A 69,601-nucleotide genomic window follows, 5' to 3' on the forward strand; every position below is an offset into this window, starting at 1 on the left:
CAATTAATATTAAAAGTATTAGAAATTTCATATAATCTGATTATTTTTTAGAAAACGAATGAATTTTTATTTTAAAGCTTATGAAAATGCGCGATGTAGTTCGTGCCTGTGCCTTTCACCCTTTATTTTCGAGGCATGACAATGGTAGTTTTTATTTATCTAACTTGTTAATTTCTACCATGGTAGTCATTTGAAAAGAAAAATGATTTCATTTTTCTTTACCATAATAGTCATTTTTAAAAGGTAAATTGTTTGTATAAATCACCTTTTTATATTATGGTAGCCCATTTTCTATCATAACAATACTTTCAAGTTAAAGAATTATTTTTAAGAAGAGATTAGTTGATTTCTATTTATCATGATAGATTCCTATTTATCATGGCGAGGCTAATTAATTGGGAAAAATTTTAAGGGTGCTGCATGAGATGTTGTTATTTGGTTGTTTTGTGAATGAGCTAATGGACTTTAGGAAGTGCATTTAAAAATCAATTAAAAGTGGGATTGCAAAAGTACTCATCTCATCCTATTTATAAATCTATTCTAACATGTTTCTTCAGAATTAAAGAAAATTTTAAAGCTCGTTAACTCCGTTTAAAAATTTAATAATTTTTTAACTTTGCTCATATTAAATATACATTTTAACAATATATTTTTTCCTCTCCAACATTCAATGGAAGGTAAATAAAAAAATTTATGATACAAATTTAATGATGTGATTTATAAATAGGACAAAAAATTTTTTTTCTCTGCCCTATAAATAGGACCAAAGGAAGTAACTTCAAGAAGGTTTTAGCCAGTTCATTAAAAAATGGAAAAAATTATTTAATTCTTACAATTTTGACTCAATTATAATTCAATTATTGAACATTGATTCATTGTAATTTAATCCATGTAATTTTAACTTAGTTATAACTTAATCTCAAAACTTTAAGTTTTGCAACTTAGTTCTTATAATTTTAAGTAGTTAACATTATAAAGATTGAATTGCGAAAGTTAAAATTTAAAAACTGAATTATAACTAGATCAAAATTATATGGATCAAATGATAATTTTTTTTTAAAAATTAACCTATGTTTTTGTGTACTGATGTGGGCCAATAATTTAGCCAATCCAAACATATCCAATACTTAAATAACATTTTAATTTTAAAAAATATAATTTGAATCACATTTCACTATACATGTAATTGACCACGATACTAGATTTAAAAAAATTATCTTTCAAAATGCTACAAGTTTAAAAATATTTTTCATTATACTAAAAATGAAAACTTAATTTTATCAAGCCAAGTTTCAAAATTTCTCTTTCCTAACGCTTTGTATTGAAATTCATTTGTGTCATATTAATTTCAATACAACCATATAAAATAAAATAAAAAATTATTTAAGAGCTTTGTTGTCTTCTTAATTTTTTTTTTAGAGCACTTGGTATTATGAGCCTGCTTCACATGAAGCTACAGATGATAATTCAGGCCAATTTGAATTAGCTCAAAATATTTGCTAACTATATTTGTGAGAGAGAGAGAGAGAGAGTGTGTGTGTGTGTATATATATTATTTTAAATTTATTCAGGTTGCCTAAATAAACTTAAACTTAAACGGGTTTTGCTTGAGTATCCAATTTTTTTTATTAATAATAATATGATATTAACATCCATCTTGACTTTCATTTGGCTTTTATAAACTCTCCTTCTAACTTTCAGATGGCACATTTTGTATCCCTAAATTGATGTTTTAATATTTTAATATTTATTTATTTTGAATATCTTTTGAAAATGATAAATGCTACTTTTATTTGAGAGTACAAAATGTACTCACTGGAAGTTTTGAAGAGAATTTATAAAAGTTAAGTGAAAGTTTAAATAAATGTTAATTTCATATTTTTATTAATAAAAAAAATTTAAATATTTGTATAAAGATCATTTGATTTCAAGTTGGCACAGATTTATTTTGGTCACCCAAAATAAGCCAAAATTTTATAAACTCTTAAATTTAATTCTAAATTTTTTTAAATTTATTCAAACTGATTTGTTAAAATTGGCTTGGATTATCTTCTCTTGTTTGGTGTGAGATAGGCTCAAAATTAGGGAAAAAAATAAGAAGAAGATTTTGAAGCTCTTAAATAATTTTTTATTTTATTTTACATGGTTATATTAAAATTGCCTGACACAAACCGATTTCAATGTAAAGTGTCTGGAAAAAGAGATTTTAAAACTTGATTTGGTGAAGTTAAATTCTCATTTACAATATAATAATTTTTTTTTAAACTTATAGCACTTTTCTGGTAAAAAAACTTATAGTATTTTGAAAAATAATTTTCTTTTTTAATAATACAGTGGTCAATTTGCCAACTTTGCGTGTATACTTTAGAAAGAGAGACGAACAGAGCAAGTGATGCTGAGTCGTCGTCTTGTTTCAGATCCTCCGTAATTGTCTGTCACTTCAATGGCTTCCGCATCCACCTCCATTGCAACAAGAACCTGCACAAAAGAGATACAAACAGAGCTTCCTAATCTCATCCGAGTCTACAAGGACGGCACAGTGGAACGCTTCTTTGGGTCTCCGATTGTCCCACCCTCTCCCTCAGATCCCCAAACCGGAGTTTCATCCAAAGACGTCATCATCTCCGACGACCCTTCAATCTCCGCTCGCCTTTACCTCCCGAAACTGACCCAGTCTAACAGCCGATTAAAGCTTCCCATCTTCGTCTACTTTCACGGCGGCGGATTCTGCCTTGTATCCGCCTTCTCCTTCCTCAACCACCGCTACCTCAACCTCATCGTCTCCGAAGCAAATGTCATCGCCGTCTCCGTCGAGTATAGGCTCGCCCAGAACACCCACTTCCCGCAGCTTTTGAAGATTGCTGGACTTCTCTCAAATGGGTTTCTTCTCACGCAACCAATAACCCCACCGACACCGCCGATCCATGGCTCGCCAATTACGGCGATTTCACCAGACTCTACATCGGTGGCGACAGCGCTGGCGGGACCATTGTGCACAACATGGCTCTCCGATGTGGGGCCGAGGATCTGCCAGGTGGTGTGAAGCTATTGGGTGGATTCCTCTCGTGTCCGTATTTTTGGGGTTCAAAACCAATCGGATCTGAAGCAGAGGAAGGTCACGAACAGAGTTGGCCGGCTTTGTTGTGGAAGCTGGCGTACCCGTCAGCACAGGCAGGGATCGATGACCCTACGATCAATCCGACGGCTGAGATGGCTCCGAGCTTGGGGAACCTTGGATGCTCGAAGCTTCTTATCTGTGTTTGTGGAGAAGATAAGCTTAGAGACAGAGGGTTGGTGTACTGTGAGGCTGTGAAGAAAAGTGGATGGAAAGGTGAAGTAGATTTGCTTGAAGTGGAAGGAGAAGATCATTGCTTTCACATTTTGAATATTGAAACTGAGAGTGCTAAGGAAATTTTGAATCGCCTCTCTTGTTTCCTCACTTAGAATTTAGAAATGAGATTCTGAAATGTTTGTGATATTCTTATGTGTATGCTCTTAATTTTAAATTTATATTTTATTTAAAATTAATAAATGAATAAATTTATTTAAATTATTAATATAAATTTTAATAATTTAAATAATATAAAGATTCAATAACTATATTAAATATTACCACCGAATTAATTTTTTTTGCATAGATTCAAAATGAGTCCTCTCAAAATTATCGTTTCAACAATAAAATTGAAACATCACTTGTAATCATATTTACGAAAAAAAGCTAATGGATATGTCAGCTAACTTGCCCATAGAATATTCTTAATATTTTTGATTCCAAGATTTTTTATGATTTATACCTTAGTGTACCAATTTGTTAATATTTGATATGATTTGATTCTGTTTTCTTGTTGGGATTTTTTTTCCCGCCTTCAATTCAAAAAGAAAAAGAAGATATTCTTTGTTTGAGGCATGAAGGTGATGATCATTAATTGAAAGCCACAAGTAGTGAGTAATGGGTTTTGTTGAATTGGGGCCAGTTTATCAGAATTGAGAATTTGAGTTTGGCGCGTGTATTATTAAGCATAAGTTTCTTTTTTTAAGGTCCCACCATGTATTCGGATGGGAGAGAAGAATGCTATTCGGCATTGATGTGAACTAAGAACATGTGTGGTTTTTGTAATGATTTAAAAATCATTTTGAAAGGTTGAATTGGTCTGATCATCGATGGATTTGAATTTTAACTCAATTAACATATTATAATCATTTTAAAAGTTGAGTTTGGTTGGATTGGTGGTTCAATCGAGAACTGAGATTAAAGTGAGAATCGGATTTAGTTTTTAAAAATTAGACTATTCAAAAATATCTTTTTTAATCAAATTTTTTTACAAAATGATTAATTTTTTAATTATTTAATGTTATATTGTATCATGTGACTTGTTAAGTTATGATAAATTTAAAATATTTAATTTTATTTTTAAATTAAGTAATAATTTTATATTTATTTTTTATATTTATATTATTATGTATATATATATTTTTTAATTTAATTATTATATTATCATTTTGATTATTGGTTCAATCTGATTGAACCGTACGAATCGCTAACTTTTTTGGTTCACTATCTGGCATGATTTTAAAAACATTGGATTTTTGTATCCATTTTCCCTTCCATAAACAATTAAGAAACAAGCAATAATATGAGAAGTTTTATCCCGTGAGATCGGTACATTTTTCTTTACATGAATCGTACATAATGAGTTTTCCATTATATTAAAAACTTTAATTGCTTTTAAACCTTAGTTCTGCCAGCATTGATTGTTTTGGCTCCTTTAACCATCAATTTTTTTAGGTTTGCTTAGATAGGTGGATGGTGAAAGGTGTAGAGCTTTTTTTTAAAAAAAAAAAATTCTCTTTTGGTTTGTAATTTTTTTTTTGGGTGCTCTGAGTAGTTTGTTAATATTTAGTCTCATTTTCATTTAAAAAAACTTTAATTGATTTTTGAAAACAAAAAGTCACTACATTAAACTTTATTTAACATTAAAGTGTTTTAAGAGATTTCTTTGATGAATTTCAACTTTTGTTATTTAAAACATTTTTATAAAGAGAATTTTCGCCACTTTCATTTATAGATTTATTTTTCCCCAACAATCTTACCTCTTATCATTTTGGAGAAGCGAGAGTAGATTTTGATAGGAGTATTCAGCGTCTTGTTCTACTTCACATTGAGTTGAAAAGACCTAACGAGAAATTAAATTAAGCTGAGATGGAAACTTCTTCATCAATATTATCGCACACGCACACAGTGAACTTGAATTTGATATTTTTGATCAAGTTAAAACAATTCCCACTTATTTTTTAAGACAAAAGGGAAAATAAAGAGTAGAAATTTTAAAACCATCTTCACGGTTTGGCATATTTATTGTTATTTTTTTTTTAAGAGGAGAGGAAAAGTATACTTTATGAACTTCAAGGGGTAAGGGGGAAAAAAAAAATAGAAGATCCATTTTAAAAATTAGGAAAAACAAAACGTGAGATCTCTATATTTTAATTGTGTTTTTCTTTTAGTTTCTATAATTTTATCTCATTGCTTCCATTTCTTTTAATTTGATAGTTTGCAACATTAGTACATATAATTTTAAAAATACATATAAAGACTAACTAATGAAAGTAATGTGCTGATATGATAAAAATATGTTGATGATATGGAAATAAATTGATCAAATATAATAAAAATAAAAGATAAATAAGAAAAAGAGCTTTCTTTTCTATTTTGCTTAAACCAAATGTAAAAGTCCAATGCAAGATTAAGTACATGTTAGAAAATGAGTTAATAAAATTAACTCATCTGGTACCAATTTATGATTTTTATGTACTTTTTTTAAATTATAAAAATTAATATTGGAGTCCAATAAAGTTAAAAAGATTGAAAACAATGAAATAAAAGTAGAAAGAATAAAAACAAAACGCAATTAAAATACCGGCTCCTATTGTCTATTTATTTTCTCCGAATTATGAATTATGAATTATGAAATTATGAAATCCTATTAAACCAGGTAAGAAAGCGAGAGTGGTCGCTGACTTGCTGTGCAAATGATAGAGTCCTCTCCCCCACTTCATAACTTGCTTGTGAAGTCGAAGAAGTAGCTATCTTTCTTCTTCTTCTTCTTCGTCTTCGTCTTCGTCTTCTCTGTATGCGACAGAGAGTCCACCATACATCACAATGCCCAACCACATGCTTCACGCCTCTCTTCGCTCCGCCCCTTCTTCCTCTTCCTCCCAATCTTTCACCTCTAAGATTCTCCTCCTCCTCACTCTCCTTCCCGTGTCCTTGGCGGCCATTGCTTTCGTTCTTCAATGGCGTGGTGGTATCAGCGATCCCGCCAACCTCTTAACCCCTCCTGGCTCCTATCAGTTCCCTGGTATGGACTCATCTCCCCTTTCCTCCATTTCCCACTCCTCCTCGTCCGATTGTGTCAATCTTGGTCGCAGCTCGGCGCCTTCCTTCCCTTATTATAAAAATTGGAAGTTTGATTACGGGACCAATCTGAAGCCTAAGGTTTGTTTGCCTCTTTCTCTGCGGAGATTGATTTACTTTATGGATCGGTTTTTGGTTTTTCAATTGCTGCTGTTTGTATTTGATTACAGCTTCAACCATGACGCCGAAAATTGGCTTCATGGTTATTCTTATTTTGGGATCGATTTATTTTTTGGTTGTTTTCTAAATTCTGTGTTTCATTAAATTCTGCTTTTACTGGTGGATATGATCATGTGAAGTGTATTTTCATGTTTGCCCTTTGGAGAAATAGATCGAAGAAAGTAGACTTGTATCTGGTCATTTGTTTGGCCTGGTATGATATTTGAAATTTAGCTAGATGAAGATCATTAATGTTTAGCTTGGTAGAATTATGATTTTTAAGTATTTCATAGTTCTTTCACACCTGACTTAGGTGCTGAAAGTTAAAAGGCTAGGTTAAGTACTGCGATTATTTTCCAGGTTGAACTAAAGAAAGGGGCACGGGCTTTTAGTGATATTTATTTGATGAATAATTGATTGTTTGTAAGTTGAGTACTTTGGTATTTGAATTGCTACATTTGATGAGAAATTTGAAACATTTTATAACTATCCAATTTGTCCATTATTATCATATTGGAGCAATATTTCCTTGAAAATATACAATTGAAATATCATTATTGATTTTTGTTCTTGATATGTAGATCTGTATTACAACTAGTACATCAGCAGGGCTGGATCAGATTTTGCCTTGGATGTTTTATCACAAAGTTATGGGGGTATCAAACTTCTTTCTTTTTGTGGAGGGGAAGGCTGCTTCTCCTGAAGTATCCAACGTTCTGGAATCTATTCCTGTAAGTTGACTAGTTCTGTAATTTATTTTATCCTACTCATCATTTACTTCTTTTTATCTGTTTTGCTTTCCTCCTTTCTCCCAAGAATAACATATCTCTACTTTGCTTTATGTGATATAATTAGGGTGTAAAGGTTATATATAGGACAAGGGACCTGGAAGAACAACAGGCTAGAAGGTTGATTAATTTTACCATATCTTATGGACCTTTTTTAAAATTTAATTTGCAATTTTAATGATGCTATGTGGATATCTCAATTTGCACTTCTATATGCAGAAACTTTTCATCATTTTAAATTGAGAGATTCAGTGACTGATCTTCAGTCCTCATATAATTATTTCATGATTCTTGTTTGTATTTTTTTTTTCAAATCTTAGTGCCATAAAATTTTATTATTTTTCTTGCTTTTTTCCTACTCTGTATTTTATTGTGACATACTCATCATCTCTTTGTCTTTGCCTCTTCAGTATACTTACAATTGCTACTATTTTTTCATATTGTTGGTTGTATCAGCCGTATTTGGAATGAGACTTGGCTGTCAGGTTTCTTTTATAAACCATGTAATTATGAACTATTTGTGAAGCAATCCCTCAATATGGAGATGGCCATTGTTATGGCACGGGTATGGCTTTTCCCCTGTTTTTAATTAACAATGGTTAGGCTCTCTATTTCTTTGACCAATACTATTTTTGCTTGTTAAAAACCCTAGGATGATGGTATGGACTGGATTCTTCATCTTGACACTGATGAGTTAATACACCCAGCTGGTGCACGGGAGTATTCTTTGAGACAGTTGCTGCTTGATGTTCCAGGAAATGTTGATATGGTCATATTTCCTAACTATGTAAGTATAATGTTCAAATCATTTCATTATTTTCAATTTTTATATGTAATTGTTTTGCATGGAGTTTGGAGATGAGATGGATAACAAGTCAACTTCAACATTGTAACTAAGTTGATATCTATGTTGTATAGGAAAGCAGTGTTGAGCGTGATGATGTCAAAGACCCTTTTAGTGAGGTACGTCATGGAGAAGTTTCATTATTTGTGTTTCACATGTTGTAACTTATTCACTTGTGAAGCACCTGGCTTATCAATTTGGCAATAATATAATTATATTAGGCATTGAGAGGAGTCTTTATCAGAATATCTGCCTTGTATTACTTATGATTAGTTTATTAGTTACACAGCTAGTTGATAATGTCATTTGCGCTCAAAAGATATCTGGAGAGCTGGTTTTTGTTGGAGCGTCTGAATTAGGAGAGACACATATATAATTTTCCCTACCATTGCATTTAAGCTGAAGGACTTCAGAAGTTCTTTCATCTATCTGTAACCAGTCTCATGTTTTAGTCAAGTTACCTGTCATTAGCTCACAGTTTAAGGGTTGGTCTTGATGTTCCTTTATTGACACAATATGCTAACAAAAAATGCATTGATACCAAGATAAAAATTAAATAATGTTGATGCATTACCGACACTAAAGCTTAGCCAAATATTAACATAGTGCTTAGACTCTAGGAGGTTTGCACACCACTTTGGCAAGGTTCTTGAGCTTCCAAAATTTTTTAATCCAAATGCCTGCTTGGCAATGATAGAAGGTTTTCTCTACCTTCGTCATTTATATAGTGTCAGCCAATATTTTATTGCTAGAGTTAGAATATCAATGGCCCTTGGATATCATGCAAACAGAATTTATGGTTGGAAGTTTTATATGACATTTTCTGTGAGATTCTATTGTTCTTTTACTTTGAGGTGGGCATATTCTGTCATTGACACAGATTTTAATCCGTGGAAGCAGGTCTCAATGTTTAAGAGGAACTATGACCATCTTCCAAAAGATACTTACTTTGGCATGTACAAAGAATCTACCCGTGGTAATCCAAACTACTTCCTGACTTATGGAAATGGAAAATCAGTTGCTCGAATACAAGATCATCTTCGTCCTAATGGCGCACACAGATGGCACAATTATATGAAAACTCCAAAGTATAATAATTTATTGTATAATATTTGCAGTTGATACATTTGTTTTGTTTTGAATGTCATGAAAGTAATCATTTTGAATTATGCTAGTGAAATCAAGTTGGAAGAGGCTGCTGTTTTACATTACACATATGCGAAATTCTCAGACCTAACTTCCAGACGTGATCGCTGTGGTTGCAAACCTACAAAGGAAGATGTCAAAAGATGCTTCATGCTGGACTTTGACAGATCTGTGAGTTCCGCATTTCTGTCACTCACCCTCATTCCCATATGTTATTCTCTGTCCTTATGTTACAGTTCATTCCATTGGCTGTACCATGGAAAACTCAACTTGTGTTACTGGAATAAACTTCGATAATTGGTTCTTCCAGTCCAATTCCATAATTGGTTCTTCCATTCCAATTTTCTTGGAATTCTGGTGTTGGTTATGCGTTCCTTGTTTGTTTTATGATTCTTGACAATTATTCAGCATGCTAAGCAAACATTAATAATTGCAGGCATTTATCATTGCTTCAACTGCAACTGAAGAGGAAATGCTGAAGTGGTATGCTGAGTTCCACTCTGTATTTAATGTCCCTGTGTCTGCTATGTTTTTACTGCCAATTTTCTCAGTCTGAAATAGTATTGATCTACCAAAACATTTGGCCTTTTCTGACTTTTCCAGGTACCATGAACATGTTGTCTGGGATGACAAAGATGTAAAATTGAAACTGTTGAGGAAGGGCATATTGACTCGCATATATACTCCTATGGTAAGCATATCTAATTATTCACAGACTGATTCATATATTAGAAAGTAAAGGGAATAATAGATGAAGATGGCTTGCAAAAAAGATACTTTCTGCATGAAGAGAATTTTGTTGAAAAGGGGTCCAATTTGGTTGTGGAAAAGAATTTGAATACAAAATTTACTTTTAGACTAAATTACGGTTACTTCCCTTGATGTACGTAAAACCTCATTAGCACACCCTTTAGTTTCAGTTTATACAGAAACATCCAATTTATTAAACGCACAAATCACTAAAAGGCCACCTAAATGCTTATAAGAACTTAATTATGGGAGTTTAGTGTAATATCTATAGAACTCGATGGGGATGAGATTATAGGTTTTATAAATCCTGCAGGACTTAGTTTCTTCGGAGGACCTCTAAGTAAACGCTCAGAAATTAAAATTATTTTTCTTGGAACGCCCAGGTCTTCTGACTTTTTACCATATAATTACCTCCCATGGCCATGTTTTTTTGTTTTTTTTTTTGTTTTTACCTCTAACCTATGCCCTTTCTCATAAAGAAAGGGAGACATGCGCACAAATGCATCAATGCTAGGTTTGAACTCGGGACCTTATCCAAGTGAGGGAGGTGATGCTGCGATTAGGACAGCTTGCCGTTGACAACATGTGTCTGTTTATATATACCCTTATGTACTCATGATCTTTACTTGGAATTCATTTTCTTCTGTGTTTGCGAACAGGCCATAATACAAGGTTTGAGGGAATCTGGAGTATTCAGTTCTGTCATTGCATCTGCCCCAAAACTGTCCAAGGAAAAGTTTTTGATGTCAATTGATAGTAGTAACTCATCAAGAGCTTCTTCTGGATCACTTCCTTCCAGAAATTCTTTAAGAGGCAAAGGGCAGCAAGCAACTGCAAGAAGAATCTTGGACGTAGATTCAGCTACATCTCATGAAATAGCTGTTCCGCCATTGTCTCCTCCTGGAATGGAAGATATTGACCTAAGTTGACATGCTTGGTCTATCCCTCAATCTTTATTTTTGAAAGAACCATTGAGTGCAGTTTTCAAAATTATTTTTCTGTCATCTGATAGAAAATGTTTCCGAGTTTTATTAGAGAATCCTTTATTCTATTTTCATGAGGATGGTTGGTAGGTTGTCCTGTTCTACTTGTAGTTGATGATTCATTATGTAAAGAAAGAGGAAGTTGATTAATCTTATGTTTTTTCATTTGTTGCCCTCTGTATAGAAGCTCAATTGACAATGTGAGTTCTTTTTGGTGATTTCATGCCCTTGATGGTGAAGTGAACCTCATGAAAGTATGATCTCAATAGGTCTATTTAAGCTACATGATTATGTTAGGGAAAGTTACACTTACAATAATTCTTCTTTAAAAATTAAATTTTTAATAATTATTAAAAATGATAATATCAGCATTTATTAATCTTATCATTTTTACGTTTTAGTATGATTACAATCAATATAAATCTAGCTTTCTGAATAATGGGCCCTAGCTTTCGTAATTTGCATATAGTATAACTTGTTTTAATTTTTATATTGATGATATTGACACACAATATGTATGGGAAGTTGTTTTTTTAACAAATTATGAACAATGTGGCAAAAAAAAAAAAGAGCAAATTATGAACATTGTCCTTATGTCATGTTTCGTTTATTCTTGTGATACTAGAAGATAAAGTAACTTTAAGAGGAATAGAGGGCACCTTTAGCCAACATTAGTGATACTTAAAAGATAAGTGATATTTACGAGGGAGAGAGAATATTTTTTATCTTACCTATAAATTATATTTTCTCTAAGAAAATATGTTCCTATAAAACACGTATATTTAATTTTGACAAAAAATTATGTATATTTAATAACAATAAAGTTGAGAACTTATTTAATTTTTTAAAAAAGTTAATAAATTTTAAATTTTTTTAATTTTAATAAAACATGATAAAAATAAATTATAAATAATATTAAAAGAATATATCTTAAAATCTGATTTCATCATGTGACAAAACAAAGCTCCTAATCTTCACCAAAAAAAAAAAAATCTCCCAATTATTAATACAAACTAGGGTGGCTTATATATGCAAAACAATTATAAATTGTATAATTCATGATTTGTGAATAATATGGTTTTTATTCATATAGACGCATTAATATTAATGATATTTAACTACAAATTTTTAGGCACGGATTCTCTATATTCAAAATATTAAAAATGATTTAATATTTTTATTAATAAATCTAAGAATATATGTTTTTTCTTTACAAAAATAATGGGGAGAATGATAAAGGGATTTCAAAAAGATTAATTAATTTAAGTTAGGTATCAAATGTCAAACTCCAAAAATTGATAACTCAAATTTTTATTTTTGCAACTATATTATAATGAATTTATAACTTATTTTTTAAATTTTAATATAATTAAAAAATAAAAAAATTATTTTTTTTGTTAAAATTTAAAATATAAATTATAAATTCATCACAATAGAATTATAAAATTATAAAATTAAATTATAAATTTTTTAAATTTATAATTTAAAACCTAACTTAAATTAATTAAATTTTTTGAGACCACACTACCGTCCTCCCAAAATAATGTCATTATAGTCGTTGAGCCATTTTCTGATTTTCTCCCTTGTTTTATTGCTTATCAGTTATCAAGGGAACGAACCAGAGGTGATTTCTATCTCGATTCTCGAACGTTATTGGAAGTGGCACACACGGCGACCAGCCATGGCGATCCTTCTCATACCCAATTCTCACTTTCTTCCCTTCACGTACTCTACGCGCCTTTCCTTCAAGCCTGCACCGTTGCTAAACTCTCCGGCTATTTACTTCGCCGGCGACTCTTGCCGCCGCCGGAAACCGAGACGCTTGACTGTGGTGACTCGTGCGGGTCCCAGCTCCAGCAGCTACTTCTTCGCTTTTGCACTGCCATTTTCGCTCCTCGCTATCACCATAGTAGCTTCGTGGAGAATAGGAGACAGGCTTGACAGAGAATTTCTTGAGGAGGTAATGGGAGAGTTTTTATGTCGGGATATGGTTTTTGGTTTTCTTGCATTGGTTTTGATTTCTTATGGCTGGGTTTTGTGATGCTTATTGACAACTTAACTGTTAATTTGACGATGAATCTGTGTGTGATCGTTAATAGAGACAAAACATGTGGAAATTTATGGGTCTTGGAATTTATTTGTGTTTGCTTATAGACTTGTTTGATAAAAGTCTCCATTGTGAATTACACTGATTCACAGCAGAAGTGGGATATAGTTGAAGAGTTGTCTAGGTAGGACTGATATTGAATGATCGAAAATGAACTAAAATGAATTCCTGATGCCCCGTTGTAAAGATTTTTTTTTTTTTCCGTGGATTACTATGAGTGGATTTCTATAATCTTGGAATATATTAATCGCTACGTAAGGCCAAACCAACTTCGAAGTTTGAGATTGTTGATCATTCTTCAGCTGACTTTGAGGATCCCTCCCCCCAACCCCCTCAAATTCACCTCAACTTGTAGCGTAGTCGTGTCCAAGCTGTCACAGTGGCTAAAAATTTTTACTATACATGAGAGTTCCTCGTACCGTGTTTAATTCATTTTACCTTAATCTATTCATGCATTTGATGGCAGAGTATAAGCAGGCTGAAGGTCGTTTTTCTTGCTTTTCATGGTATCAAAATGTTTAATTGTTTCTTATGCTGCATTCAACCCCCCCCCCCCTAAAAAATTAAGTCCGTTTTCGACTTGGTGAGGCAAAAACATTTTGATTGTACCATTGGTAAACCAATCTTGTGTGCGCTTCCCGATTGTTGTGTCTGCATTTTTCTGATGACTGAAGGATGTCTAATTCTATTTATCATCTCAATTCAATGGAGCCTAGCCATGTAAATTTCGAGTTGCTAGCCAATAGTGTCTGGAAACTTCACCCCCCCCCCCAAAGAAAAAAAAAAAAAAACGTATATTTATGGAATTGACGCATTTTGCAGTTTTGTTTTAGAGTGGGAAAGTTCTCATCAATCTGATTCTTTTGAATAATATCTTGTCAATACCAGATGGCAATGAATGAAGCCATCATGGAAGCAGATGATGACGACGACGACAATGATGATGAGGAGGGTGAGATTGAAACTTACAAACAAGAAGAACCTGCTCTTCCTCGTCTTCGCAACAGGCCAAAAAGAGAAGCTTAGAGCCGCATTGAATGTGTTCGATTTACAATTTTATTTCAGGATTCTTTTGGATTGTACTTAGACCAGCAGAATTAAGCTTGTGGTAAGAGAGATGAAGGTTTGTCTTCTAACAGCTTCATATTTCATCTGAGATTCATGTAACATAGGTCTTCTAAAGTTAAACGCCATCCTCTCTTTTCAGAAGGAAACGGAGAAAGCCCCAAAAGTCTATAGCAGAATGGAATATTATGATTTCTTCAGATGTAGTTAGGTACACTATTCATCAGAAAATGTAATTTCATTGTCTTTTGGGAGGCATGAAATAATTGTCCTAAATTCTTAGTGTTGGAGAACTTATTTATTCTAGGATTATTAGGTTCTTAGAAGAGCCTGTTTGGTGGTGGTGTAGATTTCTACTTTTGAAACTTTCTTTTTTGGAATTAAGTTTTATAAGGAACCAATGTAAGTGATTGGATAAATAATTTGATTAGTGATTTATAAGTACTCCGGGCATATCATATAACCCTTTAATTTTAAAATTAATTTGATACAAATCTCGTTGTTTTTAATTATATATCTTCTACTTTCACTTCTACTCCTCTTTTATCCTGCAAGAGTGAAAAAGTTACCAAGGAATTTATAGTTACTAGCAACTTACTGTAAAAGGGAACACCAATTTAAACACCTACTTTGACATAATTTTTGCAAAACAGTAACACTTGGAAGGTCACTAATCCTTTATTTTTCATATGTAAAACAATAAATTTACATATCCGGAATTCTGAATCTCCTTCCCCCCTCAACACCCAAAAAAAAAAAAAACGAAGAAAAAAGAGAGAGAAATCAGCTTATGTCAGAAAGTTCCAAATGACATGTTGGATAGTTTATAAGATCATTCTGAGCTAGGTAGAACCAATTACCTCCGTATATGGTTCAGCTGAAACAGTTACTCGATGAGCAAATGAATCAACGATGTTCTCCCATCGATGCCTCCTGCATCATCTTCAGATGTTTGACACATATAAGAGCCAAAACTCATCAATCACCTTCCATTACTGTCTTCAACGTGGCAGGAACTTAACACCTTTTGATTTTAACTTAGACTCTAGACCGAAGAACTTCAATCCTGACAGCATCAACTGTGCTGTCTTTTCCTTCATGTGATCAATTAGTATTTCATCATACACAATTGTGTCGGCTTCGGTCAATAATTGGCGCTCCCTCAAGTTTGAGAAAACCTTCCTGGCCTCTTCAATTGTTCCATGCTTACACATGCCAGAGATTATCGCAGAGTATATGACTTCATTAGGAGGGCAACCTTCTTGCATCATCTCATTTAATACTTCAATCACCTTCCCTGCATCATTTGATTTGCACGAGTGAAGAATGGTAAGAGTATATTTGAATTCCATCGGTCCACTATCAACATTGGCTAAGCAGTCTCGAACAAGCATCATGGCTGCATCAATCTCTCCAATTTTGCAAAGCCCTTTGGAAAGGCTAATGTAAGCAACAACGGAGGGAATAGCAGACATCTCAATGATCTTATTGTGACATGCACATGCCTCTTGAATTTCCCCAAGATCAACAAAACATGAAATTGCTATACTGTAAGTAGATGAATTAGGCGTACATGTTGAGCCATTCATTTCATCAAAGAGTGATAATGCATTCTTGGCCTGACCAATCCTTTGCAAAGAATCCATAAGAATGTTGTATATTTTGACACTAATATAACCTTTTGCTTTCAGACCCGTAAATGTATCTAATGCTGCTATTGGTCCTTTCTTCTCTATGAAGAAGGCAAAGAATTTGGACAGGTCATCAAGAACTGGTAAGCCCAAGTTCTGCATTTGCATGAGCAACTGGAAAAAATTTTCCATTTGTTTTGCTTCAGCATAAGACATCAATAAGGGTTTTACAGATACAAAGTCTGGTTTAAGATCTTCCTGTAAAGTGAATTGGAAAATCTTGTAAGCCTTCTGAACCTGATTCACATTACACAAACCTTCAACAAGTGAATTATATATCCCCAAATCAGCCCTATATCCTGAAGCCATCAAATCCTTCAACAAATCACAAGCAGAGCTAACCTCCCTCCTCGCCACAAATGACTCAATGAGTGCTCCATATATTGCTCTATCGATCAAATGGCCCTTTTTCTTCATCTCCTTAAATAATTCATAACCCTCTTCAGTTCTGCCCCCTTTAGATAAACCTGTAATTAATGTTGCATAAGCCATGACGTCAGGCTCAACCCCATCTCTTTCCATTTCATCCCAAACCCTCAAACACCCCTCTAAATTGCCATCTGAAACCAGCACACGAACCATAGCAGTGTATGCAAACACATCTGGCTTACACAGGTTGGTCCTCATTCGACTCAAAATCTCCAACATTTCATCGATTCTCCCCACCTTACACAATCCTTTTATCAAAATCATAAAAGTAATAGACTCTTCAACCAAGCCATCTTCTCTAAAATCATCATAAACGGATAATGCCAAATCCAAGTGATCTGTTTTGACTAATGCATCCATAATTCTATTATACAAAAACACCCTTGGTTTAACACCAAATTTCTTCATTTTCTCATAAATATAATAGACCCTAAGACCCCTATTGGCATCCGAATGCATTCTGATTAAAATCTCAAACTGCTTCTCACTAGGTGGTTTCCCCTGCGAGTCCATCAGTTCAGGAACCTGATCTGCTGCTCGAAACTGATTGTTACGATTCAAGCAATAAGCAAAAGCATTGTAAGAGGCATAGTTGTGATTGTAACCCTTCTGCTTCCCTGCCCAGTGGAAGAACTTAGAGGCAAGGGTGGGATTGTTTTGGACTTTAAGAACCTCAACCACCAGGTTAGGAGTCACCCTACGGAGCTTTTGAAGCTCTGCCACCACAGAAGGGCCCCACTTGTTCTGGTTCTTGCGGAAGGCATCAATAATGAATCGAGCAATCGGAGATAAACGAAGGGAGATAGAGAATGAGGTTTCTGGTGATGGAGCTAGTGCTGAAGATGATGGGGTCTGGGAGAGGAAGTGAGGGTCCCACTTGTGTATATCAAAGGGCTGGACTTCAGTATTTTTTGGTTTATTGGGGTTAAGTGTTATGCGATTGGAGAAAAGACCACCACGGACAACTGGACGGTTTTGGGAGGGCTTACGGTGACCATAGAAAAAATAAAGTTTGTTGGTCTTGGATGGTGGAGGTGACTGTGGAGGCATTTGCAGGTTTCTAGATGCCACTTGATCTTTGCATTATACAAAGCCAAAAAGAATATTTCTTCAATTCTTTCAGTATGAAATGTTGTTGAAAATCTTGTGGATAAGCTTAATCTCTAGGCTAGTTACAGGCTAGAACACAGAAAACACAGAAAAACTTCTTAGTTCACTCACAGAACTGAAAAGACCTATTCCTTTCACCCACTTGCAGTAGTATCCCCTGCGGTCATCACTTGAAAGTTTGTGCAGAACTTGAAAATCTGGAAGGAGAAAAGAATAAAAGCTATCAAATATATGATGACGGAGAAACTAATATATAAGAAAGGACTAAAGGAAATCAACGCACTCTTCATAAAAGCTCCTCAATATTTGCCTATTTTTAAGTCAGAATTCTTAACACAATTGCAATAATGTTTTTCCAGATATTCTAAGCCAAGCATTGATGACAATTGATAAGACTTGCAGTTCATATAACATGCTCTTCAATTTCAGTATCAAAAGAGCAGGAAAGTTGCAAGATGAAAATCTGGAAACCATCAGCTTTATTGTATACAAAGTGAGATTCAATATTAATAGGCTCAATTTGGGGCAAATCCCCCAATGTGATTTTTTTTAGTTATAAGATTCAAACCAGTCAACCTTAAATAAGAGAAATTAATCCGTTCCGGTTGACCTAACTACCAGTAGTAACTATATTTAATTTTTATATAAGATGGAGCCATCACCGTCAAACCGAACTTAGATTTCACCCAATGCTTTCATCTCAGAAGGACCGAACACAACCCAGATTTTTGACATGCAAGAGCAAATCAAATCAATGGGGGATCAAATATGAGAAAACTTCATGCTAACAAATTACATCAGCAAGGTTTTTATCCAACAAGATTTGATAATGAAACCAGGAATCACTGAATTAACTCAAGAGGATTTCAAGCAAATTAGCCAACTCAGCAAAACTTAAGTCCCATTCACGGATTCACTCAAGCAATTCACAGGGACTGAAAGGCTAAATGAAAGAATCTTTCCTCCCCCACTATGTCGATGATGGAATTCCTGATTGCCTCAATTCACCAACTCTCTTCTCGGTGTGCGCGGAATCCCTGTCTTTCTTTCTCTGCCATTCACTCTCTTTATCAAATGAGGTTCGGCCTCTCCATCTTCTCTCCACTCAGTCTCTATTCTTTTCCCCTCCAATCCTTGCTCCCTTGTGATGCTCCTTCTCGTTCATGCCGCCTCAGCTTTCATCTGCTTAGGCTCTCTCTCTATTTTGGCTTCGCTCAGCCGTCAATCTCTCTCTCACACACACACCCACAATTCCCTTCTCTTCGATGCTTTCTTTTCATACATATAATTTTTACACACAAACCACGAAGAACTAGAAATAATTACACTTTCATCGATCTGCTTCTCCATAGAGCAAACATGAAATTCGACTCAAGATGACCTTATCCACCAGTACTAGCAGACTTCAATGAAATTCAGAACACAAAAGACAACGTCCAAAATTAAGCATAACCTTCAAAGTTGTAGCTGTAATCAATACATACGGCAATTAAAGACAAATGAGACTTCTACATTTTCAATCAGCAAAACCTAAAACCATTTCATAGACTCAATTAAACTCAAATTGGACCGTGAAAGTAAAGAAAAAACCTTGGGCCGTAATCAAGCTTCCAGTTGCTGAAATAGGGGAATGAAGGCGACGGCCTCATTGACCTCGCGTCTTGCTGGTGAAAGTGAAAGAGTTATCACTCTCACTTGCCAACTCACGAATTCGATTCAGTAGTCAGACATAGCAACAACGAAGGTGACGGTCGGATCTTTATACAGTCGGACGACGCCACGACGGAGTGGGGGGTTAAGGGAGGAAGGGAACTGGTGGAAGGGAATGAAACGCACCGTAGTATCGCTCGCGCGTGTATTTGATTTTTATCCATTCATGGTCATGAATATATCACTTATTTTATTTTATCATTTGTTTTTTGTATTATTTCTACACAGATTATTTAAGAATTTATTATTTCAACATATTAAAAATTAAAATATTATATTTTATTTTGAAATTTATTATCTCATGCAGTTTGTGTATTAGAAATTATTTTGATGATAATATGTTATTTTTTACAAAAATGTATCACTCTTTCCCATTTCAAAAGCATTAATAACTTATTACTTCTTACATATTAAAAATATAAATATAAATATTTTATTTTTATTTTTAAATTTTTAAATTAAATTTTTTTTTTTTGTCTCACCCACATCTTTTCATGTTGACTCCCACATAAATCTTTACCATGTATTTTTTTTTTTCAAAATGAAAAAGTAATGCTAAAAAAGAATAGGAAAAAAACTAGTATTCAAACAACTATTCATCTATAATGAATAATGATTTTATATCCTGCCTTACTATATATATTGATGATATTGATGATGATCCATTATGATGATATTGATATTGATAATGATTTTGTAAGTTTTTTTTCTTTGAATTAAAAAGGAAAACAAGAAACCTGTTTTCATGGAGTACCAAGCTCTTCCTCTTAGAAAATAAGAAAAATCATATCTTTTTCCCTCCTAAAAAATATTTTTTACGTATCAAACATTATATAAAAGTATAAGTAGACCACTCGTAGTAAGAGAATCTGTTACTTTTGTTTTACTTCTATTCTAGAGGCATGATTAAAGGACAAAACCTAACTTTCTAAAAAGCATATGTCAGATTTTGGGCATGTTTGTTTTTTTTTTTAAATATAAAATTTAAAAACTTATTTGAATGAGTATTTTGAATTTAATTATTTTAAAAAATATTCTTTTTTTAATTTTTAAAAACAAAAAAATAAAAGCATCTTAAAACTGTTTTTAATTTTTGTTATCAAAATACGTTATATTTAACTATTAAAAAATACAGTTACTTGGCCAATAATTATTATAAATTATTATTATTAACCGTCAATGATCATCACCATTGACCAATTTTTTAATTTTAAAATTAACACAATTAAATAGATTTTTTTTTGTTTTGTTTTTCAAAACAAATTTTAAAAACTGAATTATAAGACAGTTTTTAAAAAACAAAATAAATGAAAAAAAGAAAGAAAGACCAAACAGGTCCTTGGTAAATTAATTCCTAAAACCTCTGGAAGCTCGTTCTTCTTTTGTCATGCATGACTCTGTCATTCCATAGGTTAAGATGGCCATAATGTACTTGCACAGCTTTAATATGATTGGAATGGTTGAGCCCACTTAATTTATGTGTAGTCCTATCTCTATCCCCTCATTGATCCATTCTTGCGGATCCTGCTTACATATTTACACATCACACTTAATTCTGCAACAGTTTCTGCATTTAAGGTTCAAGCTTTCAGGTATGGCGTTTTCTGTTGAAGCAAGCAGCATCAGTACAGTAATTAAAGCTTCAATTTACTTGGAGGCATTTTGTGGATCTCAATAAGGTAATACACAATCTGCAGTTATCTTAGATCCTTCTCTTTGAAGCTTGATTTTACAGTCTTGAACAAAAGACAAGCATACAACTTTTAGTTTGCCTTTAGGTTCTTAATGAGTGAAGATTTTATGATTTTGTCATGCAACTAAAACACTGAATGATTGGGCCTTTCCAATAAAAATTCTTTCTTGCAAGATGTTTTTTAATTAATAATTTGAACTCACTAAATTATTTTATGAAATGAAGTAAAGAGAAATAAAAATAAAATTAAAGGATTCGATTCTCTGTTACAGCAGCACGATGCTATGAGAAGAGAAGTAAACATATAGATGGAGTATGACCCACCCAATATATAATACCCACTTTATTCATATGTCTATCTCTCTCCTTGCATTAATAATTGAGATTTATATCCCAAAAAATAGTGGGCTCTATTTTTATGGGCTCATATACATATAGATAAGAATCATATTTCAATCCTATCTTTCTAGACTTTATCAAGATAAAATATTTCAGAGCATCCAAATTTTAATTTTATTGAGAAATCTAGTGACTAACAACTAACAACTTATCAAACCTTGTCCATCATTGAAACTGTACCTTTTAACTTAGGAGATATTTGCTTGTAATTACTACCACTAAACTTCCCAATCCGATTACTGCCAAAAACCTCACTAGTTGTGTTACCAGGAGATACAAGAGATAGCTTTTTCATGCATGGTGAATAGCTATAATCAGAATCAGCCTCCAAATTCCATGCCCTTAATCTTGGGGAGCTTATGGATCTTGCTTTGGCTTTTGCTGATTCAGTTGCTGCCATGTAAGTGGGAATCAAAGGAGAGCTTGTGAATGAGTTATCTTCTCTTCCCACTGAACATTGCCTCCTGTGACAGTTCAACACTTCATTCTGATTTTGCCTCTGAATATTTCTCAGTTTAAGTGATCTTCCTCCATTATCTTTCTCACGTTTGTAACCAGAGCTAAATGCTATGTCTAAATCTTCAAGCTCTTTGCTCTTAGAAAGTTGAGTATCTACCCATTGCTCTAGCCAGTACCTCCATCTTCCATTTACTTTGTTCCTTTCTGTTTCTGCTGACATCTGAAATACAACAACACGAAGGCTTTGTCATAAAATTAGCATATAAATTTCAGAACGCAACAAAACATCACAATATATCAACAAATACACACACATACAGAGATAAAATTACTGTTTTTTTTTTAATGTTGTTTTCCCCTTTATTTTTGGTCCATCTTTTTATGTAATGTTACCCTTTAAAATTTACATTCTAATTTTGTAACTGTAAAAAGAGATAAACTAAAGTTACCTCACAAGGGTTTGATTTTGAAGGTTTTTTTTTTCTTCCAAAAGAAAAAAGTGTTAAAAGAGCAATTTCACCCTTAAATTATAAATCCAAAAATATTTGGGACTTAAATTTTTTTGGTGCAATATTCCTCAACTTTTAAAAATAATATAGTGTTATTCTTATTATTTACAAAAATTAATTTTAACCTTTAGTTAAGTAGAAAATTAAAAAAAAAACAAAAAAGAGCCAAATTATAAACAATGACTCAAATTATAAAAAAGGCAAAAAAAATTTCTGGATCCTTTTTTTATAATTAATTATTTGGTCCTTTTCTTAGTTAATTTATATTGTACTCTTTTTAAAAATTAAAAAAAATATCCCACCAAAAACAAATTTAAGACTCCAGACATTTCTGGCTAATTTGCTATTTAACTCCAAAATAAAAACAAAAATCCAGAAACTTACTCGATGGTTAAACGAGTACTGCTTTATTCTCTCTCTCCTGAGAAGAGCTTCTTTCTTGCTCATGCATGACGTCTCTAACTCTTCCTTAAGCAAAATGCTGTCATCCCACCTTTTTTCACTGTTTAAATCCACCTGAAATATAGAAACTAGATGACAACTCTTTGTTTTGCATTTGCACAGTTCGACATAAGTCACACTGTTTATGGTTTATTAATAGTATAGCTTCTTATATATATGAACGCATACCCTTATTAACCTATCCCTTGAAGCTTGGAAGCTTTGGGGTTTATCACAGAGAGATCTGCCTTCAAGTATTTGAAGTCTCCTTGAAGCAGAGACTTGTGATTGGATACTTACAATTGACTGCAACACTTGAGTGACCTCAGAGCTTGGCGTCTTACTGCTCTGCCTCTAATAATAGCTTGAAGCTTCACTATTCCCTTCAATGCCCTCAATGCCTTCCTTGCCTGTTGTTACAATCACTGGTTATAGTGAATCTATAATTGAAAAATAATGGCTAAATTATTTTGTTGATGCCTAAAATTTTTCCCCAGTTTTTGATTTAGTATTATGTTTAAAAGATTCTTTTATGTAGTTTGATTGATTTAATAATTTGATTTTGGCACAAAGTCTTTGTACGTTTGATGGTTCATCTTCAACAACTAATCGGTTAGAGTATGGATCATCTAAAATTGAAGATCCATAAGTGTCACTACATTTTTCTCTCTCTCCAAAAAAGGAAAGAGAGATGATGGAATGCAATAAACTCACAAAGATATGCACTATAGACTAAGAAACTAACGTAAATTATCGTGCATTATGAATGAATCCATAACTTGCAAATCTAGTCTTTCTTTTCCTTCTTAACAACTTTTTCTTTCAGTTTCTTTATGCTGAACTTCCAATTTTCAAACTAATCTGATCCTGTAATATGGTATTAATGAGAAAAATAACATTTAAACTGCGACACTAATTAAAAAAGATTGAAAACTTGGATAACAATCTCACTAGGTAACCCCTAAATGTAGCCTGGATTTTGATGGCTGAAGAATTTTCTTTCACTGATAAAGCATTATTCCTCTGTTCTTCATCTTCTTCACCTCCTGCCATTGTTGTTTCTTTAGATGACCAGCAATTGGAGTTAATCTCTTAATCTTCAGCCTACCATATACCCATTCCCTTCTCTTTTCCTTCTGGTAAAAAACAAAAAAGATAGTATCATAACATAACAAAAAGATAGTATCATAACATCAGAATCTAAAAACTAATAGATTTTCCCAAAGAAGCAGAGAAGATTTTACCTTGCCTAGTTCAGACTGGGTGTCCCGTCTAAAAAGTCTCTTTATCAGAGTAAACCAGCTCTTCTTCTTGCCCATTCTAACAACATCACAAGAAACAAACTACTACTGTCTAGTGCAATGGCAATTTCTGGGATCTGAAAATTGTTATATTTATAAATATCTCAGTTCAGTATTAAATGAGCAGGTAGGGGGTGAAACGTACAATTGGTTGGTAAATAGTAGGGCAGTATAAGTAAAGAAGAAGCTGTACAGTACAGGACCCTCCTCAAATATCGTCAGACTTGTCCATGAAAGAAGGAACAATTTGCAGAGCCATGTACATTGACTATGACTTTGATCTTACCCTTTGAAGCTTACTAGTCAAGATTGTTGAAGAAAGTGAGAGATCCAAGCTTGTAAGTCTTACCCATTTGTCTGGAAATCTGTAAATTCGTTACTATAAAGGACAAGCATCACCGTTTCAGAGACCTCGATCGGTGCTTTGGACAAGTGAAAGAAGTGCTTTCATTATAAATTCAGATGAGAATAGCCTTGGAGTCAGCAAACATTCTTTATAATATCAGATACCCAAGAACGTGGAACTTTTTATAATCTCATCAGTAAAACGCACGATGCAAATTAGCCACACAAAAATAAAAATATTTAGGCACCAGACTACATGATCATGCTGCTATGTGGAAAATTATTTAAATCTAATCCCGTTTGTGATATCTGCTTCACATGTGGTGAAAAATATTCTTAAAAAATGAATACTCAAGTATTTCTCTCATAAGGAAGGACTGCTACTTAGAAGATAGATCTTATGCATCTTCATCATTTGTTTGAGAGATATGATATCATGCACTGAAATCAATTTTTTTCCCCATATTCCAAAAGATGGAATTTTACTCACAGAAATTTTTTTGTGAAGTGGTTGGGAAAGTATGAATGTGAAGAGGTTTTTTTCTTTTTTTCTTTTTTTCCCGCGCGGTGCAATGCTAGTGATAATTCTGATCTTCCTCATCATGAGATGCCTCTGTTGAAAATGTGGGCCTTCAAGTGAAGTACTGCAAAGAATATAAAAAGCAGAGGCCACTATCTATGGTTTACAAGTTCATCAAAGAGAGGCTCTCTTACCATGATCGGTCCTCCCTCTTTATTACAATTTTTTTACTTTAATTTCATTTTCCTAACTGGAGAATGCATTGTCGTGTGGTTTAAAATTACAAAACCATCCTCTACTAGGAAATAGCAACCCCAAAAAAAAAAAAGTAACATAATTAATTACTACTGATTTATATGTAGATTGAGGCTCAGGATATATCTTAGTATTTAGGTAAACATGTTAATCATTTGCAACTAGTTTCTTTAACAGTTACAAAAACATAACATGTAGAGCTGTGGAGTCCAAAAGTTTTGGCTAAGCATTACTTTCCATGGATATAATAAGAGTCAAGAAGTTGGGAGATTAAAATTTTACACTCGCTCAACCTGATTCTCAGCCCCAAAGTCCGTTCTCTCCAATAAATCAAGAGACATATTTATCTGTTTGTTTGCATTGAAAGGCATTACGTGATTTTTCCCAAACACAAAACGTAACATGTCTTCCCAGCGTGAAAACAAATATAGCATAAGTCTCCTTCCTGTCCAAAAAGCATAAGATGAGAATATTTTCCACGAGTCCACCGATGGCGTCCTCAGCTACATCAAATATTCCCTTAGACATCTATATATGTACATGGCATATCAGTGGGCCAGCTCTGAATTACATATGAGAATGGGCACACTAAGGGAAGTTTGTTTTACCAATCGGGATTGAATTTAATAGAAATGACTAGTGCCTCACAATATAACAAATCAATATTTAAATTCATTGAAACATTAGCTATATTTACATTTAGTATCTGAATGTGTTTTAAACAGATTGTCTCCAATAGCAGAGAAAAATTTGTGTTCATAAGTTGTGCTAGCAACGGGCTTGAATTAGTACTAATATCTCATGATGAACCAAAATTTGAATTTTTAATAAAAAATGTGCCTATATTTAGTTTCAGTATTTCAAATAGGATTGTTTCTGATGAAAGAATGGAAAGTTTGTGTTGGATCAGATTGGTGCTGCTGAGGCATTTTTACAAACAGGAGGAGGGCGAGGAAGGGAAAAGAATAATTGAGAGGAGAGAACATGAAACGTGACAGAACCAGATAATGTGGGGTAAGGATGGAAGGAAGAAGGCTTCAACAAGATTTGGATTTGAGAAGTGAAGACAGCTGTTATCGCCCTAAACAGAGGGAATTGCCATAATACATTCTTGTCTTTTTCAAAAGGAGTGAGTGAAATGAAACCCCTGAAAAAAAAGCAGAGTTTGTCGCACTAGATTCTACTCTTGTTTCTTGGATGTGGATTAATCTTGGCCATCTGCCAACCGGATAAGAGTATAATTGAACAAGGTCGGTTCACACTTTACCCTGCTCTCTTTGTGGAAAGTCTCCAACAGTCCAGATATTAAAATAAAAACTTTATATGAATTATAAAAAAATTAATAAATTTGTTTACTGGATAATCTAAATTTAATGTTAAAAATTGTATAATTTTTATAAATTAACCATCTAAATATATTATGAAAACTACATATTTAATATTAATTTTTTATAATTTTTATAATTTTTTTAATATTAACTTCGGATCATTCGTATTAAATTTAGATTATCTAAATTGATAAACATATTTATTAATTTTTTTTATAATTTATACATTTTATTTATTTTAATCAATATAAAATAAAAGGCATTAAATTTGAACTGTTCAAATATGAGACGCAGAGAAGGCTTCCCTCATTGTAGGGAAGTCGAGTCTCTCTTATTACTTGAGTTAATAGTCAAGTCAGGCTAATAAAAATACAAGAATGGTATGAATGAGTTTAAGTAAAAAGGGTTAGTTTTTTATGGAAAAATATACATTCAGGTCCTACAAAAGGAAATTTATTATCAAGAAGTCTTGTGAATATTATAAAATACTATCAAATCTCAAATCCTGCACATTGACAACTTAATTAAAGGTATTGACAATTGGGCAAAGGCCATTTATAACTTGTTGGCCTTTGCCTAATTATCAATACCTTTAGTTAAGTTATCAATATGTAGGATTTGAGATTTGAGTGTATTTTATAAAATTTATGGGACCTCTAAACAATAAACTCACTTTTATGGAACTCAAATGTAATTTTTTTTTATAATATAACAAATTAAGGTTTGAATTTTTATTGATTCTCAAGAGATATGTTCATGTTTAGCATCTAATTGTGCTTCAAATATAATTATCTTCAATAAGAGAATACATGTACATGATAAAAAAAATGCAAAAATAACACTAACAAAGGTTAGCCCAATTAATAAAGATTTAATGAATATAATATATAAAATCATGATCTTTGAATACTTTGATAAATATTTTTTGAACCCAAAAGCATACATGATTCAAGGGGATAAAAAATGGGCAAGTCTTTGAAACAAGTTAAAGAGTTAAGTTGACTCCTTCATTTTGTGTTCAGAAAACAATCTGCCTGATTGCTCAGTCTTAAAACACCGGTACTTAAAAAAAAAAAAAAAAAACTGTCAAAGAGTGGGGAGGGGAGTTTAAAGTACTGAGAACTCTAAAATTCATTTATCGGTCCCATCGCTTTATAAAGCCTAGGTGGTCACTACTTGATGTAATTGATGTAAACAAATCTTGCAAGATATATATTTAAAAAGCACAGACATGCCTATATGATTTTCAACATCGTTACATTCTTTCAAAAGGTTATATGATAGTCTTCCTATGTTATAATTTTATCATTTATCCACATGCTCATTGAAGTCAACACTTTTATTATACAAAGTTATGAATTAATAATCTTTTAATATTTATCATTCATGTTTCTTGAAGTCGCTAGATATTTTTTTCAACATTTACTAACTATGTTTATGACTATCCCTTAATCGTTAATATTATGTTCATAATTATGTTTACCTCCTTAGATTGGGATAAATCAATAATGCTACAGGGTATTTCTGATATTTGCTGGTTAAATTCAAGATCCTTTATTCTTAAGAAATATTTGTAATTTTAAAATTCATTGTTATAAACTTTACAAGTGATTGGTCCATTATCCAAGAAAAAAGACTAATCTGGTACTGGTAGGACCGGTTTGAAGCATCTCTGGGAAAGACAAATTTTGCTGGGGACACTTCATTAAATTTTAACAACATTTAAGGAACTTTGTTTATTTTTTTAAAAAATGAACCAAGTCATTGCTTGATATATAGGTCAAAATGCACACAATTAAGATTTCATGATTTACTATATCATTACACTTATGATTTTCTAACTAAGCTTTTGATTTCAAAACTCAAATAACATATAGGATTTTGAAAAGTGCACTTTCTAGTAATTTATCCTTAGATTCTACTATTTTGCAATTGAGTTTTCAGTTCTCTGTAATTGAGCTTCCACTTTTTATAAGTCATAATGTCCTGATTGAGTAGGGATATTTTGGTCCATAATAATAATAATAATATTATTATTTTTTAATCATATGAAAACTTTGATCTTTCAATGTTATTTTCAAAATTTACAATCCTTAGCTGTAATGAAGTGTCTTCCAAAGCCTCAAACTTCATTTTCTCAAATTTATTTCCAAATGTTGGCATTGGTTCCATTTTGAAAAAATATGTATATATATTACTTACAATTGGTAAATAATTTCACTTATTTTCTCTGTCCCAAATTATAAGATATTTTTAAAAAAGATTCATATCTCAAAATATAAGATACTTTAATAAAAATAAAATTTTGTTAATGATAGTTTTTCAATATCATCCTTTCTATATATTCTCTCTCTTCAATATTCTTTTATTAATGAAGTATTAAATGAAGGGTATTTTTAAAAGTTTATATTTTTGTGATGAAAAAGTAAGGTTATAAGATGTATTTAATAAGTTTTATTGGTATGTGATATTTTATTCAAAAATGTTTTATAATTTGAGATGAAAAGAGTGTTATTTTTTTTCAAATTATATATTTTTATATTAAAAAGACATTTTTATATGTCACATGATATTTGAAAAATAAGTTATATTATTCACAATAATTTGCACAGGGCATAGGTCAGGAATCACGAGAGGTACAATTCACAATTCCTCATTTTCGGTCCAACAAATTTTAATTTTGGCATCTTGGATTGCTCTTTTTGTTCCCCCATGAATTTGCAAGCCTTTTTTAAAAAATAATTGTCTTACATTCTCAGCCAGCCCATATTGAAGTTCTTGGGCTTTTTTGAAGTTTCTATTCTTCAATGAACGCTTGGCCCAAAAATCATTAAATGTACGAACATGAACAGTCGAAAACGTTTTACTTCTCTGCGCATCACTTTTCTTGTTTGGCCATCTCTTTCTTTTCAAGACTCGCAAGTCCTCTGAACCTGTGAATTTCGAACTGTGGTGGCTAGTACACTTTCAGATTCCGTACTTTACCCGATTGTTTCCTATTCCCGCGCTCGTGCCTATTTCACTTCGTTGTTTTCTTCTTTTTCTTTGCCCACTTTTGTGTCTTTTTACAATTACAATCTACATATATTTCGGATTTGAGGTTTTTTTTTTTTTTTATGGGTAAGTGGAGGAACCGGAGAATATTTCGTCAACGAAGATCTCCCAGGCCTCCGCCTGTATTCTATGACCTTCGAGCTCCTCTCCCTGGTAATTTTTTTTTTTAATCTCTCCTTTCTTTGAATTTTCTGTTGGTTTGGTTATAATCATTAAGACGTGTTTAATTTTTGTCCCTCTAGTATTCTGATATTTTCTTTAAACTTCTGTTTCGAATTGCCAAAGACAAATATCGCATTTTTCATTTATAGGTGTCTGCCTGAGTTTGATTGGCAAGAATATTATGTATTTATTGAAATGTGATTGCAAGACAAATGTTTGGTTAAATGAGAAGAAAAATGGCATCTTGTTTTTTTTTTTTTTTTAATCATTCGTTGCCCACTATTTCTTGGTGAAAACTTGGGGATTTTATTTTTATGTTTTTTGCGGTCAAAGTTCACACATGGATGTCTTTTACAGCTCGGTATACACAGTTGGTTTCTTGGGAGAAATTTTTTAAGATGTCGTAAACATCTCTGAGGATCACATTAGAGCATTACCGATGTCTATTCCTTTTTGTTTTGTTAGCAATGGACATGGTAACGGTTGTGCTTTGATTAATGGTAGGCTTCATAATTTTTAAATCTGTATGAGGTTTTGTTTGGCCCTCCAAAGAGGAAATGCGTTGGGGTTTTTCTTGAAGTAATTACAGTTATTAACTGAACCGAAAGAGCGTATACAACATTTTTTACTGGATATTTTAGGCATCAGTATTTATAGGGAGTAATACTTTAACTCTGTAAGGCTTCTTCTTGCTTAATCCAAGTAAGATCTATATCTATCTTGGAGTTAGAGAGGGTATTGTCAAAAGTTTGACTGTTTGAGTTGTTAAAACTAGTGCACTCTGGCTTTTGTATTTTGACTTTGTTATAACATGACTGTATTCTGTAAGATTCCTTTTTGCAACCATAAGACTGTTTTGAATTTAGAAATGATTATCATGGATGGATAAAGCCTCCATGCCTGTCTATCACTTTGATGTTATTTCTGACTTTTCCTTGAACATTCAAATTCATATTATTTTGGCCTATCACGTACTGTTATTTGGGTTGTTTTCTATATATTTATCTATTTATTGTCCAGTCTTGTATTCTTTATCATTATAAAATATATTTTGAAACTTCTAATCTTATTATGATCTTTCACTATGATAATGGAATGTGTTTCTCTATTCAACTTTAAAATTTGGAATTGGATTGTATGCTTGGACCAGATTTCTATGGTAAAGCCTTGTCTTCATGCTTAGATGTGCCTATGGAACTTGTGGCTTGATGGTGATGGTATTCTCCTTTCACCTCTCAGATCATGAGCTCGAATTGGCAGTCTAACACACACATACAGGGAGAGACTTTTTCATATTCATATTGCTTTACAGGTTTCCTTGTGTTGCTACCTTTTGTCTTCAATTCTGTTCAGTTTCTTGCTGGTTGTGACTTGCGAGCAATTTGTTAAGACTTTTTGATGCTTTTTTCCAATATTGTTATGTAATTCCTCCATATGCCTGGCATGATTTTTGAAACTTGTGATATGAGAACCCAAAATAGTCAGCTGTTTCCTGAACTGCTGTGCTTTATGCTTGATAAGTTTGTACTGTTGTTCTGCTAAAGTGACTGCAATCACAACAATAATGATTGTATTATTTAATTTTTTTTGTATTCCTATGAATATAATTTCCATATCCCCTTGTCCTTTACTGAATTTATTGTTCCCTTCCCTTTCTTGACAGATTTTCAGCAGGATGGTATACCTTTATGGGAGAAGAAATTTTGCACTTCAGTTGGATTAGTACCATGGCAGAAGATAGTTGATACCAAGAATTTTATAAGCTGCCATAGTAATGTGCTTAATTGGAATGATTCAGCTGCTGAAGAAACATTTCAAAATGCCAAAAGACAATATTGGGCGAAGATCAACAGCCTCCCTTGTGATATTTCTCTTCCTCATTCAGATGCTTACGTTGATCAAATAGATTGGAACACTTATATTGATCCTGAACTGATAAAGGAGTTGGATTGTGCATACTTTCCTCCCCCTGATGAGGAAGAAAGGAATGCCGTAGGTTACAAGAGAACAAAAGTTTCAGCAAATGGTGAAAATTCTCAGGAATGTGAAAGTACGAAGATTGACAAACCATTGGAGAATAATGTGCAGGGGTGGAATCAATGTGAACCCGATAGACACAAAAATAGTCCTAGCAATTCAGAGAACGCCAATAACCCTTGGGAGTACAGTGTAACTCGTGAAAATCGAGGATTAACTAACAATGCATGGGAAGGTGGCAGTGCGAAGGTTTGGGGTTGGAACCAAGTGAGTGGCCATGGTGACCAGATTAAAGAACGGGGCTGTGGTTATAATCCTTGGCAGAATGATAATAAAGGCTGGGGCAATGCTTGGGATGATAACAAAGGAGGGGGTATAACTTCGGATAACTCTTGGAACCCAAAACAATCAAATTATTCCTCTAACATCAAAAGGCCTTGGGAATGCAAATCCAATCAGCATAATATGGCTCCAAGGGGCAGAGGATGGAGAAACTGTGAAGAAAATGACCATGGATGGAAGCAGCAGAGAAATTCCAATAATGTTTCTGGCGATTTACAATTCAGAAGAAACTTTGGTGGAGACTGGACAGCCAGGAATCAGAGATTCCAGATGAGGGAGAGCTATCATCAATCTGCTGAAGGTTCTCGATTTCAAAGGGATAGTCATCAAACAGATCATCACTGGAGGAGGGAAAACTCAAAGAAGAGGTTCAGTTTTGCTTGTGAATAGCCATTGGACAATGCTGTGCCTTGTTTTTGCTTATGGGCATATAAGGTCTTTATATTTACTGGTCCTAATGAATATCCCTGCATGGAACTGTTCATCTGGATTGTTTTTTTGACACGGTAGCTTTACAAGCAAATCAATATAGCTGCAGATTTGTTAGTTCTCCATAGGAGAAACACACTATGAAATTGGAGGCATATGCTTTAATCCTTGAGATGTAAAATTAATTATTTCATTGGCCTATGGCGTCGTTTCCATTTACTGTGTTGTCGGGATTAATCAAGCAGAGCTAGTAATACTGGAGGAAGCACTAGACTACCAGAGAATTACATCCACAATTACAGTATAATAATTTGGGATGCACATGGGCCTGGCTGGGCCGGGCCCCAAGTGCTTTAATCAGATGCTAATTGTCACACCTTGATCATGTGCTGAGATATGATGATTAAGTGAGGAGACAAGCAAAACCTGACTGCCATAAGACCCCAAAGAAAAAAATGTGTTCGACCCACAAGACTGGAATTAAATTTTATTGTCAATGTGACAATCTTATTAGTAGGCGGTGATTTGTAAGTATTTCTATAAATATTTTTTGAGTTTGAACTCATGTTTTGGCTCAGTAAACTTTTAAAATTTAACTCACCTAAATTTATTTGTTATCCAAAAAAGAAAAAATGTTTTTTTAAAATTTAGGGTTTTATTGTAGTAGCAACATATTGCAAGGAGAAAAATATGTGTTGCGTTGACCTTGTTTAATATGTTGGCCCATTATTGTGAGGAGAGATATGTGGGTCCCACTTATCTTGCAATATCATATATCATTTTTCGTGTAACGTGTGATTAATTGGCTTTGATTATTTCTCTCCTTGGATGACCTATCACATGGCGTGAGAGTTGAAATTCGTCGTGGTTGTGTTGGGCAGCCTCTAAACCTTCCTTGAAGTTCGAATTTAGTTAATTTAATTTGATATTGTGATTGTTATGTATGAATGATATGATTTTGAAATTTTATTGAAAAAATTGAAAGACTTGCATTTTGTCCATGTAAAAATGCAAGAAGCATATGTCGATATCATGGGTTCTACATTGTGGGCTTGAAAATGTGTTAACAATATGATCATTGCACGTTTGAATCCCTTGAATCACAAAATGAATCATCAATGTTTGCAAGCAATTTTTTTTAAAAATAATGTTAATAGCTCATAGTGAGCACCAAAAAAAAAAATCAATGGCTAATACTCAGACAAAATAATGAATTAAAACTTTAATTTTTTATTAATAAATGTTTAACTAACAAAAGGAAAAATAAGAATCTAACCCTCAAAAAAAAAAAAAACTCTCCAATCTTATTTTTAGCGATGGAAGGAATTTTCCTTGTCTACAAAAAAAATGGTGATTATTCAAAAATAATAATAATAAAATAAAGAAACTTATTAGAACACGAAACAAACTGAGAATGGCAAGGTGTGCAAGAAATAACGAAAACGATGCTTGGTTCTGTTTGGAAAAATTAAATCCTGCCAAATTTATATCAGAGTACACAAATAATGATTGGGAACGTGACAAAATTAGTTTGACCACCTTTTTTGAAATTTCCTGAGTTTTTTACAACATGATTTAATTTAGCCGCAAAAGCAAGGTTGAAATTAATAATTGAGTTATTTTATGTAGTATACATATTAAATACTCAAATAGTTACCTGTTCTAAATTTGCACGATAGCACTAATACGATACGTGAAAGCTACATGCACTTTCAATATAAGTTATAGTTTTGTAGATTGAATTTTCAACCTTAGCCTTCAAATTCAAACATTGCTCGTAGGTGGACCTTGACCTAACTAGGTTCCTAGCTATATTTAAATATTTCCCGTAAAGAAACAAAAACATGATCAAAATATCGATTCATGCAATCTTTCTTGATTACGCCAACCTATCCTGAAACCTATTCAGATGAAGCTGTGTGTTGAACTATACAGAAACATTTGTCGGAAGACAAAGTTATCTCAACTCAATGTTCACTATCACTTCATTGAAGCCATGTCTCCTATTTTGTATGAACATGCCTGGAAGATTCTCGTTGATTGTCGAGTTAAATTGAAAGTAAACCTTTAAAAATATTTTTTTATATCCACATGAATTTAAATTCAAATCATCACGTTTAAGTGATCACAACTTCTTCCATTAAAATCAACTCTTATTGATTCTATTTCTTGACTCTATCAATAAAATCCAAAATGTCCTCATGTGAGGTTGAATGTTCATGATAATTTTGATATTAACATCTTTAGCAATCTTTCTTTAAAGTGTAGAGATCATCTTTCTATTAATTTAACCTAGTTCCACGATTTTGACTGTGACTTTTTTTATTAAAAAACTATATAAGTATATGAGCTTTTCATTAAGAGGTTTTTCTTTTTCAAATATACGATTGGAACTAAAATCTAAAACAAGTGTAAATTATTTAAATTAAACCAAATATATATTATTTTATTCAAAAAAAATGTTGACCTATAAATATAGTATTTAATAAAGGTTGGACCAGATAATATAGATGAGAAAGCAAGATACAAATAAAATGTGTATTTCATTAATTCTTTGGAAAGATTTCTTTATGTTTATCAATTTATAAAATTATTTTAAGTAAACTAATTATTTTTGTAGAGATGATGAATGAGTTAGTTCTCATAATTTTTGGGTCTTTTTTAATTAGGAGTGTATAATAATATAATAATTGATATCATATTATGTAAAGCTTTCCTTATTAATTATGTGAACTTCATTTATATGAATTGAATCCTTTTGAATGAAAACAAAACTTTTTTCTTTTTAAAAATCACAAGATCATTTCTTGTTTGAAATATAATCTCTATTAACTTTCAATAAACTAAAGTGTTAATATGATCGTGATTCTCTGTTACAACACTAAAGAGAATTGATTTCTCTTAATTAAGGTTGGGGATTCGAATTTTATAAATAAAAAAACTTATAATAAAAGAGATATTTTTAATTGTACTTGACAATACTTGTTAGTACTAAGTCCAAATAAATATACAAGAATATCAATGCTAAATGAAACTGGTACTTCCTTTGTCCCTAAATAGATGTTTCTATTTTTCTAGACTAAAACTTAAATGATGTGTAAAAATTATCTTTTTTTAAATATGCTCATAATTAATTTTCCTCCTTGAGAAGTGTATCTTATATTAATTTTTATTCTCTATAACAGCATTTTGGGGGGGGGGGGGAGAACCTAATAATTGAAGCTAGTTGAATTGAGACATGTTCCATCTTATCTCTTTTGTAACTTACTTCTTATTACGTCCTAAATTATAAGATATTTTTATAAAAAATTTAACATTTTAAAATATAAGACATCTTGAGAATATTAATACTTTATTAAATAGGATTATTTTAATATTGCTCTTTCTCTCTCCCTCTCTCTATTTAATTTATGTCCCTCTCTCTTTTCAATATACTACTATATTAAATGAAGGGTTATTTTGAAAGTTTATATTTTGATTTTAAAAAAATAAAATTGTTAAGAGTATTTAATTAGATTTATTATCTCTCTGAATCACAATATAAATTATAGTTAAGTAATTCACGATTTATAAATAATATTATTTGAAACCTTACATTCTTAAAAATATTCACATCTTTCTATTTATACACTCATTAAGTATTTTATATAAGAGTGTTAATAATAATAATTAAAATTTTAATGCATAATTTTTTTTCAAAACGAGTAATAAATGAAATAGGAGTATAATTGAAAAAACAAATATAAAGCTATCCAATGCCCTATATTTTTGATCAAGTAAAGTTTTTAAAAGATGTCTTATATTGTGATCCGGATGGAATAATATATAAGATTTTACTTAAAAGTGTCTTTTAATTTCAGATAAAAAAAGTATAAAGTATTTATAACTACCTCACTAGAATCAAAAAGACATGAAAATAAACTTTCAATTGTACTCTTATTTAAATAAAAAAATAAATTTGAATTACATTTTTTCTCTTAATTAGTAAATTTAAATAGAGATACTGTTAGAAAAACATAATTAGTACTTTATTAAATGTCTTAATAGGATCCTCAATTTCTTCAAAAAGTGCCTTAGCATTAGATGGAAGGATTTAAATCCTTTGAATTTTGCTATCTCAAGCTTGGTGAAGTTGGGAGCATCACAACCGTTGCTTACATCAAGCCACCCAATTATGCCATGTAATAAAGCAAAAATTCTGTGTTTCAGAGGGCCGGGTTTCTTTTTGCTGGCATCGTTATGAAAGGCATGACGATGATGGCACATAAATATTACTTCAACTACTGCAAGTCTGCAATATTACTCATTGTTAACAGTGATAGCACAGCAACTTCAACAATGTGCCTTTGTCATTTTCATTGTAATATGCTTATGTGATGGAATTTTCAGAATTTTGGAAGAAGAAAATTTGTTGGGGGAACCCATAATAATAACTTCCAGGCAATTAAATTTATTTTATTTTCCTCTTGATGATGGGAGAATAAAACGGCCATGCACGTCTGATTTATGGAGTGAAAACTAAAAGCATTTTGTCACCAATTTTTGTGCATTAAAATCACTCCCACCCATATGAAACACAACGATTTAATTATTACATGGCATAATTATATTCTGTGGCTTGATATAAGCAATGGTTATGATGCTCCTAACTTCACCAAACTTCATATAGCAAAATTCAGAGGATTCAAATCCTGGATGGAATATATTTAGAGCGAAAATAAATCTAAAAATTTAAAACTTAATTTAAATCTAAATTTGAACAGAATCAGAAGCTACAATTTGCAAGCAGAGAGAATTAAACGTGTATATATTGAATTAATGTAAAGAGAATATTAGATATCTGTGAATCTCTCGTGAAATCCACTGGTGGTGCAGAGAACTGTAAATTAAGAAGAAATCAAATTAAAGAGAAGATTTGGAAACACTTTTGAAGGAACAAACAAGGAGAGTGATTCGATTCAAAATTTGATGAGATCGGATAAAAAGTAACACTTGCTATACTGGAAGGAAATATTAGGTGGCATTCTTCGGGGCCATTTAAGTTTGTTTCAGACTCTGATTCTTTGTCCTCCATTTTTATCCTTTGAATTTGTGCTGTGTGTCTGACTCATTTATTGCTAAGGTTTGTTTTGTCTTCACACACTCTCTGCCTTTTCTTTCACACATGACATGTTTTTGTTTTTGTTCGCACATCCTCGAATATGTTCTTCAAATGTATATGCATGTACTCTCCTTCTCGTTCTTGTTATTGGACGTGTTCTAGAAGCATTTTTGTCTTTAATATATGTCATATGGAGATTATCAATTTAATTAACATTTTAAATTTTAGTCTTATTGCAAATTACTTGAAGGAAAATTTAATTCTTAATTTATTATTTTTTAATTTTAAGAGAAATTTAATGAGTTAACCGCTCTTTATTGATCAGGTGAGGTGATGAAAAAGAATTTAAGATAGAAGGAAGTATTATATATATCTATATAAGTTTGGATTTGCACTATCTTTAAAAAAAGAATATATATATATATATATATATGTATATATTTTCTCTCCAATCTTATGAAAAATTCTTAGATGAACTTAATATATTATATCATTTATGATCTATTAAATAAAATTATATGAATTCAATCAAATGAAATTTTATCTGTTGTTGTTTTTTATGATCTATTTTTTGTATTTTTTCTTTCTATTATCATTAATATAATAATTAGTTTATATTGAATAAACTGACCCATTGGCCAAAAAAAAATATGCACCCAAAAAATAAGAAACAAATTTTTAAAAATTTGAAAGTATAGTTAGTTCATATTGATATACAAGAAATTTATTATTGGTGTTCAAGAAGTTTATTATTAAAAATTTAAAAATTTATGAAAAGTTTATCATTGATATACAATGGCATATCATTAACAAATATAATTAATTAATCATAATGTAAAATATAACAAATGTTGGACTGTTTACTTAGTTTGGTCCTATAATATAGGTTACATATGTAAAAGCCTCATTTATATTTAATATCATCTGAATATTATGTTTTTGTGTATAGGTCACATTCTAAAAAAATTAATGTTTCTTTTTATAAGTCACTTTCTATAAAAAGATAGATAATTAATTACTTTATTTCAATTTCACACTTTCAATATTTTTTAAGAGTAAAGTGTAACAAATGCATGAGAGAGGAAATTTTTTGAAAGATGGTACACTTATTTAATAATAAGGGTAAATTATACAAAAAATTCTTTTTATATATATATTAATAATTTAACTATCACTTTTTAATTTTGATGAGATATTGATAGAAATGACTTCCACTAATATACAGAATCAGAGGGAAAGGTTGCTAGTACAAGTTGAGATTAAAAAAAAAAAAGTGTGGGAAAGCATTATTTTCATAAGGATTCCATATATAAAAATTCTTGTGCTTGTGTGAGACAAACATATCTGGCTAGGGAAGAATCTTGTTAAGACTTTAATAATATAAGGTGTGTGGGTCCATATTAAAAGGTAACAATTAAAGCATGGTGCTATCCATTATTGTCTCATACAAAGGAGAAACCCATAATTATCCATGTTTTAAAAAAATTGTGTGCTAGTTTCATTCAATGAATTTGACCTAAATATCATGATTCAAACATTAATAATGAAGGAGGACAATTAATGATTTTTTCATTGTAATTTTGATTCAGTTGAAATTTCATTTATGAACTTTTACTTGTTTTGCCTTAGTTCTTATAGTTTTAATTTAATTGTAATTCAATCTCTAAATTTTACTTGATTATATAATTCATATAATTTTAAGTATTTCACATATTGTTCCCTATATTTTTAAAAATAAATTTATAAATATTAATTTTTTTTGAAATTAGAGGCTAATATTTTAAATTACTAAACTTTTAATCTTTATAAAGATTATAAACATTAAAATTTGAAAATAATTTTAACCTTTGTACTTCTATTTTTATAAATATAGGGACTAATGTTTTAAATTATTAAAAATATAAAAACTAAGTTACATCAAATTAAAATTTTAAAATTGAGTCACAACTAAATCAAAATTATAAGAATTAAATTATAATGTGTAAAAGTTTAATGATAAAGTAAAAATTGAATCAAAACTAAAAAGGACAAATGTTTAACTTTTCGTAATAGAGCTATTCATAGAGAGGCAAAATATTTTAATTTACTTTTTCAATTCACGCATATTAAGATTTTTGGGTCTTAAAATTTAAAATGGGTTAGAGTAGACCTCAAGCGCAAATAACACTTGCAAATATATTTATAAATTATTTATCAATAAGATCATTATGTTGAAAACAGAATTTGAAGCCAAATTCTAATAAAATTATTATTAATTGACCCGATTTTTATTGATTTTATAAAAAAATTGACTTATTATATCAAAGTAAAAAGAGAGGGATAGATATCATAATATTTAATCACATTGTCCAATATATTCCATTAAAATTTTATTCTTAAAATATTCCTTGAAAAGGAAAGCTTAGGTATCTTTCTTATTCAGATCTGTAACAATGATACAAGACTATGATTTTCATGTATTAATATAGTAGGAGGTAAAGTTGTAATGAGAATAAAGGAATTCCTTTTCGTATAAGTTAGATAACATTCTCTCACGTTTTCATTTTATAAAAGAAAGAGAGCATGTTCTGTAAGGTCAAATATATTTTATTAAAACTTTAATCTCAAAATATTCCTTGAAAAAGTAATCTCTTGAAGCCTTCAACTTTTCCCATTGACAATTAAATTGCATATAATATTTAAAAAAAAATAAAATGGAGCCAACAGGTGAGTCTATAATGTAACTTACTTCTCCCTTCTCAAATATAAGAAAAATTATTTATTTATAACCAAAATTACGAATTTCATGAAGCATTTATCACATTTTTTTCTAAATTATTTCTCATAAAGTTGATATTTATTTCAACTATACAAATTTGTTTTATTAATTACATGGATAATTTAGTCCAAATTTTTAAATTCCAAACATAATTATTATACTTAACTAATTTTTTAAATGATGTAAATTGATTATTTTTTTATATTTAAAAACGGAAGAACAATATTCTATAAGAGCATATGTTTGAACCTTGTTACCCATATAATGACATCAAGTAATCAATAAGTAATTTCATGAGCACTTTTTAAATCTCGAAGCTTTCCCTAATATTGTTGAAATCACTATTTAAGTAATCTGAGAATTCAGTTATGGGAAACACGCAAAAACATTTTATCAACATTTATAGGATAATGATTGCATTTTTAAGTCCCAAAAAAATGAATTGATGATACTATGATAGTTACGCCTCCAAAAAAATTCTAGCAAAAGATGAAATATTGACAAACAATTACAAACAAGAATCCTAATTACATGCTCCAATAAGTATGTAACTCAACTAGTAAAAGATTGTGTTGACTAACTAGTGATATCGACGACTATTAAATACTCATTGTGAGAACTTTTAAGACTAATATAATCTTATTAAGCTAGGCCTATGCAAAGGGTAATTGTTTAAAAAAAATCTAATTACATGCTAAGAATTACATTCAAAACTTAAATAGTTTACCCAAATTAAAATTATAAAATTTGAAATTGTTTAAATTAATATTTACAACTTATTTTAAAAAAAATATTGAAAACTTAATTGTAATTAATTTAATCATTCTAAACTTTATGACCATCCTCCCAACATGTATTGCTATAAGATGCTCCTTCTATTTAACATTATAAAATACTTTTAATCAAATTATAATTTCAATAATTTAGTTAATTGTCTTTAAAATTACTCACTTTTTATATTTACTTTTATTTAATAGGATGTATCAATTAATTACACTCCCTAATTAAGGATGTTTTTAAAAAAAATTTACTAATTACACAATGAAAAACTCAAAATATTTTATATTTTTTAACATAATATATTTTTAAAAATATTTTATAATATCAAATGGAAGGATAGAATATAAGTTAAATGTATTATGTTGAATGGAATATGAGATTGAGAATTTGTTGTGTGAAAATGTCGGAATGTGTTGGGTGGGAGCATGATCAAGTGGGTAATTTTGTTATATTAAATGGATGAATGGGCAGTGAAAGACAGATGAGGGCCAAATTGCTGTGAAAGATAAGAAACATAGTGAAGACAAGTTACACAAATAAGGGGACACATAAATTGAATCAAATATTTCGAGGATCAAAGAATGGGATATAATTAAATTAATAAAGACCTCATCATCACAATCATTAATTATTAATTATTGTTTGTGCTTTGACAATTTAAAATTAATTTTTTTGTCCCGTGTATCAATCCTTCTCTTTGCATACCACTTTCAATTCTTATTATAAGATATCTCTAGCTACTTTACTAGAATTAAGAATGGTAGTTAAATTATAAATTTTATCTGAAAATATGATAGAATTTTAATTTTACTTATATTTAATAATTTTTTTTATATTTACATTACATTCTTTCTCATAATGAATAAATTTAAATAGAATTAATATTATAAAAATATAATTAGTATCTTATCAAAAAATTTCTTAATAATCATATATTTTTTAAAAATATTTTATAATAATGACCAAACGGAGTGATTTTTCTATTATGTCGGGGTATGATGGTCGATGCTGAGGATTCTCCTGACGTGGCATTCAGTGCTCCCATTCTTGTGCATACGTGGCATTTTGTTTTTGTCTTGTTATATATAAAAAATCTTAGTGATCATGATTTATTTAAAAAAATGAAAAATAACAAAAATTAAATTATTAATAAATAAAATTAAATTATTTAACTATAAGGATGATTGATTTGATCTATGAATTATTTTTAAAATATTTTTTTAATATATATTAAAAAGGAAAGATTCATATGGTATTTTATTATTTTATTATTAATCAAATGATGTACAGGACTCTCATCGTCATGCCGCCCCTTCATGGTTGAACGAGATACATAATATTGATAGGTTAAAAGGCGATTTTGCCGTCCACAATGTGAACACAAGTGGTCCCACAATTCATAATAATGCGTTTTTAAGGACTATTCTAACGTAATAATCATATTTATATTTACTCTATTAAGCATTTTAATCTTCCAAGTATTCTATTTTTTTCCCGGTCTTCAGAAAAAAATAATTCATATTACAAGTCTTTTCAAAATTCTAAATAAATATTTAAGGATATTTTTATTTTAGTTTTGGAGTAATTTATTATTATTTATTAATAAAATGTTTTAAGATACATTAAATGAGAGGCAAATTTGATAAAGTATATCATATTTTTACATATTTATTGTATTTTTAAATCTATGAGCAACAACTTTAAAAGGATAAATAAAAGTGGAGAAAGTATTTGATATTAACTACCAGTCCAAATTTATTATGATAGGTCACATTTTTATCAATAATACTCCAATTCAAAAAAAAAATGGCCCTTTCTTTTTGGTTATTATCTATAATTTTTTTGGGTCATTTATTGTAACTTTTCGTTCTTTTTTATAATTTTTAATATCTTTTTCTATTATTTTATATTTAACTAATAATTAAAGTTAATTTTTCTTAATGATAGAAGCAAATTCACTGTTCTCAAAAGTCGAGAAAATAATTTGTATACTAAATAAGTTTAAAGTAGGGTTTATGGTGTTATTAGACCTAAAATTTATGGGATAATTTACTTATTTATCTTATATTTATTTATTTTTTTAAGCTATGTGCAATTACTTCAAAAGATAAATATAATGAAATAGAGAAAGTATTTGATACAACTACTAATCCAAATTTATCATGATAAATCACATTTTTATCAATAAGACTCCAACTCAATGCCTCATTTGAAAAATGTGAAGTCTAGTACGGTTTATGTAACCAGTGATTATACTTGTTCTACCGTTTTTCTCATCAATATATAATATATTAATATAAAATAACTTTAGAAAGATAAATAAAATGAAACGGAGAAAGTATTTGATATTAACTACTAGTCCAAATTTATTATGATAGGTCGCTTTTTATCAATAAGACTCAAAAAAAAAAAAAAATCGCCCCTTTGTTTTAATATTTTTAATCATTATCTATCATTTTTGAATTCTTTATTATAATTTTTTATTTTTCTATAATTTTTAATATCATTTTCTATTTACCTAATGGTCATTTATTTCTATAAACAGCAAGAGTCAAATTGTACTGTTTTTAAAAATTGAAGAAACAATTTTCATAATAAATAAATTCAGATCAAGCTTGTGATACTATTAAATCTAAAGTCCATGAGATAATTTATTTATTTATCTTATATTTATTGTATTTTTTAATTTGTGCGCAATTACTTTAAAAGATAAATATAGTGAAATAGATAAAGTATTTGATATTAACTACTAATCTGTATTCATTATGATAAGTTTATCAATAAGACTCCAACTCAACTCAATACCTCATTTGAAAAATGGGAAGTCTAGTACGGTCTTTCCGGCCAATAATTGTGCTTGTTCCACCTTCTTCTTATCCATATATAATATATTAATATAAAATAAATTTTAAAAAGATAAATAAAATGAAATAGAGAAAGTATTTGACATTAACTACAAGTTTGAAATTTAGGAAAAACATACTTTTAAATTTTTATACTTTATTCAAATTTTATTATAAATCTTTGCACTCTCTTTTTGACACTATAGGTCCTTAAAGTTTGATTTTCTTAATATTTTAAGTTCCCATAATATTACTTATTGAATGATTTAGAATATCAAAAAATAAAAATATAGAGACTTCAAGTATCAAAAAGAGAGTGCAATGATCTATTATACTAATGATCAAAATTATTTTTTTTATAAATACTAAAAGTTAAATTATACTATTTTTAAAAGTTGAGAAAATAATTTATATAGTAAATGAGTTTATGTTAGGGTTTATAGTGTTATTAGACCTAAAATATAGTGAACAATTTGTTTATTTATCTTATATTTATTGTATTTTTTTAAGCTATGTGCAATTACTTCAAAAGATAAATATACTGAAATAGGGAAAGTATTTGATATTAGCTACTAATCTAAATTTATTATGATAGGTCAGCTTATTTATCAATAAGGCTCCAACTTAATGCGTTATTTGAAAAATGTGAAGTCTAGTACGGTTTATCCAACCAATAATTGTACTTGTTCTACCTTGTTTCTCATCAATATATAATTTATTAATATGAAATAACTTTAGAAAGGAAAATAAAACGAAATAGAGAAAGTATTTGATATTAACTACTAGTCTAAATTTATTATGATAGGTCACATTTTTATCAATAAAACTCCAACTCCAAAAAAAAAATGACCCCCTTTTTCTGTAATTTTTTGAGTTATTATATGTAATTTTTAATCCTTTATTACAAGTTTTTGGTTTCCTTTTATAATTTTTAATGTCATTTTTTGCTTAAGTATCAATTAAAGTTAATTTTTATAAATATCAAAAGTCAAATTACACTGTTTTTAAAAGTTAAAAAAATATTTTATATAATAAACAAGTTTAAGTTAGAGTCTATGGATTGTTGAATGTAAAATTTAAAAGATAATTTACTTATTTTTCTTATATTTATTGTATTATTTTAATCTATATGCAATTACTTCAAAGGATAAAATAAAAAAATAAAGAAAATATTTGATATTAACTCTTATTTTAAATTTATTATGATAGGTCACATTTTTATCAATAAGACTCCAACTCAATGCCTAGTTTGAAAATGTGAAGTCTAGTACGTCCAACCAATAATTGTACTTGTTCCACCTTCTTTCTTATCAAAATGTAATATATTGAAATTATTTCTCACCATTAAAAAATAAAAAATATTTTTAATAAGTTATATGTTTAAAAATATAAAATATTTTTAATCTTTTAAAATATAATTATTTTTTTTAAATGTTTATATTAAATAAATTATTTTATATTTATTTTAAAATAAAACATTACATTAAATAGAAATAAATATATAAAGATAAGATTATTTTTAAAAATAAATAATTATTTTATTAAGAGTGAAATTTAATTAAAATATCTTATATTTTTAAATTAAAAAAGTATAAAATATAAAATTTGTAATAAATCATATCAGTTGTAAATTATAAATAGTACTACTCATATCAAATCTCATACATAATAAGTAACATGTCTAGGGAAATGAATGTTTGTGGAATAACCTTTATAAAAAGTGGGGGGTAAAAGTACATCAAAAGATTCACATAACCATGTACCTTTTAGTGTTTTTTTTTTTCAAAAACAAATTTATAATTTATAATTTCAAGTGAGTCCACCAATGCCAAAAAATATTTTCTACTGGATATGGGCTTGATTTCTCTCCACATACGTTTTATTAACCTATATCTCTACTGTAAATTTAAACTGTTTAAAATAAATTTTAATGATGTAGATTATTTTATACTTTTAAAAACTGTTAAATTTAAATTATCAAATCTAATTTGACAGTTCAGATTTACTGTGCTTCCTCTACTGCAATGAAGAAAAACCAACTCCGCATTCTTTAACAGTTGATAGGCATATGGGCATAAAAAATGATGATGGTGACACTTATAGAGGATCCTCATTTTGTGCTCCTCATCCCGTAAGGTGACCTGAACCCTTCATTTTCTTTTCAAATGATCTCTACTATTAATTTTAAATTTTGTAAAATATGCTTAATATGATATTTATCAAAGTAAAAATATATAAAAATTATAAAAAAAATATAATATTAATTTTAGGTTATAGAATATATCTAAATAGTCAATTTGTAAATATTATAAAAAATTTAATATTAAATTAAATAATTTAAATTGAATTTGTACTGACTAAATTGATAATAAGCAATTTTTTTAAAGATTTATGTTTTTTACATATTTTTATTTAAACAAATATAAAAGTTTAAATCTAAACCGTCTAAATCTCATTAGGAGTAATGATTACCCTAGCATCTATCCTCTGCATAAAAAAAAGTCTACATTTAATATTAATTTTTTATAATTTTTATATATTTTTATTTGGATGGATGCAATATTACGAATAATTTTTAGGCTCATATCACCTTACAAGTGATGAGCACATCGGATGAGCGCGGAATGAGGATGCCACTTATAAATAAGAGCTGCGGCAAAGCGGAATTTCTACACTAATTATATGATAAACCGCTGTAGAAACAATTAAATGCTTGTTAAAATAAAATATTATATCAATTTTTTATGTTAATTGTAAGTAAGACCAATAAATATTTTTTTTTTTGGGTCACTTTTCTATGCTGGTTGTATATCCGATACAATTGGTGCGGGAAGTAGACAACGAAAACTAGTTGTAAAACTGCTATAAAAATCAATTTTTAACTGCTTTTAAAAACTATGTTTGTGATAATAATCAACCCATATCAATATAATATGTATTTCTCAAATTATAATCAGTATTTAGTATAGCATATGCTGTATCATTAAAAAAAAGACAAGAAAATTTAAGATTAAGAACTTTATTATTTCACTTTCCATAGAATGGTTTTGCTGTAGCAGGTACAGAAACAAGCATGCATTTGACCCATTTCTTGTGTTTGTGCTTGTTTTGATTAAAAGAGTGCAAATTTGATGGTCCTCTTTGTCACTCACAGGATTGGAAGTCGGAGGTGTAATTGAGTGGTCTCATAAATTAACGACATGAATCTCATCCATGTGTGTTGGGGCAAGATGGCGAATTTGTAAGTGACAAATCATCCTTCATTTATTAATTTTATCCAAAATACAGAATTATTAGCTAACAATTTATTAATATGAGTTGTAGATTATATAAATTGATATGTTAATAATTATACAAGATTTGAGATGTGGTTCAATCATAAATAACAATATCAGTTATTAAATTATTTACTTTACTTGTTAATTTATTAATATTGATTGTAAATTATTGACAGATCTTATAATTTATAACTAATGTTAGTAAATTAATAAGTAAAGTTAGCAAATTAACAACCTTATTCATAATTTATTTTTGTTGATAAGAAATAAATAAACTAAATACCGGTTAGTAAGAATTTGGCTCATTATTTGCAAAATTGTGAGATCAAATCTTATGATTGATGTAAGTACTTTTATAAGCATTCTTTGAACTTGAATGTATGCCCTGATTTTGATGAGTTTAAAGACCTTACTTACTTAAAATTTTTTGTTTTCCCAAAAAGAAATAAAGAATAGATATAAATATTCATTTTGGTTCAGATGTGCAAAATTTGCGTACTGATTTAAATGGTCAGGTTTTATTCTTTTATCATTTTTTAATTTTCAAGTTTAAATTATTATTTTAAAATATTATTATTTTTACTAGCCTTAAAAAAATAAATGAAAACTTCATTTATTTTGTATTATATTGTTTTAAAATGAAATAATAAACAAATCTCATTAAAAAATGATAACAATAAACTATTCAAACCAAACATGCAAAAATATACTGTTTTATCTGTTAACTTCGCACGAATTTTTATTTAAGCCTAATAAAGTATTTTTCAGTTCTTTAACACTTTAATTTTATTAATAAAAAATACAAGACATCGAGCTTTAAATGTTAACAAAATATTTTTAAATATTAACATATCATGTTTAATTTTTTAAAAAAATATCAGTGATTAGTACAAAAAAATTATCATGAGACTTAGAGTTAAAAAACTAAAAATATATACTTTATAAAATTAAGAGATTAAAAATTTACTCTATAATCTATAAGGTTATAGGATTAAATCACGTTGTCAATGCTCTCACATTGGCACGTTAAATATATGAAGAGCTTTTTGAACTTTCTTCTACCCCAAAAAAAAAAAAATTGAGAGATGAAACTCATAATTTTTATGAAATTAGAGGATCGAAGATATACTCTTCACCACCAAATATATCCAATCCGACAAAGATATCTTATATCAAGATCAAGTTGAAAAAATCCTTGTTATTATTGGCATGGAATCAAGAAGCTGGGCTATATAGAATATCCTGCACTGACGGTTCAGTTTAATTGAATGGGATACATGAAGAGTAAATAACCAACTTATTTTAATTAAGGAATATAATAATAATAATAAAAAAAGATGGATCTGCACAACCTATCAATTATTGTGATCAAGTTTTAATGCGAATGTGAAGCCAATGAGGCAGACCCTTCAACCTACAAGCCAATGCCCATTGGTGTGTGTTTCCTTCCTGAGACCAGAGCAGGCTTTCCAGGACCACATGAGATTGAAACAATTCTATGATCCCCAATACTTCATTAACACACGATAACGAAATGTCTCTCTCTTTGTTTTTATTATTGTTATTATTTTGCCAAATTCATTCTCTCATTCAATAAGGCTCCTGAATGGGACTTTCTTTTTTGGTTGAGCGTGACCTAGCAATAGTTATTTGTGTCTGCAGTTAAAATTCACTCATCTTTTCTTGATCAATTCTACTTACAAGTTTTTCAAAAGGTATATTAGTACTTCCTTTGTTCATATAATGTTTTCTAGAAGCTCTATTTAATTCAAAATATAAGATATTGAATAGTTTTTGTAACATTTTTCAACTGCACACTTTATTTATTATTCTTTTTAAACAAATGATGCATTGAAATTTTAATTGTTATTATTAAAATATTTATATTAAACATTTAATGAGACTATAATTAGAAAAATGTGCAATTTGTTTAAAAAAAATTAGATTTCAACAAACTTTGAATTAGAGGGAATACGTATTAAGGGGGTAATTTTTCATTCGCTACTACAAGCAACTTGCATGGAAAAGGAAACAGATTAGAAAGACTTCTGATGATATGTCAACATGTTAAAGGTAAATGCCTCATTGTAAATTAAATAGGGTGGGCCATTGTGAGTTTGTGTATCACATTAAGTGCCAAAAATGAGTTATCCAATTCATACCTTGCAATTAAATAATACAGCTTACCATACGTTCGTTTTCTAACATAGGGATAAATCTTTTCCATCTTCTGAATAAATACAAAGTGTTCTTAAAAAGTTCTCAAATAATCCCATGACACATGGGTGAATGTTACCATTCGTATGATAACATGATTTCCCAAGTAAAAAAATCATTAAAAATCTGGTAGCAATATTGTAAAATAATAGCACCTAAGTTTTGTCATTTTTCGAAAAGGTCAATAGTAGTACCGAAGTAATTTATCAGCTCCCCAATAAAATAAGGAAGAAAAGGACAAGAGAATCACTCAAAAGTTGTCCAATAGCAGCGTGGTAATGAGGATTTTGAGTTGAAACCACAGTGGCAGTGCAGTGGTGGTAGTGCAACAGCACAGCAGATATGTAGGCACCAGTCTTTCCATGTTTTCCCTGAAGCTGCCACCCACAGTTCCATTCTTTCTCAGTGTTTCTTCTTCCTCTTCTATCCAAACCCCACAAGCAAAGGTCCTACATGGGGTTCAATCATGGGCCAGAGTCCCAATCAAGCATACATGAACGAAGACTTCACGTGCCTCATGGTCCAACACAGACCCCACCAGTTCCATTTCTTCCTCACCTCAAGAATGAATCGAGTCCGACCCTGAGAGTCCTTCTCATCCAATCTAATGGCAGCATTCGCGATGTTTACAGTCTGACAACAATGGATTTCAACAGCACCAACAACTTATACGTGGGTGTAAGGTAGACAGACCGGAGAAGGAGTATGGCATACTTGTCCTTAAGAGGCTAGGGAATACTGCACTGTGGGGAAAAAGCATGGTCTTGTTTCTAAATTGGGAAAGGGCATGGTTAAAATTGGTTTAATGAGTACAAGTTAGAAACATGCCTGTCCTTGATGGAAAGATGGTGTTGTGGTTGCAACTGTTTGGTAAAGTGAGAAAGATTTAACTGTTCGGTAAAGTGAGAAAGATTTGTGAAATCTTTCTTTGTTGTCACTTTCCCTCATCAAATTGGCTTCTGTATAATAGCTTCGGCTTCTCTTTGAAAACATACGAGAACCCAAAAGCTCTTTCTACGTAGTAGGCAGTCTTCATACGGATTCTCATAACTGAACATGGTTTGACTTGAGGACTCAGCCACCCATAACTTCTTTAAATTCTGGCCCAACCCTTTGAACTCCTTCACCCCCCATCACCTCTTCTCCTTCTGTTTCTTCTGCCTTTGGCTGCCAACATGAAAATGACATTCCCAAAACTCGGCCTTTCTAGAGAACGTAACAACTTATTTATCAAAGGCTTCATGATCTTGTTCCTTAGTTGTATAACCATTGGGCTTAACTTCTGCATTCCCAGCATCCCTTCTTCCTTAAGAACACTTCCCCTTGAAGGACATCTCAATTTTGATGATGTCAGCCATGCAGCCCGAGACTTCGGTAACAGGTATCAACGTCATCCGATGGCAGTGCTGCACCCAAAATCAGCTTCTGATATTGCAGCCACTATAAAGCATATCTGGCAGATGGGTCCTCGCTCACAACTAACTGTTGCAGCCAGAGGCCATGGTCACTCCCTCCAGGGCCAGGCACAAGCTCACGAAGGAGTTGTGATCAACATGGAATCTATCAAGATCCCCGAAATGCAGGTATATACTGGAACTCATCCACATGTGGACGTCTCCGGGGGCGAGTTGTGGATAAACATCCTGCATGAAAGTCTAAAATATGGGTTAGCGCCAAAGTCATGGACAGACTACCTGCACCTGACTGTTGGAGGCACTCTGTCCAACGCTGGTATCAGCGGGCAGGCATTTCGTCATGGCCCCCAGATAAGTAATGTTCAGCAGCTGGAGATTGTAACAGGTTCGTAACTTGGTACCAAAACTAAAATCAAGGTCAGGGATGGAGGGGACAAAACTAGTCACGCAGTTTCTGTTTTGTCCCATCTGAACTAATAATTCACTTGAAACGTAATAGCTTCACAAGGTTCCTTGTTATACATTTGATAACTAGACCTTGGTGACATAGGAAAGTGTTTGATTGGAAATAAAAAGAAAAAACAGAAACACTTCCTCTTGGATGATTATAAAAGGTTAGTAAATGATTGCAGGAAAAGGAGAGGTGTTAGACTGTTCTCAAGAGCAGAATAGTGAACTCTTTCACAGCGTACTTGGGGGCCTTGGTCAGTTTGGCATAATAACACGAGCAAGAATCTCCCTGGAACCAGCACCAGCAATGGTAATGCTTTGGTGACAATACCACAAACAAAGCCTTCTTATTCAATTTAAAATTTTGAAAGCATCAATCGTCATCACAGGAAATTTCTATTTTAACCAGGTAAAGTGGATCAGAGTACTATATGCGGATTTCACAGCATTCACAAGAGACCAAGAGCTATTAATATTTGCAGAAAATGCATTCGACTATATTGAAGGATTTGTGATAATAAACAGAACTGGTCTGTTAAATAACTGGAGATCATCCTTCAACCCGCAAGACCCTGTTCAAGCTAGCAAGTTCAAATCAGATGGAAGAACTCTATTCTGCCTAGAATTGGCCAAATACTTTGACCCAGAAGATAATGATGAAGCAAATCAGGTGAGGCAAGCAACACCTCAACCAGAAGAATGGTCTCTTGCATATAACATAAATGAATAAATATAGTTATTACTTTTTTTCCTTTTCGAAAAAACAAATCTAGGTGCATTGTCCCATGATATTTATTTGATTGCTTCTTTTTCATTTCTTTTTTTTTTTCTTATGCAGGAAGTTGAGAAGCACTTGTCCCACTTGAATTACATCCCATCAACACTTTTTCTAACAGAAGTCACATATGTAGATTTCTTAGACAGGGTTCATGTCTCTGAGGTCAAGTTGCGGTCAAAAGGCTTGTGGGATGTTCCACACCCATGGCTCAATCTTTTTATCCCTAAAAGCCAAATACACAAATTTGCAGAAGTTGTCTTTGGAAATATTCTAACAGAAACAAGCAATGGCCCTGTCCTGATCTACCCAGTAAATAAATCAAAGTAATGGTTCATAACACAATTTTCTCTCTACCGATACTTTGGCCTTGATATGGTATTAACATTTGATGGTACTTACAGGTGGGACAATAAAACTTCTGTTGTTATTCCAGAGGAAGATATTTTCTATTTGGTGGCATTTCTTACCTCTGCAGTCCCCTCTTCCAATGGACCTGATGGCCTAGAATACATTTTAACTCAGAATAAAAGAATTTTAGAATACTGTGAAAGAGCCCGTATTAGGGTTAAGCAATATCTTCCCCATTACACTACACGAGAAGGATGGAGGGGCCACTTTGGTCCCAAGTGGGAGCTTTTTCTGAAGAGAAAATCTGTTTTTGACCCATTGGCAATACTTGCTCCAGGCCAACAAATATTTCAGAAAGCAACAGCCTACTCATGACGACAGCCATATTTTATTAAATATGATAAAGAAGAGGCCCTCGTCATATTCCAAACATGTCTTATTTGCTAAGAGTTAGAAGGTCTGGCTGATATTTGGTCAACAAAAGGGATCAATACTTCAGACATGAATTATTAGAGTTGCCAAAGGATCCGTAAACATTATCATCACTAGACTGAATGTATATATTAAGTTTGTAAACATATCTGCCCTTGTATATTCTTTAATGGAGCGAGTTATTAACAAGAATTAGAACCATATACGTCTATGAAAATATATGCATCAATCATTAAAAAAACAAATCTATTTAAAAACAAATCAGCAGTTAACACATAAGAAGAGAGTGAACGCTCACTATAAAATATTGTTCTCCATCAAAATGCTGAAAATGATATCAGTCTATTAATCTACAGCAATTCATGACTGACTTCGAGTGACAATTCTTACAGCAATAAAGAAAAAATATATTGCTACCATATCAGTGGGACTAATGTAGCAAAATTTGGGGAAAATAGAAAATCAGAAGTTCAGGAACTTCAGCAACTGTAGTAAAGATGAAATAATAGACTGATAATTTACTTTCCCAGAGAAACTATTATGATAAAACGGTGTCTTAAGGATTTTTTTTTTTGGGGAGGGGGGGAGTCTTTCTTGTTTTCTACCCTTGTTATGTCTATAAAATCTTATTATGAACAAATAAGAACATTAAAAATAACTATTACACTCTGCACACAACCCAGCAAACTGCTAGTCCTATTCACTTTTGATTTTTTTTTTAAAGAAAAATTCAATTATCAGTTTTCAGTTGTGCTAATCCTCTCACATACTTTTTATCATTTTGTGTAACATTCTTTTTTTTTTTTCAATAAGCATTTTGTGCAACATCTTTATTGCTGAATTAATGGATATAACTTCAAAAAAGATAAGAGATGGGTTTAGAGCAGTTATAAAACCTTCAAAGTTGGCATCTGTGTTTATGCTTTATATTTATACTGATGTTAAAGAAATAAAAATGTGGGAAACATATTAACTAGCTATAATATATGGGCTTATTTGAAACTGTTTTTGTTTTATTATTCTTAGAACTAATGTTTTGTAAAACACGTTTTAAGGGAAAAAATGAAAATAGGTACTTTTTGTATTCTCATTTGTTCTCCAAAACAATAATTCTAAAACACCTAAAAGAAATTTTCATTTTTTTTATTTTCCAAAGAAATATTTGGTTTTTTTTCCTCCAAAACACTTTCTAAAAATACATTACTGAACACATTTTTTTAGTTTTTTTATTTTAGAGAATAAAAAACTATTTTCAGAATAAGTTGCCAAACAAGCCCTATAACTCTAATTTTTATGGCGAGAAGAGGAGATTGGAGACCAAAAGTTTCCCAAGCCATATTAATATGGATACATTGGCAGAATCAGAAAACTGTCTGTGGTCTTTCAAATAAAATAAAGGGCCAAAAGTTTCTAACTGCTGAAAGCTCATTTACTTTCTCAAGTCCGAGTCTAGGTTAATTGTCAAGCTATTCATGTTCATGCCATAAAACTCCTGGGAAATATTTTACTTTCAGGGGGGCATATCTTGATAGGATCCAAGATGGGTAGAGAGAGATAAGGAAGATAAATCTCTATTAACATATGAAATCAAAATCTAACTTCATGATATTAATAAGATAACATAGAACTGATAGAAGAAAATAGAAGAAACAAATCCATCAAGATGATATAAAACAAAAATCTCATTCTATATTTCTCTTGATAGCCATGTTTAGGAAAATCTCCAAAAGACTAAAAGTCTCAAAAGTCTGTTTTTTTTTTTTCATGATATGCTTGCTTCTAAGTTGCTAAGCAAATTTCTAATGGTAAATACAATCTAAAATAATGAATAAAATCTAGATAACTAAATAATTAAATAAAATTGAATAAAATCTTCTAAAATATTTATCTATATAAAATACTAAATAAAATCTAAAGAAATAAATATTTGAATAAAATCTAAATAACTAGATATCTGGATAAATATATAAATATCTAAATATCTATATAAAATCTAAATAACAAAACACCTAAATAAAATTTAAACAATTATTAAATAGAAAATATCTAAAGTAAATTAAAAATAATATTTATGTATAATATCTATCTTCCCAGATCACTCATTATCTTGAAACTCTATCAATACTCCCCCCTTGAAAATTCGCCTAGTCCTCAAGGCAAGATATAGGCAAAAGCTTTCTTGTCTCTCTAGAGGTTGAGATCGGAGTAATAGATAAATAGCAGTATGTCCAATGTGGATTCCAAAAGGTCAAAGAAGAGGCTGCATGGGAACTTCAAGGAAAAAGTTGTAGTTAGACCTACTATCCACCAAGTTCAACCTGGCATTCAAAGAAGCTCCTTTAAAGCTTCTTTGCAGAGATGTTGTTGCTATCTAGAATAGCATTGAGGGAAATTTCAACCCCACTAGGTTCCATCTCCATGATTTTGTCCTCTTCAAGGGAAGGAATAATTTCTTCTCCCTCCTCAGTAATTTCCAGCAGTGAAAAAGATCCCTTGCAGTGATGCCCAGGTTTGATAGTCTCACCACAGCTGAAACACATTCCCATCTCTTGTTGTCGCTGCTATTTGGCTTCCATGGAAGCCATTTTAGATGTTGGCTTGTGACGAAACGAGTTTGAAGTCGATGCTGATGTCTCTTTAAAGTCACGTGCTGTTTGATAAGAGACTGAAGGAAACAAAGGGACTGCTGGGCAGTTTTGAGCCTGCAAAAATTTTGGACTTTTAACTCATTCAAGGGCCAAACTAACAGCCCGATAAACTGTCTTAGGTTTATGAATCCGAACATCAGATTTGAGCTTGTCCTTGAGGCCTTTGATGAAGACTTCCAAGAGGCAATGTTCTAGCCAATTCTTCACATAAGCAAAGTGCCTAACGAATTCTAACCGATACTCCTGCACAGAACCAGTTTGCTCGATGCTTCATAAGAACTCATCTGGGTTCTGAAATTTTAGAGGCTCATAATTTTCTAGTAACAACTCCACTAATTCTTCCCAATAGAGAATTGTATGTTCCGTGTTAATAGAAGTGAAGAAAACATGAGCGTCTCCCTCTAAATGCCTCATTGCAATATCAACTTTGAAGTCTTCAAAAGTGTGATAATATTGAAAATAATTTTTTGCCTCTAAAATCCATGGTTGTGGATCTCCACCATTATACTTGGGAAAATGTGTTTCTAGAAGATGGATGATAATAGGATGGGATAGGTGGTGAAAATGTGAATTTGTGAAAAAGGCATGTGGAATAGGTAGGTACCATCTTTGGATCAAACGGCTTTGATGCCAAATGATAGGATCTAAGATGGATAGAGAAAAATAAGGAAGATAAATCTTTATTAACATATAAAATCAGAATCTAACTTCATAATATTAATAAGTTAACATAGAACTGGTAGAAGAAAATAGAAGAAACAAATCCATCAAGATGATATAACACAAGGATATCATTCTATACTTTTTTCAATAATCACGCTTAAGAGAATATCCAAAGGGCCAAAAGTTTCAAAAGTCTGTTTTTTCCATGATATAATGATATCCAAAGGATATCATTCTATACTTCTAAGTTGCTAAGCGTATTTATAATGCTAAATACAATCTAAAATAATGAATAAAATCTTGATAACTAGATAATTAAATGAAATTGGATAAAATCTCCTAGAATCTATACCTATATAAAATACTAAATAAAATCTAAAGAAATAAATATTTGAATAAAATCTATATATCTATATAAAATTATTATATATCTGGATAAATATATAGATATCTAAATAAATATCTAAATATCTATATAAAATCTAAAAAAATTAAAAAATATTATTAAATAGAAAATATCTAAAATAAATTAAAAATAATATTTATTTACAATATATATCTTCCCAAATCACCCATTATCTCGAAACTCTATCATATCTTATCTTTCTTTTGTTATTATTTTATATTTGTTCAGCACCACCATTCACAAAATAGTATAAAAGCAAAAGGAAACTGGAAGAAGAGAAATATGCCACTGGTCAAGAGTTCCAGCATCTGCATCAGAAATAAAGGGGGAATGGTGCTTAGTAGCTTCCAGACCATTTCCACTAATCAGTGCCATACATATCACCCAATGAAATTTACAACACAGGCGACCACCTTTGGTACTCCATAATCCATTGGTTCTGAAAACTTTCTATTTCTGTTTTTGAAACCTCTCAACAAAGAACCAACTTTCACATAGATGCAACCAGAATGCATACAATCAGATATTTCCTTCAGGTCTGAAACCACTCAACAAAAAATTACAGATAGATGGCTGGAGTACTGAACAAGGGGGCTAATAATTTATGCGACTATATCATGTTGAAATTAAATGCAACACAAATTATTGATTGAAGTCATGAAGTTCTATCATCTCTCACATGGTAGTAAATCTTAGCCAAATAAACTTATATGAAAACCATGTGATTTTCTCCTTTGAGTGGCATTATTTCATCTATTTGAATACAAAAGTTGTAGCTTTTTTTCTTCTTCTACTTCTTCTCCTTCTTCTTGCTTTTTTTTTTGGGGGGGAAATAAGCACTACAGATGAAGCTTTTATATGCAAAAAATAAATTTACCTAATATAGAAAATAGTTTCTACTTTCCTGCGTAATGATTTTGCTAATTATTGTTGTTGCTTTGCAGCTGACACTAGCAACAGATATTGGAGGATCAGCACATAGAACCACTGGGGCCCATCTCCTGTCAAAGGCACTTATAATCAAATACAAATCAGTGCCAAATTGACTAGCACGGCATTAACAATTATTCATGACAAGATTCTAACACACAAAAGCACCATATATTCTGACAACTCTGCTCTAAATGGTCAAGGAGCAAAGATTACTGCAATGAAACACACAAAAGGATCTGATGATAATAGGAATGTAAGCTGGCAGACTTCTGAGCATAAGATATTGAAAAGAAGTTGCCCTAAAAAGAATTTTGTATTGTATTTAGATTCATATGATGAGTAGGTAGGAATTTCCTTGTACAAGAGTTGGATGTTAATAAAGAATTCAGTGAGTAGGATAGTGGAAAAAAAAAATATTTTCATAAAAATGAAAAGAAACAAAAGCTCACCCTCATGTTTCAACACATCGTAAAAATTAATTTGAAAAATAAAAATTTTATAAATTATTTGAAAAGCAGAGATGCTAATGGCAACATAAACCAAAAAATGATATGGCCACATTCCAAGCACCATGTGCATCCCCCAGACGCATTCAAGAAGTGTTCCACTTTTGAGGGGGACATCTTATAATGATCAGTATTGCATCATTTCACATTGATATTATTTATAGTTCACTTATGCCTGGTAAAGTCATAGACAGCAATAAATGAAGTAAAAGAAAAGTCTATATGAAGATCATTGCTGCAGTTGGCTTACAATTAACTGTTTAACTGCCAATGAAGAATCTTCTCAAGTGGTGACCGGAAGTCTGTATATTTTAAAGGTATGCAAAGGCCTGATGACGTTTTGTAAGTTACATTCAGGCACAAATTTGTCCAGCAAGTGCAAAGAGACACATACATAAAAATACCATGGTACAAGCAACTAAAAATAATTATTTGCATATTGCTAAGACGCTAAGATATACATCAGCTTGGGTTAGACAAACATCAAATGTGTTTCAAGTAGCCCAAGATAGCAAAGAAAAAAGAGGAGAGTGGTAACAATAATCTCAAAGACTGCAGCCATATATTGCACAATAAGGTTGCTATTTAAGATCTTAAACAGCAAATGAATGACTATTAAGATCTTATAAATGTCATGGATTCTTTACCAGGAAACTGATGTTATAATGCACTCACCACATGCAAAAATTATGTTCTCGTCACTGTCAAGGACCACATCAACCCAAAAGCTTAACCTTTTTAAGTCAAGGCTCATAAGTAATTTTATTATAACCTGTAACACACCCCCTTCACATATAAATAAGCAATTTTGGCTATAAGTGTGGGTAGGGCAAAGACCCACTACACCTTATACTAAAACTTAGTTTTGAGAAAATGGACGGTGGCAAGAATTAAACTCTTAATTACAAGTTCATATGAACTTTGACACTACGTTAAGGATTATTTCAACTAAAGAGCTTACACATTTATGTCAGAGCCCATTAACAGTTTTGTTATAATATCTAACAATTATACTTATTTTATTACTATTATTATTTTTCCTATGACACAATAGATTAAAGTCAATGTTTATCCCACTAATAAGCTCCAATGAAACTCTCGCATTCCAGAATTCATATGTTCTTGATGCGTTGGAGATAGTATGTTTGTTCTGTCATCACTATGCCAATTGATACAGTCTGAACAAGACCGGAAAGTGACTTACCGTAGAGTGTAAAATCATCCATTAAAATTGTTTGACGTATCTCATCAGAGTAGCATCCAAACTTAAATCCTTAAAAATCTTGAAAAAATAGGCCATTCTAATCAGTTTTGCTAATACTACAAGTCAACCTAACTGTGGAATAACTTCATCATTTCTCTCAAGTAAAAATTATTTGCCAGTTAATTGAAATCATTCACTGAAAGATTAAGCTTAGTAGCAGCAGATACATATTCAGGGGTAAATAAATTATTACAGATTTTAGAAGCTTTTGCTGTGAAGTACACGTGATAGAAGGTACTAGGCAGAAAAATGTGCTGAACATAGCTGCTAATGATCTAATTAAAGATAAATAAATATGAACGGAAGAAGGATAAGCATGATCCAACAATAGTATGGATTTGAATAGAACCCATAAAGCATAACCCATGTGCAAATAATGGATTCCAAATATAAATAAATAGATATTACTTTTCTTTTAATAACATCATAAACATGGGTTCCAAATATAAACAAACAACTTCAAAAGGACAAAAAGGAACATATTTCTTCATGCAACATGACACTGCCAATAACTACTATTTCATCCTTAAAGAAATAATAGTTGAGTGAAATGCACGGGCCAAAGTTTAGTTCATAAACCCCATGACGTTATACCCTACAATTTAACTCCATCATTGTAGCAAATGTCTCTTAAATAAGTCTTCAATTTGATTTAGGTACTACAACAACTGCAACAACTACAACAACAAGCGTTATCACACTAGGCGGGCCAAGCTGATTTCGTTACTAAGGTGCTTTTATTTGAAAATTACGTATCCATTTAAGAATTTGAGTGGTCTTTTGAGCTTAAAATTTGCTTAGCATCCTGCGCTTAGGGTTTTTTTTAACCCATAACCAGAATATAGAAACTCTGATAATTATTTGTTTTCAGAGTATTCACTGAAGTGCTTTTTTTCTTTTCTGCAGTTTACCCTACTCAACAAGCAAATGGCAAAATGATGCCGCCATGCGCACAACTCTGCTCCTAATAATGATGTCACCATATTACGTTCTTCAACAACCTCGCTTCTAATAATCCCAAAGCCATTTTTGCCCCCATTCTAAGCAGCATAAGCAAGCGGAATTAGGAATACCTCAAGTTCATTGCGAAGAAGCTGAGGAGGAACGGAATGAACGAACAATCATAAGTGGGAAGAAAAATAGCCGCAACAACCAAAGTTCTTCATAATCATCAAAGTCGTCTGAATTCTGATCGCCAAAAGGAATCTTGTCGATCGCTTCTTCACGGAACGTCTCTGGCAAATTTTGCTGACACTGCAGCAGCTCAATGCAGACTAAGAGATGAAACAGTAGGAAAGAGAGCGCAAGAAGATCAAATATTTGACTGGAAAAAGTTGCGTTCATAAGGTTTCCATGATTGAAAAAAGATTCAAGGTAAAAAGATTAGTAAAAAAATTTCTTAAAATTTATAGGGAAAGTAGCAGCTAAGGAAAATTGGATAAAATTTATTTTGACTTTGAAATTATCCTGCAGCCCCTTCATCTGATGTTAATTTATTACATTAAAAGATCAAATAAAAATGAGAGGAAAAGAAAAAAAGCCAACCTTTACTATCGACGGTAAGGTCACGAGAGCTGTCATCAAACTTCTAGAATTGAGAATATTTTTATTCAAAGGTAATTGATTTATGCAGTTAAAAGAGAGTTTGATCTCATGATTTATTGATCGTGATCACCAAATCTTTTAATTATATATTATAAAAAAATAATAAATTAAAATTTTAATTACTTTCATGTTATAATATAATGGTATATGGTGAATTACTAAACAGTATTTATTGTTTTACTAATGTTGCTGCTTTTTAATCTGACATAAACAATAACAATTTAAGAATTTTAAAACTTTATACATTTTACTTGTTAAAAGTTCAAATATATTATTATTAATTCTGAATAAGTTGTTGTCAAAACCTAAATAAATATTTACGAATGAAGGACTAACACATATAATTAAACTCATCATGTCAATTTTTTTAATTTGTTAAAACATGAACAGATTGTTATAAATTTCAAATAATTTTTTGTAAAAATCTAAATGTATACATGTCGATGAAGTATTAATGCTTGTACAATTAAGCTTCATTTTCTTAGTTTGTTAAAGCCTAAATGAACTATGATTAATTTAGAATGAGTTGTTAAAATGAATACTTGTTAATGAAAGATTAACATGTGCAATTATGCTCATCCTATTCATCCATTTTTCTAACTTATTAAAGCCCAAATAAACTGTTGTTAATAAAATGACTTGTTGTTTATACACTTATTCCATTAAATTTGTGCTTTTACTCATCAATATCAAATATCCATTTAGGTTCAAACAACAACTCATTTAAAATTAATAACTGTCCATTCGACTTTAACAAGTTAAAAAAATGGATATGATAAATATAATTGCACATCTTAATTCTTTATTAACAAATATTCTTGAATAAAAATATCGTTGGAGTCAGAGTTTCAGTGACTGACCACCAATGACCTTACCAAGACCTCATCGCCAACAAGGATCCGGCGTGCGGCGACAGTGGGTGGTGTTTTTTTTTTAATATTTTAGGAATAATTTGATCTTTTTAACATAATAAATTAATATTAGACAAGAATTAAGAGATTATAATATAATTTTAAAGTCAATTGATCATTCATTAATGTAAATTATATGCAGTAATCCTTGATTGCTGTTTTTCCAAATATATATTATGCTGTCAGATGCATGAAATAATTGTCCGTGTAATAATTCTACAAAACTGAGGCAACGCAATATTATTATTGAAAAAACGGCGATTTCCCCCACAACCAAATATATATGTATGTATGTTTAGAATGACCTTTAATAATTTTAATTGCCCCTTTTAAAAATTTCCATTTGCCTCCATCACTTCAAAAATTGTCACTTGTCCCCTTACAAAATTTTAGTTATTCCATTAAAAAGTTTATTATCCCAGATTTGATATGTTTTATAACTTTAAATAATATTTTTTTTATATCATGATATAAGTCCTTGTTAACTAATTCGTGTTTTTAAAAAAAGTTGGTTAAAAATTTTGACTTTTAAAAATTTTTTACATATTTTCGATCATATCCTTAAGTGGAATGAATAAAGTTAATGAGCAAATGGAACTCTGAATTCTTATTTAAAAATTATCCTGAATCCTGAACTCTTAAAATATGCAAAATAAACGATAAACTTTTAAATTCATAACAAAATAAATTTTGATTATTAACTTTTTTAACATCATTACTGTTCATATGAGTATTGTAACAGTCAAAATTAAATTTGTAAGAAAATAAACCCTGAACAATACTTGCATAGATAATAACGGTATTGAAAAATTAATGATTAGGGTTTATTTTATCATGAATTTAAAAATTTAGGTTTATTTTATATATTTTAAAAGTTTAGGGTTCAGGATGATTTTCGAACAATAATTTAATATCTTATTTGCTTATTAATCTGAATAAATAAAACATTAACACATTTAAAACACCTCCATTAATTACTTGAGTGAAATATAATATAATAAAATAATAATATAACTGAATATATATATATATATACATATATATATATATATATATATAAATTATCAAATGTCTTATATTTTGAATTAAGCAAAATTTTTAAAAAATGCCCTATATTATAATCTAGAGGAAATAATAGTTTTAAAACAAAAATGTAATAATTTAGAAAAAAATTTATCACAAAAAGTTCTCTACCATACAAAAGATAAATTTATTTAAAAAAATTATAAAACTTGATTCTAATAGATATAAAAAATTATTTATATAAACAAAGTCTTTCATGTCATTATAATGGTATGTTATATGAGTTTTTTTTTAGTAATAAATTTATTAACTTTTACTCTTAATATAATTTAATAGAGATTTAAAATTATTTATTAAAAATATTGATATTCATTTTATGTATAAATTATTATGCTCCATTAATTTATTTTCCTCATTGGCTATATTAGCAATAACTAGAGGTTATTCTGGCTGGAAAAAAAAAAAGATCTAGAGGTTATGAACTTATGATAGCCTTATTCTACATTGCCAAATAAAATGGGACATTAAATTGCACTCTTATTATTGTCAACATGTAAAAATAAACAACATAGTAAAAATAGTTGAGTTCTCTTATTGAGAAATATCTTTTTGTATCTTAGATAAAAGTGATAAAAGAGTCATATGAGACTAATTAACAAGGGTAGATGAGATGTAGGTAGGGGTCAATAGCTTAAACTCTCCTAATATATTAAAAAATTAATAAAAATATTTGAAAATTGAATAAATCAAGTTCAAACTCCCAACCATGCATTAATATGGTAATCTATAGGGGTGAAGATAGGGAGTGACCACCTTAGTCCTTCTAACTTTTTAATTTTTTCTTAGTAAAATGTATGGGTTATATATTTTCAACTTTTAAGTTGGCATATTTTATAAACCTTAAAATATTAGATAAAATTCTCATTTCAATCATATATATAGTTTTTTTATACATATATGATCCAATTGCTTCAGTAGCTTAAATATATAGTTATTATATGATCTACTTATTTTTAACAAGATAAGCTACATCAGCTCTTAAAGTATGGATGTCATTTGATTTTGCATTCATTTTATATTTGATGAAATAAATTATAAGAACTGTTACTAACACAAATTTTGTTTAAGATATAACAAAAATTTCAAGATACATTGAATGCTATATGATTGATATTTGTCATAAAATTATCTATATAAAAGTTAAGAAGGTATAGTTAAAATATGTTCTTCTAAAAAAAATTACTTTTTCTATAATAACTAGGCTATTAAAATTATTATATGAACAATTTTTACTATGATATACTTATATTTCATTGACATAAAGAATTTGTGACAATTGAACATCATTATCATGTTGATATATTTATTTACTATAATTATTAATTGAAGGAATTAAATAATAAATTTTGTAAGCAAGTAATAGGGTTTTTTAAATTGAACAAAACTTTAAATCTCAATGATACATTTAAATAATTGAATGCTTGTGAAAAAGATGAAATCTTCACCAATTTAATAATGATTTATATTAAAAAAATTGTTAAAAATTTTATCATTGACATGATACTATCAATAAAAAATCAATAAGCAAAACTTAAAAATTAAAAGTATAAATTTATTTTTTTATATATTTGTAAAATTAAATATAAATATGTATGTTGAAATATTTATGTTACATTAGTGATATTTATACATTTAATTTTTCTTCTATTATTATATATGTTTTTTCATCTCAACCCCCTAAAAAAATTTTTTGACTTTGCCCTTAGTAATATGGAAGCTTCATTCTTTTTTTTAATATAAAAAGAATAAAATGAATCGGGCCGCTTATTAGAACAAATCTTTAAGTTTAAAGAGTGTTTAGAGAGGTGCTTAATAGTGAGATTTAATCCTACACAACTTTTAGACTAAATTTTTATTAACTAGACCAATATTTATTTATAAGATGTAGCATATTTTCCTATAGAAAAATTAGAAGCAACTTTAAAAGAAATTAGACAAGCACTACCGCTCACGGACGATGCCACAGCGACATGAAAATCTTTCATGTAGAGATGGGTGGCAAGTTTGACCTTATTTTTAAATCTATATTTATTTAAATTATATTTACACATCATTTCTAAAAAAAAACATTCGTGATGGTAGGGTTTTGAAGGGTAGTGATAGTAGAGGGGAAGGGGATACAGCCTTTCACTAGAAACCCTGTACCTCCCACAGTAAGAAGTTTCTCTTTATACAATGCAGGGAAACTTCTTCGGTGCATAGGTTCTGCCGACACTTGTGATTCCATCACTTTCCTTTTAGGTTGTATCGCTTTCCTTTAAGAGTCAAATAGTTAAAGACAAAGTGCATGAGAGGTTGCCGACTACGTTTGTCTTCAGCAAATCAGTGACAATATAGCCTGAAAGGAAAGCAATAGAACCACAAGTGTTAGCAAAACCTATGCACCGAAGAAGCTTCCCTGCATCATATAAAGAGAAAATTCTTGTTGTGAGAGGTGTGGGGTTTCTAGTGAAACATGATGAAGAGGAAGACATGGTTAATGGTTAGAAAGCTTACTTCTCCATGAAAAACAGTAAAAAGGAAAAGGTACAAAATGACAAGGAGTCTAAAGAAGAAGAATATATTTTATAGTGTAAACCTTGCGCTAATTTGTTGATTGTTAAGTTGCTTGGTGTAGAGATTCTAAAGAAATCGTAAGGGGAGATCAAAATAATTCCACTGAATAATGGATATTTTACAGTCTCTTTTGCTACGAAAGAAGATCGTAACTGTGCATTCTAAGAAGGGCCTTGGATGATTGACGATCATTACCTTCTGGTGCAAAAATAGAGACCTAATTTTAATCATTGAAAGGCTAATATGTAGAGAAAGATTGTAGCATGGGTTCATCTAATGGATTTACCCTTGGAACTCTATAACTTGGAATCTCTCAGAAGAACTGGGAATATGATTAGGAAAATAATCGAGGTAGATTGGTCAACATTCATTTATGACAGAGGAGGATTTGCTAGGATATGTGTAGAAATCAATAGACAAAAGCCACTTCTTCCATTTTTTTCATGCTTTTGGGAAAGATATACCAATTGTATATAAAGGCCTCAATACGATTTTTTTTTTCATGCGAAAAGTATAGACATACTTGCCAACAATGTTCATAATTGAGGGATCGACAATAGTGTAATGAGCATGAAAAGGGTAACATCATTGTACTAGTTAAAGGAGGATTGTCAAGAAAGATTACGACGGTAATGCGCTAGATTTTGATGACAGAAGGATCCAACCAAACTTGTCAGAACCTTACTAACAGCAGTAAATAAGGACCAAGGATGATTGTTTATTAAGAATTTTGTAATAAGGATTATAAGGTGGATTTCCAAGGATCAAATGAGAGAAGTAAGCCAAAATATCAACAGAAAATAATGCATAAGAATTCTCCTCAAGGTCAACATGGGATAATGATTGGCAAGGAGAAGAATAAAGGGTCACGTGGAATAGATGCGTGGAGAATTAAAGAAGGGGATAAAAATGGAAATGAAGGGGCAAATAATAAGACATTTAGCAAGGAGATGAGTAGTAATAAGTTTGAGTGGGCCATGGTAGGTAAGAAAAGTAAAATTATGGTTAAGCCCAAATTTGAAGGTAAGGAAAATAAGGTTAAGAATGAAGGGAAGTTCATGAATAAAAAACAATATAGGCTTAGAGACTAAGCCCATCATTTCTCTTAACCTATTTGCACTCTTCAGCATGATGCTTCTAGTTTGATCCTGTAAAATGATCTTAGAGATAGTGAACATATTAATAGCATAAATAGACAGGAGGATATGGATGTTATTATGAACATAAAAAATTTAGGTGCGTAGGCAATAGGTCGACGTCCTATAGATACGGTTTTAAATACAAAGGCAATAATTACCACTATAGATGTGCAACCTATGAATGAGGCAATCATAAAGTTGCAAGAGACCACAGATAAGGTTATGAGGACTATGAGAAAGGATAACTCCTAACAAAATACCCAATTGTCTTTATGATAATATAACTCTGGAATTCACATAATATAAGGAGTAAGAGTTTCCCATCCTAATTTGTGAAATAAAAGCTCATTACCAGATCAATTTTCTTGTTATTTTGGAAACTAGATGTAAGATGGTGGATACAGTAAAGTGGATAAAATTGCTTAGTTTTGTGCATAGTATTATGGTTGATACCAATAGTTATAATAGAGGCATTTGGTACCTATGGAAAGACTATAAAAAATAAGTGCAAGTTATCGAGCATAATGCCTAATTTGTGCACTTTTGTATTGAGGAGGCTAATTCAAAATAATGGTTCTTTACAGTTGTCTACATAAGTCCTAACCTTACTGTTCAATGAGGACTTTGTCAAGAATTGACTTGACTTTAATGTTTGACCCATGGACCTTGGTTGCTTGGGGGGATCTCCATGCTACTTTGTATGAGTATGAAAGATACTCTTACGCTCAATGCAAGTTGTCCAGAGATAAAGATTTTGTCACTTGGTTTGAAGGAAATGATCTCTTCAACTTAGGTTTTTATGGCCTGGAGCTTACCTGGAAGCGAGGAGGCACTGAGGCTCACCTAAATTGCTTCTTATGTAACCAAGGTTGGATGCATCATTTCTCGAACGTTGTAGTGACTTATCTCCCCTAGTATAAATCTATTCATCGTTTAATCTAGTACTGGGAAAACGAGCTATGGGCTAACTCATGGCCTAGCCTGTGCGAGTTGGCATTTTTATGAGTTAGGTTAGGTTAGCTTGCTAGATAAAACAAGCTAAAAAACTTAACCCAACTCATTTTTTGGCTGGCTAACTAGCCCGCAGGCTGGCCCACAAAAATATAATAGAATTTTTTTAACAATTTAAAATTTGTATAATATAAATATATACATTTAATCTATATTTTAGAAAAAATTGGCAATTAAAGAACTTATAAATAAATAAAATAAACATAGATTTCATGAGATTAACAAATAATATGAACCCATATATTTCTCACTAAGAAATACAATTTGAATATAAACTCATATTATTTTTCTCAATGAATTCATATTTGTGATTTTAATTAATAAATCTTACAAGTTTAATAAATAATATATATTCAAAATATTTTTATAAAGAGGTATAAATTATCGATTTACAAAGTATAATAAAAATTTCATTTGTAATATGTAAGAAGGATTTACATTACCTTTCAAATGTAAAGAATATATTTGAGAGTCATAAATTATAAATTTGAGAAATATTGCTATTATTGTAGATTTATAAGAAGATATATTATGATTGAAAAATAAAAAAATAAAAAATATGCTAGCCCATGAGCTAACCTGTTTAACCCACAGGCTAACTTGTTGGTTTTGTGGGTTGAGCTAGCCCAGGCCATTTTTAAAAATGGGCTAATTTTTTTAACCTAACTCGTCAATTTTGGTGGGTTAAATGGGCTAGCTCGCGGGTTTAACTCATTTTTTCGGCTCTAGTTCAATCCTTTTAAAGACTACTTCTAGTGAATCTTTTACTGGTCATAATCAACCTTTCAGGTTTATTGCCTCATGGGTACTTCACAACAATTTCGATGAATTTATTCAACATGAATTGCATGAGGAAGTGGATGGGAATGAAAATATTACTAAGTTTGCTGCAGCTTGTTCCAAATGGAATCTCTCGACCTTTGGGCATACCGAAGCTTGGAAGAGACATCTTATGAGAAGATTGGATGGCATAACAAGAGCTATGGCTAGATGGTTGAAGACTGGTGATCTTAAAAAGCTCCAACTCCACTTATAGAAAGAGTTAGAATAAGTCACAATTTAGGATTCTCTGCTTTGGGTCCAAAAAGCAAGACTTAATTGGAATCTTCTTGGTGACTGTAATACCAAGCTCTTTCATGCTCATGTGAATAAGAGGTGTAAGGTAAATTGTGTAGATAATATATGCAATGAGTAAAGTAATTGGCTTTATAATCCTGCTGATATCAAAGTTCATGCAACCTCTTATTTTACAAATTTATTTATTAGTGATTCTCCTTCCTGGCCTCTTCTTGATTGCTCTGTTGCTTTTTCTTTAGTGGAAGATAACCTTCTAAAATTGTGTGGAAGGATGGTTGATGAAATTGAGATTAAAAATGCTTTATTTAATATAGGTCCTCTCAAAGCCCCAAGGCTAGATGGTTTTAATGTTTTATTTTTTTTTTCAAAATCAATGGCCTATACTAAAAGGAGCAATTATTAATTTGGTGCCGAATATTTTTATAAACCCTTAAAAGATTGTCAAAGTTAATAAGACCTTGATTGTTCTCATCCTAAAAAAAGATCCCCTAAAGTCCTTTAGATATCTTTGGCCTATTAGCCTATGCAATGTCATTTACAAAATTGTGACTAAGATGGCGGCTAATCGACTTAAGCTTATTCTTCTGCATGTGATATTCCTAAATTGATGTAGCTTTGTGCCAAGTAGGAATAGTACTAATAATATTAGTGTTGCTCAGGAGGTTATTCATTCAATGAGAATTATAAGAACCAAGACAGGTTTCATAGCCATGAAAATCGATTTGCAGAAAGAGTGTGAGTGGGTGAACTAGAATCTTCTTCATAAGTGCCTCTAAGAGCCTAATTTACCTTCTAATTTATCAAGCTAATTTATTCTTGTGTTTCCACTACTAATGTCCAACTATTATGGAATGGTGAAAAGGCGGAAGAGTTTCAGATGTTTAGGGGAGTTCGACAAGGAGACCCCATCTCTCTTTACATGTTTGTTATATGTATGGAAAAACTTGCCCACCTGATTCAAATGAACATTGCATAGGGATAATGAAAGCCT

General features: G+C 30.8%; 5 protein-coding genes, 1 long non-coding RNA gene and 1 pseudogene across 9 annotated transcripts; 4 read left to right on the plus strand and 3 right to left on the minus strand.

Annotated features, from left to right (window-relative positions):
• The first annotated feature begins 2,381 nt into the window (after window positions 1-2,381).
• On the plus strand, window positions 2,382-3,612 carry LOC129316195 (2-hydroxyisoflavanone dehydratase-like; annotated as a pseudogene).
• A 2,397-nt stretch (window positions 3,613-6,009) lies between these two features.
• On the plus strand, window positions 6,010-11,365 carry LOC129314999 (glycosyltransferase-like KOBITO 1). Its single transcript, XM_054958490.1, has 11 exons — window positions 6,010-6,493; window positions 7,153-7,302; window positions 7,427-7,479; window positions 7,816-7,924; window positions 8,012-8,146; window positions 8,278-8,322; window positions 9,104-9,291; window positions 9,379-9,520; window positions 9,786-9,832; window positions 9,953-10,040; window positions 10,759-11,365. The coding sequence occupies exons 1-11, from the start codon at window positions 6,158-6,160 to the stop codon at window positions 11,026-11,028; spliced, it is 1,563 nt and encodes a 520-aa protein (XP_054814465.1). The 5' UTR covers window positions 6,010-6,157; the 3' UTR covers window positions 11,029-11,365.
• A 1,297-nt stretch (window positions 11,366-12,662) lies between these two features.
• LOC129316277 (uncharacterized) lies at window positions 12,663-14,698 on the plus strand. Of its 3 annotated transcripts, none has more exons than XR_008594731.1 (3): window positions 12,663-13,042; window positions 14,078-14,312; window positions 14,397-14,698. XR_008594731.1 is itself a non-coding variant. In XM_054960610.1 (2 exons), the coding sequence occupies exons 1-2, from the start codon at window positions 12,764-12,766 to the stop codon at window positions 14,213-14,215; spliced, it is 417 nt and encodes a 138-aa protein (XP_054816585.1). In that variant the 5' UTR covers window positions 12,663-12,763; the 3' UTR covers window positions 14,216-14,698. The 3 variants fall into 3 exon arrangements, 1 of the variants encoding a protein (XP_054816585.1); XR_008594732.1 differs by having other exon boundaries at window positions 14,078-14,297; XM_054960610.1 differs by having other exon boundaries at window positions 14,078-14,698.
• A 209-nt stretch (window positions 14,699-14,907) lies between these two features.
• Window positions 14,908-19,325, minus strand: LOC129315848 (pentatricopeptide repeat-containing protein At4g20740). 2 transcript variants are annotated; one of them, XM_054959959.1, is made up of 2 exons: window positions 19,075-19,325; window positions 14,908-17,681 (listed from the first exon to the last, which is right to left on the minus strand). In XM_054959959.1, exon 2 carries the CDS (start codon window positions 17,422-17,424, stop codon window positions 15,256-15,258), a length of 2,169 nt encoding a protein of 722 aa, XP_054815934.1. In that variant the 5' UTR covers window positions 17,425-17,681; window positions 19,075-19,325; the 3' UTR covers window positions 14,908-15,255. The 2 variants fall into 2 exon arrangements, with proteins under 2 accessions (XP_054815934.1, XP_054815933.1); XM_054959958.1 differs by having other exon boundaries at window positions 14,908-18,951.
• Window positions 19,326-21,215: 1,890 nt separating this feature from the next.
• On the minus strand, window positions 21,216-24,290 carry LOC129315020 (protein IQ-DOMAIN 11-like). Its single transcript, XM_054958512.1, is given in 7 exon segments — window positions 21,216-21,965; window positions 22,639-22,770; window positions 22,885-23,009; window positions 23,012-23,105; window positions 23,647-23,765; window positions 23,768-23,831; window positions 23,940-24,290. Coding segments are annotated over 7 exon segments (1,137 nt in total). The 5' UTR covers window positions 24,015-24,290; the 3' UTR covers window positions 21,216-21,437.
• A 5,088-nt stretch (window positions 24,291-29,378) lies between these two features.
• On the plus strand, window positions 29,379-32,601 carry LOC129316690 (uncharacterized; the record flags this gene model as incomplete). The annotated part of the gene is made up of 3 exons (XM_054961088.1): window positions 29,379-29,420; window positions 29,570-29,651; window positions 31,324-32,601. Coding segments are annotated over 3 exons (1,170 nt in total), but the record flags the coding sequence as incomplete, so codon positions are not given.
• Window positions 32,602-49,302: 16,701 nt separating this feature from the next.
• Window positions 49,303-60,629, minus strand: LOC129314836 (uncharacterized). The gene is made up of 2 exons (XR_008594295.1): window positions 60,302-60,629; window positions 49,303-57,526 (listed from the first exon to the last, which is right to left on the minus strand). It is a non-coding gene; the product is annotated as an uncharacterized LOC129314836 (long non-coding RNA).
• Between the last annotated feature and the right edge of the window lie 8,972 nt (window positions 60,630-69,601).

The sequence above is a fragment of the Prosopis cineraria genome, unplaced genomic scaffold (assembly GCF_029017545.1).
Source record: "Prosopis cineraria cultivar Desert tree isolate PC_DT_omini unplaced genomic scaffold, ASM2901754v1 PC7, whole genome shotgun sequence".
In the NCBI taxonomy this organism is placed as follows: domain Eukaryota; kingdom Viridiplantae; phylum Streptophyta; class Magnoliopsida; order Fabales; family Fabaceae; genus Prosopis; species Prosopis cineraria.

Coding starts and splice junctions, on each gene's coding strand:
- LOC129316277 (XM_054960610.1), top strand. CDS start 12,764: ATGGCGATCCTTCTCATACCCAATTCTCACTTTCTTCCCTTCACGTAC. Junction 13,043..14,077: donor ACAGAGAATTTCTTGAGGAG/GTAATGGGAGAG, acceptor TGTCAATACCAG/ATGGCAATGAATGAAGCCAT.
- LOC129314999 (XM_054958490.1), top strand. CDS start 6,158: ATGCCCAACCACATGCTTCACGCCTCTCTTCGCTCCGCCCCTTCTTCC. Junction 7,303..7,426: donor ACGTTCTGGAATCTATTCCT/GTAAGTTGACTA, acceptor TGATATAATTAG/GGTGTAAAGGTTATATATAG. Junction 10,041..10,758: donor CTCGCATATATACTCCTATG/GTAAGCATATCT, acceptor GTTTGCGAACAG/GCCATAATACAAGGTTTGAG.
- LOC129315848 (XM_054959959.1), bottom strand. CDS start 17,424: ATGCCTCCACAGTCACCTCCACCATCCAAGACCAACAAACTTTATTTT.